The 65,536-nt window shown below is 38.5% G+C and overlaps 1 protein-coding gene, 1 long non-coding RNA gene and 1 pseudogene across 2 annotated transcripts; 1 reads left to right on the top strand and 2 right to left on the bottom strand.

The window, feature by feature from the left end:
* Positions 1–4,989: 4,989 nt before the first annotated feature.
* LOC147516819 (WRKY transcription factor 22-like) lies at positions 4,990–6,754 on the bottom strand. The gene is made up of 3 exons (XM_086589300.1): positions 6,299–6,754; positions 6,050–6,187; positions 4,990–5,615 (listed from the first exon to the last, which is right to left on the bottom strand). The coding sequence occupies exons 1-3, from the start codon at positions 6,442–6,444 to the stop codon at positions 5,087–5,089; spliced, it is 813 nt and encodes a 270-aa protein (XP_086445426.1). The 5' UTR covers positions 6,445–6,754; the 3' UTR covers positions 4,990–5,086.
* Positions 6,755–11,060: 4,306 nt separating this feature from the next.
* Positions 11,061–42,964, top strand: LOC147516818 (uncharacterized; annotated as a pseudogene).
* A 7,876-nt stretch (positions 42,965–50,840) lies between these two features.
* On the bottom strand, positions 50,841–52,424 carry LOC147516817 (uncharacterized). Its single transcript, XR_015213743.1, has 2 exons — positions 51,625–52,424; positions 50,841–51,493 (listed from the first exon to the last, which is right to left on the bottom strand). It is a non-coding gene; the product is annotated as an uncharacterized LOC147516817 (long non-coding RNA).
* Between the last annotated feature and the right edge of the window lie 13,112 nt (positions 52,425–65,536).

Genomic DNA, 65,536 nt, shown 5'->3' with positions numbered 1-65,536 from the left:
ACGAGACAAGTTAAAGAAGTGCACAAAGTATGGGCACGAAAGCCGAAAAAACAATATGGTCGGTGGATTTAGTGGCATATGCACCGAATATCGAAGATGATGAGCGGATAGCTTCAAAGAAGGCATTAGAGATGCTCATTACATAGATTGGTTGGTAGCTATGCAAGCGAGATGTAATCTCTTGATAAAAATCACACATGGGACCTAGTTTTATTGCCAAAGGGCAAAAGGACTATCGGCAGTAAATGGGTGTTCAGAAAGAAAGAGGTCCTTCATAAGTCTGACAATACTGGGTACAAGGCAAGAGTGGTAGCAAAGGAAGGAGTCGATTACAATGAGGTATTTTCCTCGGTGGTCAAACATACGTCCATTCGTGTGTTATTGAGTTTAGTTGCTCACTTCAACTTGGAGTTAGAGCAACTTGATGTGAAAACTGCTTTCTTGCATGGGGACTTGGAAGAAGAGATCTATATGAGACAACCTGAAGGGTTTGTCGTTGCTGAGAAAGAAGATCATGTATGCAAATTGAATCGGTCACTGTACGGGTTAAAGTAATCGCCCAAGCAATGGTACAAGCGCTTTGACACGTTCATGATGTAACATGAGTACACCCGAAGTAAGTATGATTGTTGTGTTTACTTTCGTAGGCTTCGTGGTAATGACTTCATCTATCCTTGTTTTATGTGGATGACATGTTTATTGCTTCCAAAAGCATGGTGGAGATAGACAAGTTGAAATCTCAACTTAGCTTTGAGTTTGAGATGAAAGACTTAGGTGGAGCCAAGAAGATACTGGGCATGGAGATTGATAGAGATAGGCAGAATCGACGGATAGTTGTATCTCAGAAGAAATACCTTCATAAAGTACTTTCGCGTTTTGGTATGGAGAATGCAAAGTTGGTTTCTACGCCTTTGGCTGGGCATTTTAGGCTTTCAGCTAAGTTCTCTCCTAGTTCGGTGGAGGAACAAAAGCATATGACACATGTTCCTTATCTTAATGCAGCGGTTTGATGTATGCTATGGTGTGCACACCAAACATTTCCGCGCGTTAGTGTTGTAAGCAGGTATATGGCTAATCCTGGGAAGCAGCATTGGGAGGCAGTGAAATGGGTATTAAGGTGCTTGAAGGGTACCTTGGATATAAGATTGGTTTATGGTGGAGGCACTTGTTATGTCAGTGGATATGTGGATTTAGATTATACAGGTGATCTAGATAGACGACGATCGACTACTGGTTATGTGTTTATGATGCATGGTGCACCGGTTAGTTGGAGGTCTATGCTACGGGATCTGATTGCTCTATCTACTACCGGTGGAGAGTATATGGCGCTGGCGAGGCGATGAAAAGAGGCATTATGGCTTCGAGGTCTTCTGGATGATATGGGTATTGAGCAGAACAGTGTTGCTTTGCATTGTGATAGTCAGAGTGCTATTCATTTGGCGAAAAACTAGGTTCATTATGCTCGGACCAAGCATATTGATGTCCGTTATCACTTTATACGGGATGTCGTTGAGGATGGTGATGTAATACTTGAGAAAGTGGACACCCATGACAATCATGCTGATATGCTGACTAAGATTGTCACCGGAGTTAAGTTCCAACACTGTTTGGCCTTGCTCCAAATCCTACATGCTTGATAGAGCCCTTTGTGGGCATGACCTTTAGGGGCGGATAGACTGCGAGTTTCTGGATGGATGTGTTATTGCTGGATGTGTTCGGCTTGGTTTTATGTGTTAAAACCTCACCGAGGTGGAGAATTGTAGAGAAAACTCCGTTTTTTTCTATCTGGCATGAAGGGCGTGACCTGCGCTCAGTTTCCACTTGGGCAAGGCGCGACCCGCGCTCATGAGATTTTGACCTCTAGTGTTTTAAGCGGGACCTGCGCTCCACTTTGCCTGGTCGAAGGCACGACCCGTGCTCATGAGTTATTTCAGCACGAATTTGCCCCTTTTCAGAAGTTTTTGGAAATAGTATAAATATAGGTTTTTTCTGTAGAAACCTAACTTTTCCAAAACGAAAAAAGAGAGAGATTATAAGAGAGCAATTCTTTGTGAGTTGAGTGTTCATTATTTGTGAGTGAATTGAGAGACTTGTAATCTGGTACTCCGGACATCCAGTAAAGCTTAGAATTTGCAGTGTGGAAGTAGGCAAATTGTCGAACCACAATATATCTCGTCTTGTGGTTTGTTCTTCCTTTACATTAATTGTTTTACTTGATATGCTTGTTATTTGATATTGAGAAGTGTTGTGATATTGCTTGGAGGGTGTTGAAGTCTTGTCTATTGAGAAAGATCGATCCTTGTATTGGATTGATCCGTTTTGTTGTGGGTAACGTTGTTTCCACAATTATTTATTCTCAACAAGTTCAATGTGCAAGTTTGCTTTTGGAATGCATATGTTATTTCCGTATGTCAATTATATATGTCGATCTTATATGAACTCCACTACCAAAAGTGGATTTATAAGATGAATTGAGGGCTGATTTTTGGTGAAGGTAATATTCTTATAATGGAGAATCTCCCTTCAAAAAATCAGCCGAAACGAAAACATTTAATCTTATCAAAAGTTGTTTTGAAATTTGAAAAATTTGGACCGTTGACTATTTTTATAACATTGTAAGTAAATTTTGATACATTAAGACATTTTCAAATATATTGATTTTTTTCTAAGGATGATCAATATTGTGGGGAGAACATCTCCACAAAAATCAACTTATAATTCATTATTTTTCATAGTGGAGGTTTTTTGGAATTCGTATAAGTGGAGTTCATATAAAGTAACGGGGATGAAATAAATATATAAGATACGCACAGACAATTTGATTGAGAAAAGAGGCAAGTTGCTCTATTTCAATCTTTAGTGACTCATTCGTTGTCTTTTTATATCATGCCTGTACTGTTTTGGGGTCCAGCATTTGTTTTTGTAGTTACCACGACTGCATGTTAATGCGAATAAATTTTTTGAATCATATAGTTTTCTGTTTTCTTTCTTGGAAGAGGTATTTGTCACGATCATTTTGCATGTATTAGCTGTCCCAGTTACCTAATTTTATGTCACCCATTCACTTATGTATTGTTGAATCCAGTTAACAGATTCCTTCGCTGAACAGAACAAATTGGGTCATGAGAAATTGTAGAGCTTTAGGGTTTGCAGTCTGAAACTCTGAATACTATTCACAGTTGGGTTGGTTACTTGGTTTGATGAACATTAAACTTGTACTGCATCTAAACGCATCATGTTGGATAGATATTTCCCCAAATGATTGGAAATGCTCGTGGCGTATAATTGGTTTGGTACGAAAAAAAGCCACCGTGTGATTGAACGAATTGGTCGCCTGGTGCTCCTAGCACGAATCGTTCAGGATTGAAACCCGACTTCGTTTTTTTTTTTTTTTTTTTTTTTAGTGATAAAAAGAAAAGTATCACAGTTTTATTGACTCTGCTTCTAACCTTATCATCCTCCTATAATTACCTTGGCAGAAACATGGGAAATAGTTGTGCTTGTCTCCCCGGACCCTTCCCAGAATGCCACCTTTTTTATTTACTGCCCGTGCTCTGTGTCATTTCACTTTTGGCTGGTGAGAATTTGTGATTCATTCTTGTGTAGCGTCAAATTTGACGCTAAAAAGAGTGAAGATCTACCTACCAAAGTTCATCGGTAAAAGCTTGGCTAAATACGCCAAAGCTATAAATTGTCTTGCGCTTGGCAATTTCCTGAAATTAGTAACAAGTCCAACTACTAAATGTCTAGGATCCAAGTCCCAACCAGTAAAACAAGCCAGCAGTGATTTGTTTTTTTTTTCTTTATTTAGAGGGACATCTCATTAATCGTGCATGAACGTTAGCATTGCTGCAGTCATATAAAATCAATCAGTCAGGTTATCTAGTTGCCAATGGTCCACAAGTCCTTTTCCAGAGCATTGAAAAGTCCAGGATTAATATTCAAACCTATTAATTCCTTCCATATTAGCAAAAGCAAAGTTTGCAATCAAATATCTTACTCTAACCAGGAGTCCAGGACTGTCAAAGTGTATTTGTGGCACAAACATGGAGAAGACAAATTGGTCATTGAAAACCTGAAAGAGCCAAAACTGTCGCTGGACAAACGAAAACCTCCAATGACAATGAGGGCGGCCGGGGTGGGCGGGCATTTTTTCATATAGATTAGAGATCTCTATAGATTATAGAGTGTTAATGTGGTACTCTCAAAATATCCCATATGGAATAATATTTCTAAGTTTGTCATTTTGTATAGGGGATCTGCAACTAAACATGCCTCCATTTAAAGTGCACTTACTTTTTAAAGGTAGAGAAGAAAACTTCCAAACGAATATGCTGTAGTGCCAAACAACTATTCCACCAAAATGAAACCAACTCCAAATCCTCATCATCATACCATTCATATGTAGACACTTATCAGACACCAACCTCGTGTATCTCATGGCCTCTTTTAATATATACAACTAACCACCAATACATTTCTGCCATTTCAGTAGTCTCTCACTTTCTTGGAAACATTATGGAACTCACACTTGTAGAGAGCAATTAATCCTTCCAACATCACAAAAACCCGGGGACCCATTAGCCAATACCCATCTTCCTACTACATTTTCTCGAGCCAATGATATCCACTTTTTCTTATTTTACTGGCAACAAAATAGCTACTAAAAAAGGAAAAGTTAATGTATAAACCCCTACTTTTGTCACCCATTTATAATAAACTCCCACATTTGTAAATATGATGATTTACCCCACCTAGTCTGACTTCTATCTCAATTCCATTGGTATTCCACATAATATCAAAATTACCTCTCAAAAAGAGTTATTAAATTTTGTCTTTTTCCTATTTTTACAGTTAAAATTCAGGAATAATTTTGGTATTAGATGGAATACCCACGGAATTGAGATGGAATGGAAATCAGACGGCGTGGGGTAAATTGTTATGTTTACAAATGTGTGTGTGTGTGGGGGGTGGGGGCGCTTAGACAAATTAACCCAAAAAAGATCTACTATTGTGAAAATGTGTATGTTTTATGAACATTTTAATACATTTACTTCTAAGAAAACTGACCAGTACTAATTCTACTCTAAGAGGGAATAATAAGGATCCTATCATCAAAGAAGTTGGTTCTCATAATGCCAGTTAATGATGAAGAGGTGGGTAGTTCTTCAAGTTCATCAAAGAAGTCATTTTCTTCTGATTTTGGTATTGATGAGAAGGTCATGAGATGGGGATAAGATAGTGGTTCTTCATCAAATAGGACACTCAATGACTCATGGGTTTTCTCTAGTGTTAATGTTAAGGGATCCTCCACCACTTGGTTGTGAATGATTTCTTCTGAACAATCAGTGGGGGACTGGAAGTAGTGTAGTTGATGATCTTCATTGTGTTCTTCTATAGTTGGTTGCTGGTCTGGAGTTGAGGAAAGTACCTCAATGGATTCAGTATTGGGTGGTTGTAGTTCTAGGCTAAAATTGGTGCAGGTGCTGATATCAGGACCTGGATGATTATGCTCTGATGTGTAGGTGATAATGAGCACAGAAGCATCTGTCCTGCATCTCTCAACTTGCTTTTTGGCTGAGCAGCCCTTTGATGTACTGCATCTATAATAGCCCCTGCAAAGTGTGAGAGGAATGGAATATTGAGGTTACTTGATTTGGGTATCTTTGATAAGTGACTAACAGAAGCTTAAAGTAGAAAAAACAGAATCAGACTCATTTAGGAATCTTCAGTTACATACGTGAAACAATCAGAGTGGAGAACAGGTTGGACACTAGTCATATGGTTCTAAAAATAAATTAATAAATAAAACATATTGAAATATCTTTCACATCATTCTTCATCGATTTATTGACATAAATTCATAATGAAATTGGGCTGCAGCCGAACCTTGACTGATGGAAGAAACTAAAACTTGATTCAGAGGTGTTGAGATTTTCAATTATATTTTGGAAGACACAAGAAAGACAATGAAAAATGGATTCCTCCTTGAATGAGAACAAAATTTGGAAATAATGAGCAATAAAAAAAGAAAGAACTTAAAGACTACCTGGGATAAGGGGATCCTTTAATGGGTTTTTGGCCATATTTCCTCCAAGACCAGAAATCAGTAGGTGGCCCTTCAGTCTTTTGTTTCCCAGCATTAGCTTCAATCCTCACTGTTACCACAGTCTTATCAGCTACTTTCCTGTTAAATGACATGAAAGAAAAATCCTAAAACCAATCAGAAAGAAAGAGTTTAAGACCCAAGAGTATTTTCCATCAAAAACAACTTTTCAAAAATTAAACTGATACTCACCTTCTTTTGGAGGTAAGATTTTCAGTATTCTTATGTTCTCTTAAAGAGGAGTAATTGCTTTCCATCCTTGATCTCTTTTGGGTTTCTTCCATTACTAAGTCTTCCCCATCTGGGCTGCTTTCTTTGACATCAGTGGCTTCTATCATGGATCTATATTCTTATTATGTACTTAATGTTGTTATCAGAGATAGAGAAACCAAAGAGTTGGAGAGTAATAAGAGAGATGGAGAGGAGTGAAAAGCGGATATCAAGTTGGAATGGCAAGTGATGACAAAGCTCTCACTCTCTGTCACTCAATGAATAAATAATATTAAATTAAATTAGTAGTATAAAGTAACATAACCATATCAACTTCGTGGATAAAAAGCAATAAATATGAATTTCATCCACAAGCTACCATCCCCATCTCTCTTTATAGACTGCTGAAACACCAAACTTTGCAACTCCAGTCCCTTCACCGGGCCACGGGTATCAGTTTTTACTTTTTATACATTTGCATTAAAAAAACAAAGTACCGAATAACTAGGCCCATGATAACTTTCTAGTTGATTATGGACAAGACCATAGACAAGAATTTTGAAACTGAAAATCTGAAAATTTCGTCGAAATGTTACACTTTTAGATTTTTTGGTACTTTTTCGTATCGGAAAAATGGAAGCTTCATTCAAATTTCTATCTGTCCAACTAGAATTGAAGCAAGAAATTTACATTGGCTAGAACCAAGGCCCAAAATATCGATATCGATGAATATATTGGTGTATCCAAAAACCGATATATATCGAATATATTGGATATATAGGATATATCTAGGGCAGGGATCGGGTCGGGTTCGGGTCGGATAGGGCTATATCCGAATCCGAATCCGAATAGTTTCATAGTATCCGAATCCGAACCCAATTATATCCGAAATTTAATATCCGAATCCGATCCGAACCCGACTAACCCGATCGGATAACACTAAAAATTAAAAAAAAGCCTAAAAATTATATCCGAATCCGAACCCGAACCCGATATATCCGAATCTGAATCCGACCCGATTATATAAACGGATATAAAAATCAACCCAAACCCGATATATTCAGTAATCGGGTCGGGTCAAATTCGGGTCTACCCGACCCGATTCCCTGCCCTAGATATATCCATTTTTTAGTGACTAGTCCAAACTATTTAAAATATAAAAAATATCGGATATATTGAAAATATCGGAAATATATTGGAAATATTAGATTTATATTAAAAAATGGTCAAAAAATCAACCGATATATATCAATTATATCGGCGATATAAAGTTTCATATCGGAAATTCCAATATATATCGAAAAAAAGAATTCAATATTCGGTAGATATATGTCAAAAATATCGATATCGGCGTACCAATTTATTGAAATATATCGGCGATATATCGGATATATCGGGCGATATTTTGGGCCTTGGGTATAACTCTATTCGATATCCATCACTAATCAGACTGTTTTGAGAATTCAGGTCTTGAGAAAATGACAGACACTGTAGTACCTGAACCAAGGAGTGATTAATAATATTCCCCATGAGGGAGGGCATGAACTTTTGTATTTTGCTTTCAAGGATATTGAATATGGGGCATGGGCATCCGACTCAAAACCAAACAGTGATGAGTAGTGGCTCAGGGATTTATACATTGGTTAGCTGGACTGAATTTTATGTTGATAATTTTCCATGCGAAATTAAACTACCATATTGGATTTGGTAGGGGTTAATGTAAGATGACCATTAAAGCATCTTAATGCCTCCAAGGCTCATGCTATTACCCTAGATTGTTGCCTTCTGATGAAATTTAGTCATCAGCTCAACGAAGTCAAAATCATGGACATCAATTTCATCGAAAAATCAACATTTCAATTTTCAACTGTTTGGCACAAAAGGAAAATCCGACGGTGACACAGAAACATTGAAAAGCTTGAATTCGGCAATCTTTTTGATTTTTCCCTTTGTTGAAATTTCTTTTGGTTAAATACTAAAATATAGTTGAAGTGTTCAATAAATTGAGTCTAGCTCTAGGATTTTAATTGGTACTATTGTAGGGGAAATTTCAAGTATCCCCTGATCTTCCTCTATGCCTTGTGATCTGCTGAATAGAGAAGGGATGAGTTGATGGTGAGTTCAGGGTTGAACCGTTTGATGGCTGCCTACGTATCTCCTTTGTTTTATTGGAGAATCAAACCCTATTTTGCGTCGTTCCTAAGAGCGAATTCCTATGGTTTATATAGGAAGGGTGACGAGAGTCCTAAGATTAGGGCTATATTCACCGCTTGTGAGTTCCCTTCCATCTTTGGACTCTGCCTTTCTATTAGGATTCCTCTTCTTATGGAAGTCTGAATCTAGACCATATCTTATGAGAGGTAAGTTTTATTGTTGATCATAATGTCCTATCGTGTATGGAAAGATTATATCTAAAAGGTAACTCCTAAGATATGTCATCACAATTCCTTCAGTTTCAATTCTTTCTGTTTAGGAACTATTGTGTTCCTAACGACTGGGGTAACTATTGTGTTTGAAGGCGGTCAGTCATGTGCCTAACACATGTCCACTAAACTCTCGTGCTAAGCACGAGATCACTTATTCACAGAACTAATCCGATTGTCATCGTCTCATTCTGGATATCTATAGTCTTAGGTTATTTCCCATACACGTGTCATCTGTTTAGTGACGGGAAATCCCCCTACAGATGCCCCCTCTCGTGTCATCTAACACGTGGGCGCTTGAAGCGATGCTGCTTTTGGCACGAGAATCCCTTTTCAAAACTGTTGTTGGAACTGCTAACGTACCCAACTAATTAAGGCTCTGAAAAGACGGCTCGAACAGACATGCCGTTTCCCAATGATGGAAGTTTTATCCTGAAAAGACGCACCGCTTGGGCTCATCCTAGCTAACTGTCCATCTTATCTGTATATAAGAGATCTGGTGAGAGAACTTTCATTATCGCTTCTGCTACCTTTTTCTGCATACTGAACCTTTTGATCCCCCGTTTTCCTCTTTCTTGATCATGAATCCCAATTGGTCACTTGTAAACTTTGGAGATTTTTCATCTCTAGAACTGATTAGCGAGAAATTTCATATCCCTGAAGATATCGGCCTGGAGTGGGGGAGGTTATCTGATGAGTTGGCCTATAAGGAGGTGGCACTCATTACCATTGGTCAGCTTAGGGCCGAACTCACTTTTCCCCTCCACCCATTGCTAAGAGAGTGTCTGATTCTCTTCAATCTTGCTCTTGGTCAGGCAGCACCCCTGTTTTACAGGACTGTTATGTACTCTGCCCTTCTTGCCAAGAGACATGGGTTTATTTTAAACCGTTGGGTGTTCGGTTACTTTTATGAAGTCCGGTGTATTCGAGACTAGTCATACTATTACCTCATGACTAGAGACAAGAATTCTCTGATCGTCTTTTTTGAGGGGAAGCAGAGTGACGAAGGCTGGGCTGATCACCACCTTCGTGTGTTGGGTGATGCGTGGGACGTTCACCCCTCCGATGCTGATGGTGAGCCAATGGGAATTCCTGTTCCAAGAAAACACACCCATGCTCCAACCAGTAAGTCTTCCTACTCAGGTACTTTATAACTTGATATAAGAGTCTTTCGCCTGAATATCTTTTGCTATTATTCCTTAGATGACTCTTCTCCTTGGAATCAACTAACTGCAACTGATGCTGCTATGATGGACATTATCAAGAAGATCCCTAAGGAATAGAGGATGCCTTGGGTGATAGTTCCTGATCCCACCTGTCTTTTTGAATATTTCAACATGTCTACTGAAGAATTGCTACAACTTGTTCCTGGCTTTTTCCCCTTTGGGATAAATACTGTGAATTCTGGGCACACAACACTTTCTCCTCCTGTTGATCAGGATGTCGGACTTCTTCCTCCTCCAGTTCAGGATGGATCCTCTTTGATTACTAGAAGAAGAGGAAACCGCAAGGAGAAGAGTTCGGAGGCCGTCTCTAGTGATGCTGCGACGTCGGGTTTAGTTCAGGAGCCTGTTGTCAGTGATGATTGTGTAATCACTGGTGGGAGGGGCCTTGAACTGCCTCATGAACTGCTGGCGGCCAGCAATTTTAAAATGGGAGTGCGTGCGTCCAACCGTTCTAGATTGAAGAGATTTGATACTGCTTTTGATGTTGCCCCCCCTAGTAAGAAAACGAAGTTTTGCCTTCTCTCCGTTAGTGAAGACATTTTTAAGGTTCCTGCTAGTATTCCCCCACCTGTCAAGCCTTGTAAGAATGTAGCTGTACCCCTATTAGTTCTAGTTCCTTCTACAGGTTCTGAACAAATTGGTGATAATGTCCTTCTGACTATTGACCCTCCCCTCCCTGATAATCGCAAGGGGAAGGGTATTGCTGAAACCACTGCTGTAACTGTCGCTCTCCTTCCTCCTCGATCCAGTGATAGGAGAGGGGTGAGTGACGACATTCCCTTTTCGCTAAGATCTCCAGATTCTCCTGAGAGAGAGAGATGATTGTGGAGATGAGGTGTTGGGGACGAATTGATGAACTACCTGTTACCAACAAGCACTCTGTTAAAGATATTGATATCACGCTTGAGTTAAGAGTCAGCGCTGACTTCTGCTGACAAAAATTGGAAGCCAACATAGTTGGGACCTTGAACCTGTCCTTTTGCCGATCTGCTGTTCACCTTGCCAAGGTAAGACTTTCTTCTCTGTTCAGTGTTCGGTTTCTCTCATTGTGTTTCTTACACATCCTATATTCTTCTCCAATTAGTGAATAACTTTATGGCTGTGAAAGAACCCATTTTTGCAGCCTCCGCCAATTCAGGCATTGATGCCATGGCTACCGATGAGCTGATTTGGGCGAAAGAGGCTGCTGAGAAGAGAACTGCGGAGCTGCAGATCCAAGTTGACCATCTCTTGGCGAAAGAGAAGAAATCTGATACTGGCTACAAGAATATGAGAGACACTATCTCCAATCTTCGGAGCTCTCTGGAGAAAGCCCAAAAAAGAGTCGCTGATGCTGCCATTTGGAAAGTGAAGTTCTTGAAACTGCGCCCCCACTTCACTACCCTGCAAGCAAAACATGACCAAGTCCAAGGGGAACTTAACAGTAGGAACACCAAGATGAGGACCCTTGGGCAAGCCATTGCCCATGCAAATGAGGTCATGTCAGGCTTTGAGAGGGTTCTAAAAAAGAAACGTCTTCGCCATGATAAGAAGGCTGATGACCTCTTGGCGGAGACCTCTGAGTTATATTCTCAAGTGGTGAAGGAGGTGAAGAAGAGGTCAGCTGAAAATGCCATTCGCTTTGCTCTGAGAGTACTTGATGTTTTTTGAGAGTCCTTCGATGCTGCCAGACAAGTTAAGTTTAAAGAGGCTATTGAGGTTATTGGATATGTCTTTCAGTTGGATGCTCAGGGGCGAGTGACCAACCCTTTCATCTTGTTTCCTGATATAGACACCAGTATCTCAGCTATCCAGGAAGAACTTATGCCTGATGCCTCCTCATCCTCTGAAGAAGACACCGATGATGACATGCTTCCCATTCAACTTCCTTTTCTACTAGTTCCAGTTTCAGGTGAGTGTTATGTTCAGCCTTCAACCGTTCCAACTAATCCAACCACACAGTCTGTTCTTGATAATGAAACATGAGTTCCTGATGATGGTGCAACAGCAAGCACTGATGGTGAACCGAAGTTTGATTCTACCCCTGCTTCATAAGCTTTTCAGTTTATGATTCACATAAACAATTATTTTTAAAGAATTATTCTATGGATCTGTAATATTGAGTTATGTAGCTCACATACAATTTACTTACTGAGCTCTGCAGCTCTTCTATTTTATGCATGCATAATGTTTACTTACTGAGCTCTATAGCTCTTCTAGTTTATGTATACACTAGAAACACTTTATGTTATATGACATGTGTTACTATGCATACTCTACCTCTGATGCCCCCAAAGTTCATTTGGAACAACAATAGGTGACCCTAGTAGGCTAAACAGATTAAAATGAGGCATGACTAGAATCTGATCAGGATATCATGGGAGCCATTTAAGTTAATTGTAATTAGGAGTTCGATCGCAATAGAGTCATATGTCTTTGCGAAAGTAACTTGGTGCCATGAGCACGACACTGTGTTTAATAATGATAGGTCCTATTTATTTAAAAAATAAATAGGTTATCGCCAGAACAGCAGTGGGGGAGTCTTCCTCAGCGCCATCATGCCGATATTGTTCCAGGCCCATGATTTGCGTGCTAGGATCTGGATCCAACCCAGATCTTCTCAGCAACTCCTATGTTGATGTTTTGAGAGTTCTAGGAACTGGCATACAGTTTAGGCTCTCAAGAATACTATCTCTTGCTCCAAGTAAAACTGGCATACAGTTTATTGAACAGTTAGTGTGGTCGGATTCCCTAAAGGCTTAACCCATCGAAGATAACCGCAGTTTGAAAGAACTGGTGTATAGTTCCAGCTGCGTGGGAATGGGAAATAATCTGGTATATAGTTCAAGTTTCCCATACTCAGTATCACTGGTTCTAAAGCAAATTGGCATACAATATTCTTGAACAGATAGTGAGAAGATAATTCCCTAAAGGCTTAGTCCATTGTGGATCATAAATAAAGAATTAATGCAAGGAATAAATTCGATGGCAATGTAGAGCACTTTATTGATGAATTGGAGAGGAGTGAACAATGCATAAAAAAGCATAGAATAACAATGTACTGATAGTACTTGCGAAGGTGTTGCGTGTTCCATGGTTTGACAAGAACGTCCCCTTCAATAGTGTGGAGATAATAAAAACCAGTTCGACCAACCTTGTCGATGATGTAAGGTCCTTCCCAGTTGGGCCCAAGCTTGTCGTTGGGCTTTGGGATCTCGCGCAAAACTAGATCTCCAGATTTGAAAGATCGAATCCAGACTTTCTTGTCGTATGATCTCTTCAGAATCTGCTGGTTAGCAGCTAAGCGAAGTGCATCACCTTCTCGTTTTTCATCTAGGAGATCCATTTCTCTACATAACAACTCTTCATTGTCCGGAGTGTGTACAACATCTGACTTCTGAGTGGGAGCTACCAATTCTGGAGGTATGACAGCCTCAGATTCGTAGGTCAGTGAAAATGGTGATTCACCAGTTGACGTGGTCGTGGGTTCGATCCCCACAGATGGCACTAGGACCTTAGGTAGTTCCTCAACCCATAAACCTTTCGTGTCGTCTAATTTATGCTTCATGTTATCCAAGATGACCCTGTTAGAGGCTTCAGCTTGGCCATTGCCTTGTGGGTACCTTAGAGTTGAGAACAGATGAGTAATGTGAAACTCTTCCCGCGAGTTCGTGACGCCAATCCTCCAAATGACTTTGCCCATTATCTGAGATGATAACTTTGGGTATGCCGAACCTGCAGACAATGTTGTTCCAAATGAACTTTCTGACGTCATGTTCTTGAATGAAGACAAGGGAAACTGCTTCTATCCACTTGGTGAAGTAATCCGTCGCAACTAGTAGGAAGCGGACATTGCCAGGAGCAGGTGGTAGAGGTCCTACGATATCAGTTACCCACTATGCAAATGGCCATGGACAGGCCAATGGGTGCAGTTCTGTTGATGGAGCATGGATTAGCGGAGCATATTGTTGACATTTTTCACATTTGCAGGCAAAAACCTGTGCAACCTTTTGCATATAAGGCCAAAAGTATCATTGCCTTAGGATCTTGAGAGCTAGAGTTCTGCCCCCAGCATGGTTGCCACAAATTCCTTCATGAACTTCTTGCATAACCTGTTCAGCGAGGTGCAGAGAGAAACATCTGAGATGAGGTCCCAGAAAGAACTTCTTGTACAGATCATCTCTAACGAGGGTGAATCTTTGTATCTTTGTAAGCAGACGCCTTGCTACATTCTTATCCTCAGAGAGTATTCCGTCTTTGAGGTAGGACTTATATGGATCCATCCAACTTGGAGTAATGGTTAGAACAACACAAACTGTTGTAAATGGGATCTGAATGCTAAATTTCTCCTAAAAATCTATAAGGATGGAACGTGACTCACTGTTGCCCAACATCGAGACAACCTATGCCAAAACATCTGCGTGTCGATTTTCAGATTGAGGCAGTTGATAGAACTGAATGTTCTCAAACTTTCCTTGAAGACCCCTTACCAGTTCCAGGTATTTGGCCATTCGTTCGTCCCTCGCCTCATACCATCCATCAACTTGGAACACAACTAGTTGTGAGTCACTAAAAACTGTGAGGTGTGTTAGGCCCAGGTCGAGGGCCATTGTGAGGCAAGCAAGTGTCGCCTCATACTCTGCCTCATTGTTAGAGGCGTTCCAACCTAATCAGATAGATTTCTCCAGCCGCATATTGTCGGGAGTAACTAACACAGCTCCAACTCCTGCACCTCTGTCATTTGAAGATCCATCCACAAACAGCCGCCATCCGGAGCTCGACTCTTATGGGTCTGGACGGGAGTTTGGAGATTCAGGCAGGATGCCATCATCAGAATTGGGGGTGGTTGAATCGTACCCTGTATAGGTCATTGGGAAATCTCCCAAGAATTCTGCTAGTGCCAGACCTTTCTCTGAGATTCTGGGGATGTAAATAATATCATATTCGACGGTACGCGACCATTTAGCTAGCCTTCCCCGACTGCTTCGGTCGTTCGGAACCGATCGCAATTGGTACTCTGTGATCACTCTGATGGTGTGGGACTGGAAGTACGGTCGTAATTTCTCTGTAGCAAAAACAAGTGCTAAAGCGACTCTTTCGAGCTTAGGGTACCTTGTTTCTACTGGTAGGAGCATCCGACTCAAGAAATAGATAGGTTTTTCAACCTTCTTTTCATCCATGCGTATCAGTATAGAACAGATGCCGTAGTTATAGGAACCGTTATTTGATAAGAGCCCAAAACTGTAGTTTTAACCCTGTAACAGTCATACTTTTAGACCAATTATGTGAGTAATAATTAAGAGTTAACACTGATTACGTGTTTTTATGTATTTCAGGCTTCAAAGTCCATTATGTGTAGAAATGTGCCACTTTAGCGAGATAAAGGAGCAAAGGTCGGTTACTAAGGAGTTCCGTGACTAAAGGCCAAGATTCAAGAAGACAAAGCCTTTATAAAGCCCGATCAAAAGCTGAAAAGTCGACGCGGGCAGAAACAACACACAAGTCAGCAGAACTTCCGAAGGCCGTATCTTTGGACTCAGACCTCGGAAACAGGCCTACCTTATGTCAAAACGACCGGCTTGGAAAGAGCTTTCCAATGGTCCAAGCCTTGACCCAATCAGAGGAGCAAAAGTAGACGAAAAGTCTGTTGAAGCCAACTACAGCTGAAAAGGCCTTTTTGGACTGAAAGAATTGGGTTTTGGGCCTGATTCTCAGGGCTGAAGAGGCCTTTTTGGACTGAAAGAATTGGGTTTTGAGTTTTATCGTTCATTTCGTAGGTAAACTATCAATTTTATGTTTATCAAATGGCGCCGCTGCCATCTTAGTTTCACTTTCGCATTGTTTTTGTAGTACAAGTACTTTTCTTAAAGTCCCATTAAACCCACCCACCCTTGTTTGATTCATACTTGTGGGTTTTCCGAAATCGGGCCATTGGAAAGTTCCAAGAAAATATACCGCGAGGCGATGACGACCCTAACTGATAAATGCAGAATGAATAGTTTACCTACGAAATGAACGATGAATTCAAAACGTAAGTAAACTAAAACTGATCTTTTAATCTCAATTATCAAAGCTTCTACTACTCGACGAATTGCACTAAGTGGAGTAGGAAGTTCGCTTCACTCCTAGTTCCCTAGCATGGATTGTTTTCTAAGTCTAAGAAATCAGTCTTAAGTCTAATGAGAGCTTTTACGAAATGTTATGCTAACAAGACGCTTAATTTAAATAACAAGATATAATAATATAATAAATAACAAGATAAAATATAAACTAAAAAGTTAATCTACGAAAGCTACGGAAATACGATTGTTTGAATCTAGATAAAGAAATAGGGGGAATTAAATCCACCTCGAATCCAACTTAATAACCTAGTATAGATTGTCGTTCTCGATTCTTACGTTTTCACGGCAAGAATTTCGAGTCTAATCCCTAGTGTTCATGGCATTTCTACAAAGTACTAACTAGCATGTGAGGTCGCCCACCCATTCTCATGGCGAAACACGACCTTCTAGAGTGGAATAGATTCTACAACGATTCTATACTAAACAACTAAGTTTTCATCAAGGCTTCATCAACCCCTCTAATGGATGTTTTAGCCTTGAGTGATCAAAACATCATTTCCCATATTATTATAACTAAACATAATATCAAGATTCGAAATCTACTTAATCTAAACTAAACAATGATTAAATTCTAATTAACAACTAAGAAATGGTAACCAACAATAATTAAAACTAGATCTATAAATTGAAATACCACAATTCGAACTTGCTAAAATAACTATTTTTTTATTTATCTAATCAATCAAGAATAATGATTCAAAGACTTAATCTAAAACAAGAACTGAAAATGGAACTAAAACTTAATTTAATTAATGAAAACAGATCTAGATTTATCTATATTATTTTAGGTCTAACTAGCTACCATTAACAAAGAGCTAAGCTTTTGTTTTATATGTTCGATCCAAAAATCGTGCATGGGCTTGGAGTCATGTTTTGGGCGGAAGATCGGGCCCAACTTCAATTCTTCGATCAAAAGGCCTCTTCACCTGCCGTTGGCTTCAGTAGACTTTTCGTCCACTTCTACTCCTCTGATTGGGTCAAGGCTTGGTCCATTGGAAAGCTCTTTCCGAGCCGGTCGTTTTGACATAAGGTAGGCCCAATTCCAAGGTCTGAGTCCAAAGATATGGTCTTCGGAAATTCTGCTATCTTTGTGCACTGTTTCTGCCTGCGTGGACCTTGACTCCTCATCTTTTGACCAGGCTTTACAAAGGCTTTGTCTTCTTGAATCTTGGCCTTTAATCACCGAACTCCTTAGTAACCAACCATTGCTCCTTTATCTCATCAAAGTGGCACATTCCTGCACATAATTGACTTTGAAGCCTGAAATACATAAAAACACGTAATCAGTATTAACTCTTACTTATTACTCACATAATTGGTCTAAAAGTATGACTGCTAAGGGGTTAAAACTACAGTTTTGGGCTCTTATCAACCACCCCAAACAGCATTTTGCTTGTCCTCAAGCAAATATGAGAAAATTAGCATAAGTGACCAAAAATGGAGTTCTATCTACTCTCGTCACGAGTGCGATTGCATTGACCATATGCAACAAGACCTTAAACCACTAGGAATTCCCTAGTGGGCGAGTTATAGCCTGCGTGAGAGTTTTCCGATGAAGGTATTCACAAACTTCATCTATACTACAACGACTAAGAAATAAAACTATTGTTTTCTCATTCATGTCTCAACTATCTATACATCTCACTAGCAAATACATAAGAATAACCCGTCGGAACCCTAAAGCTAATATATGCATAATAATCAATCATCTAAAATAAACATATAACAATGAGTAATACTATGAAATGTAATAGCAGGTCCGTTTATGAAAACTTGGAATAAGCGTCCTTAAGTAGGTCCTCACATAAATGTCAAGACAAAACCACTCACGATTTTTCCACTCAAGTTTATTTACTCCGGTGTGCGATGGGCACATTTTACCTTACAATCTCAATGACACACAAGGAAGCTGGAGTCGATCAAACACATCTACCACTTACTATCACACTAACCTATTCCTAACCGAGCTAGAGGTTTTATTAGGTGTTCTCGGGGGATTAGGAGATGGTTTAAGAAGGAAGGAAATGGATATTCAAAAGGACAAGTCCGAGATAATAGAGTCTTCATATTATGTAACTTAGAGAAAACCTTGTTATTTTCTTTTGCTTCTATACTTTGTTTTCATCCTTAGCCATATTTTTTTTTTTTTTTTTTCTTTGGCTTTTGACTCCCTTTATTCTATTTTTGGAGTTTTTATTTATTTCTATTTTTTTTTTTTTTCTTGGATGGAAACTTATTTTTTTTCCGGAAACAACTACTAATTTTTGTTTTACCACGGGTTTTCTCTTTTTCTTTCTTCCTCATTCTATTCTCGGACTTATTCTAAATTGGGTAGGTTGATTTATATTTTTATTTTGTTTTGTTTTTAACAATGGTAAAAGGAATTTTGGTTTATGAAAGGCTAAGGAAAGGCTCGAGGCGACTAAGCGAAAACTAATTCATAGGTTTGAATTTCGGCTATATCGATCGAAAGAGGGCCTAAATTCTCGCTTAGGATATGGTTTAGTGATCAAGCAAGTGGGCGTGTGATTTCTCTATCCGGATTTTACTTCTCCCTTGTGTCATTTCTCAAATGTTTAAACTCATATAAGGCTTTTAGGTTATATTCTCACGAGTTTGTAGAATAAGTACTCTAGCCTAGATTTCAGAAACTTCTTCGCTAACAATCATAGATACTCATGTAATAAATTTATAGATAGATGCAAAGATTATTACCTACATATTAACCTAAGTTTCTAACAATTATTCTGATGCAAAAGCTATGTGAGACTTCTAAATTGTTAAGAGCATAGAGAAAGAAAACAATACCAATATTCCTAAGTGTATAGCATACTTTTTTTTATTTATATTTTTGAATTTTTGAAATTTTAACTAGAAAACAAGTGCATATTATACATATCTATATCCTAACAGATGTCTTAATTACATCGTGTTTCTATGCCCCCCAAACAAGAAACATGCTTTGTCCTCAAAGCATTTAAATAAAGAGGGTAGGAAAAATACCATTGAAGCGCGTGAAATTCGGGGAACATCCGCAAAACAAGGTTAAAACATACAAATATAGTAATATAAAAAGCGACGCTGACTCTATAAGAGTTCCACCCATTATGGGGTTAATGAATGAAATTGCTTGGGACATAAGCGGACACTAACTTAACTAAAAACTTACCCGCACCCCAAAGATTTACTCGTCATCCTCCTCTCTTCTATATGAGGTTCTTTCGCGATCCCGCCATGCCATAACAACTTGCCATGCCTTCCGTGGTGTATCATCAACTAGTGCTAACCTCTCTAGTGTTACTTGGTCTGATGGGGTGTAAGGGGCAACCAAATGTGGTTGCACCTGCCATCCCGACCAAGTCATGGCTCGAATGATCTTACCACCGCGATTGGTGGGTCTCATGGTTTCGACCTTTCCCAATCTGCGTAATGCGTATTAATGCGAATATGGGTAGGCAAGCGCCATAATCGACAAACCGGGGACGAGGCATAAGAAGGTACTTATGCCTCAAGGTATGGCCTCGCCTCGGTAGCAACTAAAACTTCGGGGAATGTCATACCGACGGCGTCCCTCGGCTAAAGCAAGGAAAACGCGTCACCGTATTATTGGCGTAAGTAAACCTGCCGTTCCCCTAGAATGTTCATCATGATGAACAACATGGTTGTGCCTACATTCAGCGATAGGCTACTTTCGAGGCGATGTTATATTGGTCTTGGTCCATGATACTGAAACACCCCTCCCCATAATACTCATGGAAATAGGCATATTCATATAGGTATGAGTTATCATCATATATCCCCACGTGTGCATAGGGTCGTAATGGCAACCCCAAACCAAAGCTATCAATTGCTTATCTGAATTCCATAGTCGTGCCATCAATAGCAAGGGAAAATTTTTGTTCTCCTTCTTGGGTACAAAAAAAGTAATATTATTATAGAAGAATTCAGTTAGCTTAGGTGAAAAAGAATCATCATCACTCACCGAAGATGCCGCCATCCTAAGCGCCGCGATCCGCTCGTGAACGATGCTCCATAGGTATCGGTTCCCATCAAGTCTTCAAATGACTGTTCGGGAATCACTATAGGAGGTGTCATCTCAAAACTACTCGTAGAACAGCTGCGAAAACCTGGAAGAAACCTCGAGAAAAATCGGAATTTCACGTGCTACTTTACGGGAGGAGGCGGCGGCGCGTATAGATAGCGCGAAAGTCGCTCGTGAGGTTTGGAATTTCGAATTTGTTTGCTGTTTGCTTGTCGCTTGGCCTGCGTGAGATTTTTCGATTCTGATGTTGTAGAGGCGAAGTCGCTCTTGCTTGAATGCTGGCCTCTGAAAAAAAATTTATGGCGGTGTATAGGCCAGCGCTCTTTTACCGAAGCGGCGCTCGTAAGAAGTCTGGCCGAGTTTACAAGAAAAACAAGAAGAAAAAGCTTGGAGTGAAAGGTGAGAGATGATTGTGGGGTGTAGTGTGGGTTGTGAGTGTAGAATGATGGAAGTTTAAATAGGTTCTGGGTTTCCAAAACGAATCGGCAAGTTGCCAAATTATTTTAAGGCAATTTCCGGAAATAGAAAACTGCCAAACCCGAAAACGGAAACTAACCATAGTTTTGATTTCCTAACAACCCTGGTATCTTTTAAACTTGGTTTAGAATAGTAACTTCTAAACTCTCCTACATATCATGCTACCACTACAAAAAAAAAAATCATAGATATGCCGATATCGGCCTAATTTTCAACTTTTACTCCAAGACAACCTTACGAAAGATGATCAAAATAAATTATATTAAAATAATATGAAATCCAAGCAATCTAAAACAAACAACTTAATATTTAAATCTAACTACTTGAAATAAAATTCCACTAACAAAACAATAAAAACAATGAAATAACGGGACCGCACCGATGGTGAACACCTAGGCGTGAAGAAGATGGTCCACGAGATGGAGACCGGTTACGTGGTGAAGAATGGCTTGAGCCATCGGCTGCGGGCGGCGACGCTCATGCCTCTCGGACTTCGGTTGAGACGGACTCATCCCCGAAAGTGGCATAATTCGTAGCATCTCTATCCCTGAACAAGCGTGCTTCCATCTCGATCTTGAGTCTCGTCATCTTGGGCTTGGTGATTACGGTGGATAATCTCCAATTTAGACAAGATATCTTCTGACCCCTTTCGAGCATTTCAACTCTCGTCACGAAAGTTCGTTTGCTTATTTCGAATTACAATTTGTCTATGTCGGATATCTTCACGGATCGATAACCGCATCACAAACCGGTTTTGCGGCATTATCATTCGTTCTAAATTAGAAGTATGACTATCGAAATTATCCTCAACCAACCATGTCATATCTTCCCTTCATTATCGAATCAACTTCATCCTCTGCGGACAACGGCCAAGTCTCTTGGATGCATTCCTTATAAATACTTGCATTAGAATACAATTTGATCTTAATAGGAGCAGATTTTGCGGCTCTAAATGAGAGCATGATCTTAGTAATCAATCACGGGGAAGAGGTGCCATGCTCTTTCCCACTCCTCAATCACATTCAAAATTAAACCGAGGGATGCAGAAATTACACTCATTCGTTTGCAAAATCGAGAACGTCGGGACACAAGTCCGATGTCGCCGACTTTGTCTTTCAGGGGCGTTCCTACCAATCCACCGAGCTCTGACCCGGTTGATTGGTTCTCGAGGTCGTCTGGCGAAACGCAATGAGATATCGTATTGTATTCACCCTCTATGACCGTATCTTTCATCAAAGCGGGAACTCCGGTATATTGGGATTCCTGAATGGTCGTATCTAGGTTGGTTTCTGATGATTCCTAATAGCTCAACCAACAACCGTCTCGTTACTTCCCCTCCTCGTTCCTCGCTATCTTAATGAAAATCCTATTTCCTCCAATTCTCGTTTCTTATAAAACTGTTCTACCAAATCATAGTGATAGAACTCCTCTCATCGAATACCACGCAGTCTTTCCAATCCCTCTTAATCATATTGGCATCGTAAAAATGGTGCGAAATGGTCGGCCTCAAACGTGCTCCGTGAACATTCTTCGTCGTAAAGCGCCATTGAAGTTTCTTAGATAACTAATGGTTTTGTAGCCTGGGGGAGGCGAGTTTGATAAAAACAACGAGAAACAATGGTGGTGGCGGTGGTGGTTCACGGTGGTTGTTTTGGAGTTGTAAAATTGTTGGGGTAGTTTGTGGTAATGGTTTGAAGAAGATTTCGGTTGGATTGAATTACTTGGCGTGAGTGTAGTTCGGTTTTAAGCTCTCCCTTTTTTTTATTTGGTTTAGGGTTTGTTTTAAACCATGGCAGCCGGCGGGAGTGGAATAGGAAACACTGCGTTTTTGGGAAGGAAGGAGACGCCACGATTAATGCGTCGCGGCTTGGCCCAATTTGAATTCGAAATTTTTTCGATTTTTAGCGTAATTTCAAATTCAATTTGCCGCTTTATTCTTGGCCCGATTTTGGCGAATGAGTTATGGAAATGATCAGTAGAGAATTTCCAATCAATGATCCATAAAACACTCAATTCTAACCATGGGTGACGTATAAGAGTGTGGAAAAACGCCTCGAAGTCGCGTGTGTAGCGTAAGTTATCGCGAACGAATGAACTCTAAATTAGATGGCGTCAACCCCATGAAGTATACTAATGGACCTAAGCAACACAAATGGAAAGTTCGAGCAATCGGATGGAAAGACTGATTTCCCACCCCAAAACAAATTTTTAAACACAAAATTTGTTTTAACATGGGTCGTTTTAAAAATTCGATTCCCAAGACTTGTTGGATTGCTAGTTTTATGGGTTTAGATATATATCTATATCTAAAAATGAAAACAACTATTATTATTATTATTATTATTATTATTATTATTATTATTATTATTATTATTATTTTTATTTTTTTTTGGGAAAAACAATAAGCAAATAAAGACATAATTCACACCATAGAGAAACATGACTCAAAAATCCGAGAAAACATGCAAGAGTGGAAAGTGAAATATGTGAGCCGTGGACTTAGGATCCGGTACTTACAGCCACACACTCCATAGGGAGGGCCGGTTACCTTAATGGTGCACTTACCATTAAATGGAAGTGAAAGGAAGTACACCAATGACAAGGGTCATTCCTCATAGATAGGGTCTGTAAAAGGACTTCCCTCTATATCGAGGGGACGAAGTTAAGTGAAAATGTTTTAATCGTTGACCGTTAACTTGAAAGATGCTTGTTGTCCTTGGGATTTACCAAGGTAATTGCCCCGTAAGGGGTGACTTGATAACGAGAAAAGGACCAGGACCAACGGGTTTTAGTTTCCACAGGAAAAATATGTAGGCGGGAGTTGTAAAGCAAAACCTTTTGTCCGACCACAAACTCTTTCGCCAAGATATGCTTATCATGAACCGCGTTTCATGTTAGCTTTATAATCCTTCACGAGATCGTAAGAATCGCTCGGAGTTTCTTCAAGCTCATTTAATTGTAACTTCGTTTGACACCCGCCTCATCAATATTGAAGTTAAGGCTTTTATAGCCCACGAGCCGCGGTGCTCTAATTCAACGGGCAAATGACATGGTTTCCCAAATACAAGTCTAAAGGGAGACATACCTATAGGAGTTTTGAAAGCAGTTCTATCGCCCGTAAGGCATCCGATAGGCAACTTGACCCGATCTTTCCTATCGGGGTTTCTTGTTGTTTCTAAAATCTTTTTTGATTTCCCTATTAGAAACTTCTACTTGGCGCTAGTTTGTGGATGATAAGGAGTTGCTACTTTGTGTGTAACTCCATACTTTTTCACTAGGGATGCAACAACTCTGTTGCAAAATGTGTTCCACCATCACTAATGATGGCTTTAGGAATGCCAAACCCGACCGAAAAATATATTCTTTAATAAAAATACAACGGTCTTATGGTCATTGCTTTCTGGCAAGCTAGGGCCTCTATCCATTTAGACCGTAGTCCACGGCAACTAGAATATAACTATAACCGTGGGAAGCGAGGAAAAGGGCCCATGAAATCAATACCCCAAACATCAAAAATTTCTACTATCAAGATTGGATTTAATGGCATCATATTACGGCCGTGATTAAGCCAAGTTGTTGGCAATGAATACCGTCTTCACAATGCACTTGGGCATCCTTAAAAGGGTAGGCCAAAAAATCCACATTGAAGAACTTTAGCGGCTGTTTTCATTCCACTAAAGTGGCCACCACACTCTTTGTCATGGCGAGCGATAGAACTTCATTATATTCCCAATCGGGGAATGCAGCGACGAATAATCGATCCGCCTGATACTTAAAAGGTAGGGCTCATCCCGGTAGTATAACTTGACTCGGCCAAGAACTTCTACGTTCATTTCTTGACCAATTATAAGGCATAACATCAGCCGCTAAATAATTTCACGATGTCCGCATACCATGGTGATGAAAAAATAGCATCTGAGATGCTCATCGGGGGAAAAGAGTCGGTATGGACTCGGAATCACTACTATCGTCATTTGTAAGTCTAGATAAGTGGTTGGCAACTACGTTTTCGACCCCTCTTTTTGTCCTTTATTTCTAATGTGAACTCTTGCGGGAGAAGAATCCATGGATTAATCTGCGCTTAGCATCCTTCTTTGCAAGAAGGTACCTAAAAGCTGCATGGTCCGTGTAAACTAAAGTTTTAGAACCAACCAAATAAGGGCCGAAACTTATCTAAAGCATAAATAATGACTAAAAATTCTTTTTCGAGTAGTTGTATAATTCCGTTGAGCATCGTTTAATGTTTTACTAGCATAATAAATAACATGGACTTATTATCTAGTTTTGTCCCAAAGACGGCACCAACCGCATAGTCACTTAGCATCACACATGAGTTGAAAGGTTTAGACCAATCGAGGAGGCTGTATAATAGGTGCGATGGTTAGGTTAGGCGGCTTTTAAGGTTTCAAAAGCCTGTTTACTGATTAAAATTAAAATCAAAGATTGCATCCTTCAAAAAGCGAGGTTAGTTAAAGGCCTAGCTATTTTGAAAAATCTTTAATGAAGCGCCTATAAAACCCCTGCATGGCCTAGAAAGGCTCTAATCTCACGGACGTCCGTTTTAGGTAGAATTAAGCTATCTTATCTAGTTTGGCTTTATCTGCTTGATGCCATCACTAGATACAATATGACCTAATCTTATGCCCTTTTTGACCATGAAATGACACTTTTCCCAATTTAAAAGCGAGGCTCTTTTCTTCACACGTGTCAAGACCTTAGACGGGTTAGACAAGCGATGCGTAAAGGAGTCTCCATAGATAGAAAAATCATCCATGAACACTTCCATAAAGCGCTCTACCATGTCACTAAATATATGAAGCATACATCATTTGGAAGGTACCGGGGGCATTACAAAAGCCAAAAGGCATTAGTTTATAGGCATATGTTCCAAGGGACATGTGAAGGTTATCTTTTCTTGGTCATCAATATCAATAATAATCTGAAAATAGCCAGAGTAGCCATCGAGAAAACAATAAAAGGCATGACCAGCTAGGCGTTCTAGCATCGATCTATAAATGGTAAGGGAAAGTGATCCTTTTCGTGTCATAGCATTTAAGCGTCTGTAATCAATCTGATTCTCCATTTCATAGGACCTTGGTGACAACATAGTCACCGCTTCCCGTTACGTACCATGGTAACTCCGATTTCTTAGGAACTACATGAATGGGACTTACCCATTCGCTTATCGGAGATTGGGTATATAATACCCGCATCGAGTGTCATAAGACTTCTTCCCTAACCACCTCTTTCATGGCGGGGTTCAAAGCGGCCGAGGTTTTGAGAAGTCTTCCGCGTTATCCTCGAATGGATCACGATGAGTGCAAACATTAGGGTCAATTCCGCTTAATGTCGGCTAGGGACCAACCAATCATGCGGACCGATGTTCCCTAATCACCCTTATTAAACATGTCTCTTCATCCTTGATTAACAGAGAAGATATAATTATCGGGTGACTACCATCGGATCAAGTTGAATATATTTTAACTCGGGGAAAGAGGTTTAAGCAATGGGTGTGGGCCGGAATGTCCGTTGATGTTTCATAAGTGTCCTTATCTTGCGTAATGAAGACTTGCTTAGGTAGCAAGTCTTAAGTAATCGATATATGGAGCAGCAACCGAAGGGTCTACAATTGGTGTGGACTCGGGGATGGTGTTGACTTCCTCTAAGTAGGAGTCATTTACAAAATCTGAAGTTCCAAAAGAAAGGAATTTGTACATATTGTTTTCAGGAAGCGTGTTGTTAAAATAATCTTGAGCTAAACTCTCGATCATGCTAACCTCCCCATCTACCAGGGCGAATCTAGTAAGCTGTTTCATCATTTTAAAACATTTACCTCGGCGGAAAAGATGGCCAAAAGATAAGGACATCTTTCCATCGCGACAATTTATAAAGCGTTTGGCGGTTGCCAAGAAGGGCGTCCTAAGATGATCGGTCTGCAGTCGTTAGCGACTTACGTATCAAGGATAACAAAATCAGCGGGATAGTAGAAATCCTGAACCTTAACAAACCGTTTTCCACTACACCTTTAGGATACTTAATTGACTTTGTCCGCTAATTGCAGCGTTATTTTTGTAGGTTGCATTTCACGTAGACCTATTTGTTTATACAAATGTATCACGGGGAGTAAGTTAACACTTCGCCCCGAGGTCTAATAAAAGGCGATTAAATGGTGTGTGGAATCTCTAAAGGTGCATTTCTGATGGGGCGACCGAGGGTCCTTGTACTTAACAATTCCATTATTTTTAGGATAAAGTTGGGAGCTGTTCGGTTAAAAAATCGTCTTTAGGTATGTTGGTCTTCGCCTAGTAGTGCCAACTCTTTAAGAAACTTAAGCGTGGTTAGGTAGCTTTTTAATAGCTTGAGAAAAGGAAGGTTTATCGTTAGATTCTTGAAAACGTTCCTAATTTCCTCAAAGTTTGTATCCACAGGTTAGCATGGCTAATTTTTTTTGAGCGGTGGTTTAAAGCTCTATATTTAGCATATAGCTCTGCTTCTAACGTGTAACCTTGGCTTCGGTTTCTTTGGTTGTGATTTAATTGGTACCTCTACCGTGGTAGGCTCCTCGGTTTCTATTCGCGGTATCTAGTTAGATATCGGTGTAGGGAATCTTGATGGGGTAACTATATAGGCGTGAGTTACTTTGTTATCAACCACTCTTCGAGCGGAGTGGTGATGGCATTAGGTCACCTACGATTGTAGTTTCGTACTAAATTACCGTTTACCTCAAAGGCTGTGTTCTTTGTTTTAGGGTTTGGTATCGCTTGTCACGGAAACCGCCTTTTGGTTGGGCTTTAAAGCTTGGGCTAAGCATTTGTATGCCACGATTTATGGATTGTAAAATCTGTTGGTTTGATTGAGTCATTATGCGGAAAAGTTGTTGGGTAACTTGTATAAAGGCGTCGATCTGATCGGTTGTGTAGGTGTAGTAGTCCGCGGGTGGTGCGGCTAGAACTATCTCGTTGATTATTTATGGGTGGGTTGTGATAGTTATTATTATTAACGGAGCGATACCTCTATTGGTATTATAATTATTATAATTATTCTGACCTTGTGCTTGACCTTGTGCGTGGTTTAAGCTTGGTTGTTATAATTATTATAATTCCATTGACCTTGTCCTTGTCCTTGCCTAGGTGGAGCTTGGTTATAATTGTTTGCTTGCCTAACGTTTTGATTATTATACCACGGAGGTGTTACTTGTTGATTATTTCTCCATTTGAAGTTGGGATGTTGTCTCAGTTAGGAATAGGATAGTTATTAATAGAGTAAACATTATCTTGTTACGGTGGTTGTTGTTCATAAGCTAGAGGACAATAATCGTCGAGTGCTCTGGACTCAAAACAGAAATTACATGGGTTGGAGTTTACATTCATGGCCGAGGGGATAGGCTTTTGTTGGCGAGAAATAGCCTCTACTTTTTAGTTAGAGATTGAGTAAATTTTTTAAGTTACGGATGGGTTTTTCTTCTCAAACATACCGTGACCTTGGTGTTGAAGAAGAACTAGGCGGCGGGGATATCATCACTACCCCCGATTATTATTAGTTTAGTTTGGTCTTCTAAAATTTGTAAGCCTCAGGGGCTCCTTTACTTAGGAAACTACCCCCATTCATTATGTCGAGGACTTCTTTATGGTGGTGTAGAAGACCTTTGAAAAAAGGCCGCGAACTAACGTGTCTTTAAGCTAAGTTATGATGTGGACACTCTATAAGGAGATCGGTGAAGCGATTCCATGCCTCGAAAAATGATTCATGAGGATTAAATGGGAAAAATGAATCTTGGAAAGCATCTCAATCCGTCTTTTAGGGGTGGGTAAAATGTTCCATAAACAATTTGAACAAGTTTAGCCCGAGTCCACCAATTAAGTGCAGGCAGTTAACCAAGGCGCGCCTTATCGGCTAATGTGAAAGGAAATACCCTCGGTTTAATTTGTTCGCACCTACTGGTAGGATGATGGAATGTTGTAAGGACTTGTTCAATCCTACGTGTAATGTTGATAAGGTTTTTCATGGTCTAACCCATGAAAAGCGGGTAACAAATTAAATATGTTTGGGGGATTGAAAATCCCCAGATGGAATCGCTAGAATGATGCAAGATTTAGGGCTATCGCTCGAGCTTTGTAAAAGTCGGAGAGAGGAGTCTCTCTTTTCTTCAGCCATTATGTCGGGTATGGTGTGTGTGATAGTAGCTAGAGGTGTAGGTGGATGGTGTACTAGATAGACTTGTTTGTTCTTTTCGTGTAATTCGTTTGTTGTTTTGTTCGACGGACCTTAATCTCATACAAGACTAAGTTGAGCTTAACTAAACATGCAACACTCCAAACAATTATGATATACTAGTAGAAAACCTCTAACCGGAAATCACGAGGTATGGAAGAAAGGAATACGATAAGCGTCCTTGCTTAAGCTTATGAATAAGCGTCTTGTTAATGCAGCGTGTTGATTGTATATAAGAGATTAGAACACTGAAAAACTTGACAACTTCGAAGTTGAATCAAACACAGGGAAATCCGAAAATTTCAGCTAAGAAAAGAGTGGTCGCTCCGTCCCGAAGCGGAGTCGCTTCGGTGTAAAATCGAGTTCGGTAACTTAAGCGAATTCGGCGCTTGGTATGGCGCGGTAGGCCTTCGATTAGTAGATGAAATTCGATAACTTAAGCGGCGGGTGCGCGCTCTCCTTGAAGCGTAGCGCTCAGGTATTTTCTCGCGGAATTTGTCAAAGCTGAAATGAAATAGGCACCCCGATTATGAAACAACCAAAGGTGGGTGGGTTTAATGGGACTTAAAATGACTACTTCTACAAAGAAAACAATGCTAAAAAGTGCAACTAAGATGGCCGGTATTTTGATAAATGTAAAATGAATAGTTTACCTCTGAAATGAGCGATGAATTCAAAAGCGTAAGTAAACTAAAAAAATTCTTTTAATCTCAATTATCAAAGCTTCTACTCTCGTCTGCGAGTTGCACTAAGTGGAGTAGGAAGTTAGTTCCACTCCTAGTTCCTAGCATGGATTGTTTTCTAAGTCTAAGAAATCAGTCTTAAAGTCTAATGAGGCTTTCTGAAATGTTATGCTAACAAGGCAGCGTTAATTTAAATAACAAGATATAATAATATAATAAATAACAAGATAAAATATAAACTAAAAGTTAATCTCAAAGCTCACGAATCGATTGTTTGAATCTAGATAAAAGAAATAGAGGGAATTAAATCCACCTCGAATCCAACTTAATAACCTAGTATAGATTGTGTTGTATCTCGATTCTTACGTTTTTCCGCGGCAAAATTTGAGTCTAATCCACGAGTGTTCATGGCATTTCTACCAAGTACTAACTAGCATGTGAGGTTAGCCGCCACCCATTCTCATGGCGAAACCACGACCTTCTAGAGTGGAATAGATTCTGGCGATTCTATACTAAACAACTAAGTTTTCATCAAGGCTTCATCAACCCCCTCTAATGGATGTTTTAGCCTTGAGTCATCAAACATCATTTCCCATATTATTATAACTAAACATAATATCAAGATTAAAATCTACTTAATCTAAACTAAACAATGATTAAATTCTAATTAACAACTAAGAAATGGTAACCAACAATAATTAAAACTAGATCTATAAATTGAAATACCCTGATTCGAACTTGCTAAAATAACTATTTTTTATTTATCTAATCAATCAAGAATAATGATTCAAAGACTTAATCTAAAACAAAAAAGCTGAAAATGGAACTAAAACTTAATTTAATTAATGAAAACAGATCTAGATTTATCTATATTATTTTAGGTCTAACTAGCTACCATTAACAAAAACAGCTAAGCTTTTGTTTTATATGTTCAGATCAAAAATCGTGCATGGGCTTGGAGTCATGTTTTGGGCGGAGGATCGGGCCCCAAAACTTCAGTTTCGATCCAAAAGGCCTCTTGGCTGCCGTTGGCTTCAGCGAACTTTTCGTCCACTTCTACTCCTCTGATTGGGTCAAGGCTTGGTCCATTGGAAAGCTCATTCCGAGTCGGTCGTTTTGACATAAGATAGGCCCAATTCAAGGTCTGAGTCAAAGATATGGTCTTGGAGGATTCTCTTTGTCTTTTGTCTTGTTTACGCACTGCGTGGACCTTGACTCCTCATCTTTTGACCAGGGCTTTACAAAGGCTTTGTCTTCTTGAATCTTGGCCTTTAATCACGAAATCCTTAGTAACCAACCATTGCTCCTTTATCTCATCAAAGTGGCACATTCCTGCACATAATTGACTTTGAAGCTGAAATACATAAAAACCGCGTGTCGGTATTAACTCTTTACTTATTACTCCATAATTGGTCTAAAAGTATGACTGCTAAGGGGTTAAAACTACAGTTTTGGGCTCTTATCACTAACCGGCCTTTTCTGCCCAAAGCTACAACAATGACCGCCCCCATAGTGGGCCTGACCACTACTAAAACAACATCACTTCAAGTTACGGGATTGGACCGACACCACTAAGTGGCCGCAAGTGGCATACTAAGCTAGAGTTTTTCAGTTTCTCACGGTTTGATTAAATTTTGATTTTTCAAGTTTTTCAGTGTTCTAACTTGTTATATACTGCGAACATCGTAAAACAAGGCCTATTTATAAGCGAAAGCAAGGGCCTTGTCAGGTATTCCTTTCTTCCACGCCTCGCGTCTCTGTTAGAGGTTTATACTAGTATATCCAGATTGTTTGGAGTGTTGATGATATAGGCTAAATTTGGTCTTAGCCTTGTATGAGATTAAGGTCTAGTCGAATAAAAACACCAAAGCGTAATCACCTGATAACGTCGACAAACAATTCTATCTAGTATACCACCCCTACACTTCTAGCTACTATTTCACACACACCGCGACCTGATGCTGGGGAAGGAGAAACTCCTCTTCGGACTTTTATAAAGCCTTGGCGATAGCCCCCAATCATGCATCGTCTAGCGCAGACCACGGGGATTTCCGAATCCCCAAATATTTTAATTTGTTACCGTTTTTCATGGATTAGACCATGAAAAACCATATCGGCTACACGTAGGATTGAACAAGTCTAACAACATTCCACTATCCTACGGTTGGTGCGGAACAAATTAAACTAAGGGTATTCCCTTTCACCTTAACCCGATAAAGGCGTCTTGGTTAAGCTGCTTGGCGCTAATTACGTGGACTTCGTGGGCTAAACTTGTTCAATTTTTTATGGAACATTTTTTACCCTTTAAAGATGGATGAGATGCTTTCCAAGATTCATTTCTTTTCGACAAAATCCTCATGAATCATTTTGAGGAGGCTTGGAATCGTTTTACCGATCTCGCTTATAGAGTGTCCACATCATAACTTAGCGAAAAGACCCGTTAGTTAGGTACTTTTTCAAGGACTTCTACACCAACATAAAGAAGTCCTTGACATAATGAATGGGGGTAGTTTCTTAAACAAAGGAGCCGAGGAGGCTTATAAATTTTAGAGGGATCAAACTAAAAGCGAAAAAAACAAGCGGGGGTAGTGGCGATATCCACGCTCCGCTAGTTCATCAAATACAGTTAAAGCTACCGGTATGTTTGAAATTAAACCGTTCGAGCTTAAAGCTCAATCGAATCACTCACTAAAAGGTAGAGGCCATTTACGTTCAACAAAAGCCTATCCAAAATGTGAATGTAAATTCAAATCCATGTAGTTTATTTGGAGCCACGAGCATCCCGGCTTCCCATGTCTATAGCCTATGAACGGGCTTGTTCCATTAATAGTGAACCTAAGCCCGCGGAGACAAAATCCCAACTTGGTTGGAGAAATAACCAACCGTCACACTCCGAGTGATAATCAATATGTTAGGCCAGCGGTTTTAACCAAGCTCCACCACGACAAGGGCGGTCGGGGTAATTTTAATAATTATAACAACCAAGTGCAACCTCGACAAGGACAAGCACAAGGTCAAGGTAGTTATAATAATTATAATGCTAATAAGGTATCGTTAGGTAAATAATAATTATCAAAATCCACCCATAAATAATTCCGCGGAAATAGTTCGATCCACCACACAGACTACTACACCATTGTAACGGATCTTCTTGACACCTTCATACAAGAAGTGAGCCAAAAACTTTTTTTCAAACCATGGCTCAATCTAACCAACGGCTTCTAATCCGTTAATAATTTAAGCCCGACAATTGGCCCCAAGATAAATCGACCCAAGGTGTGTTTCGAGTCACGAAATACCTAATCCTAAAACAACAAACACAATCTTTGAGGTAACCAATAATACTAGTAATGAATATGAAAATGTAGGTGAGCTAAAGGCCATCACCACTCTCCGTTACGTGAGTGGTTGATAACAAAAAGTAACTATGCCTATAGTTACCCCACCCGATAGTTCTACCTGCTATTTTACTAGATACGAAAAAGAAACTGAAGAGCCCTACCAACCCAGAGGTACCATTCTGACACAACCTAAGCGAAAGCCGCGGTTAAACATCCGGTGATACCATTGCTAAATATAGACATAAACCACCGTTTCCACAAAAATTAGCCGTGTTAACTAGGGATACTAATTATGAGGAGATTAGAGACATTTTCAAAGAATCTAACTATAAATCTTCCGCTTCCTCGAAGCTATTAAAAAGCTACCACACCATGCTAAGTTTCTTAAGGAGTTGTGTACTTCTAAGCGTAGGACCAATATACCAAAAGATGCCTTTTTTACAGAACAATTCCCACTCTATCTGGACATAATGGAATTGTTAAGTACAAGGACCACAATTAGATCCTAAATACAATGCACCTTAGGAGATTCCTATCTGACGACAGCGTTATTAGACACGAGGGCAAGTGTTAACTTACTCCGTTTTTATTTGTATAGACAAATAGGCCTAGGCAAATGCAACCTACTAAAATGACATTTACAATTAGGCGATCGGTCTATTAAAATATCTAAGGGTGTGGTGAAAATGTTACGGTAAAAATTCAGGATTTCTACTATCCGGCTGATTTTTTTCATCCTCGATCTGAGAAGTGGGTTGACTGCACTGTCCGATCATCTTAGGCGTCATTTCACGCTCTCACGCCAATGCGGCTCATTAATTCTCACGATGGTTCAATGTCCATGTCTTTTGGCCAGCTTGCAGTTGAAGTCAATATTTTTAAAACAAAGAACCACGGTTACCCAGTTAAGGATGGATGGAGAGTTAGCATGATCGAGCTTTGCTTTCGGATTATTTCAACAACCGTTCCTTAATAATCATATGCCCAAATTTCTTTCCTTTGGAATTTCAGACTCCAACATTTTCATCCCTACACTTTGGTGATACACATATGCGGATGAGGATGAGATAGATGACTTTCTCAAAGATGTAGAGGACTATCGTAGTAGCGTGGATATGACCAATCTAGATGAGAATTGATGAGTTTCTTAAAGGGAGGTGATGATTCACCATATCAAGAACTACTTTTCTTGTGACAACCATCTAGACTCCCCTCCTTCCACCCTTTCAAAGGAATCTCGAGTTTGCACTTTCGATCCTTTTTATTTGATACGTGCTTCATAATTTTTAAATCCACTTAGTAAACAAATACTTGAGGAAAAGACAAACCATTTGACACCTGCATTTTTCAGACTTGGGGGCAGTCCTACCTATACTATGAATGAGTTTTGTGCTAAACCCACATCCTTATTTTTCCATACTTTCATTCTCTGACTTATCGTATCCGCCATATTCTCCTGACCATTTTTTTATTTCCTATATTAGTATGTTATAACCTTGTTTTGTAGATATTCCACTCTTACGAAGCCCCATGGTATTTCTACCCTCTTATTTTAAATGCTTTGAGGACAAAAAGCATGCCTTTTGTCAGGCATAGAAACACGGTAATTAAGGCATCCTAGGATATAGATATGTATAATATGCATTTGTTTTCAAGTTAAAAATTTCAAAAATATAAATAAATAAGTTTATGCTATACAATTAGGAATATTGGTATTGTTTTCTTTTCTCTATGCCTTAACAACTAGAAGTCTCAATGAGCCAGGACGTATCAATTGTTAGAAACCTTAGGTTAATACGTGAGGTAATAATCTTTGCATCAATCTATAAATATATTACATGAGTATCTATGATTGTTAGCAAGAAAGTTTCAAATCTAGGCTGTAAGACTTATTCTACAAATCTGTGGAGATATAGCCTAAAGCCTTATATGGCCGAAACATTTGAGAAATGACACAAGGGGAGAAGCAAAATCGGATAGAAAATCACATCCACTTGCTTGATCACTATGCCATATCTGCTTTAGAATTTAGGGTCTTTTGGATCGACATAGCTAGAAATTCAAACCTATGAATTATTTTCCGCTGAAGAAATTAAGCCCCTCGGCGAGCCTTTCTTTAGCCTTCCATAAACCACAATTCCTTTTACCCTGTTACAAAACAAAACAAAATAAAAATTGAACTTACCCAATCTAGAATAAGTCTGAGAATAGAAATGAGGAAGAAAGAAGAAGAGAAAAACACATTAGTAAACAAAATTAGTTAGTTGGCCGAAAGAAAAGAAGTTTCCATCCAAGGAAAAGAAAAAAAAAATAGAAATAAATAAAACTCCAAAAATAGAATAAAAGGAGTCAAAAGCCAAAGAAAAGAAAAAGAAAAATACGGCTAAGGATGGAAACAAAGTATAGAAGCAAAAAAAAGAAAATAACAAGGTTTTCTAAATTACATAATATGAAGACTTCATTATCTCCCGGACTTCCTTTGAATATCCATTTTCTTCCATCTTATACCATCTCCTAATCCCCGCAACACCTAATAAGAAGACCTCTCTAACTCGCTTAGGAATAGGTTAATGTGATAGTAAGTGCAGATGTGTTTGATGGAGCTCCGCTTCCTTGTTTGGCATTGAAGGATTGTAAGGTAAAGTGTGCCCACTACACACCGAGGAATAAAACTTGAAATGAAAATCGAGAGTGGTTTTGTCTTGACATTTATGTGAGGACCTACTTGGGGACGCTTATTCGAAGTTTTCATAAACGAACCTGCTAGGCATTTCATAATATTACTCATAGTATATATATTTGTATCATAGATGATTGATTATTATGCATATATTAGCTTAGGTTTTTGACTTGGTTATTCTTATTCATTTGCTAGTGAGATGTATAGATAGTTGAGACATGAATGAGGAAACAATAGTTTTATTTCTTAGTCGTTAGTAGTATAGATAAAGTTTGTGAGTACCTTCATCGAAAACTCTCACTTAGGCTATAACTCGTTCACTAGGGAATTCCTAGTGGTTTAAGGCCCATTGCATATGGTAAATGCAATCGCACTCAAACCGAACGAGTAGTTAGAACTCCATTTTTGGTTCTTATTCTAATTTTCTCATATTTGGCAGAGGACAAGCAAAATACTGTTTGGGGTGGTTTGATAAGAAACCAAAACTGTAGTTTTAACCCCTTAACAATTGTACTTTTAGACGATTATGTGAATAATAAGAGTTACATCGATTCGTTTTTATGTATTTAAAGCTTCAAAGTCCATTATGTCGCGAAAATGTGCCGCTTTAGCAAGATAAAGGAGCAAAGGTCAGTTGCTAAGGAGTTACGTGATTAAAGGCCAATTTTTAAGAAGACAAACCTCCAAACAAATCGGAAAAGATGAAAAGTCAAAGTCCACGAGGCGTAAAAGCGGTGCACAAAGTCGGGAACTTCCAGACCATATCTTTGGACTCAGACCTCAATTGGGCCTACCTTATGTCAAAACGACGGCCGGAAAAGAGCTTTTCAATGGTTAAAAGCCTTGACCCAATTAAAGAGCAAAAGTGGATGAAACGTTTGTCAAAAGCCAATTCTGTTTGAAGAGCCCATTTTGGACTAAAGAAATTAAGTTTTGGGCCCGTTTTCCGGCATAAAAAGATGGCTCCAAGCCCATGCACGATTTTTGGATCTGAAAGTATAAAACAAAAGCTTGACTCTTTGTTAATGGTAGATAGTTAGGTTAGAAAATAAATTAGGTTAGGATAAGAAAAAGTAGCCATTAAACCTTAGTTCTAGATCTAGTTTTAGATTAATTAATAAGTTTTATTCTTGCCTTTAAATTCAGTATTAAATTATTGTTATTGCTATTCATTAGATAAATAAAGTTAATTAGTTCTCCATAATCTAGTTTCATTTTTCATTTATTTATTAGCTTAAATCCTTAGATTTACTTTATTTGTCATTATTAGTTTAATTCAATTATTGCATGAGTAGTTTTTCAATTGAGTTTAAACAAATAAAGTTCAAATCTTTATATTATGTCTTGTTTAGATTCCATGAGAAATGATAGTCTTATGATTCTCGGCTAAACCTCCATTAGAGGGGTTGAAAAACTTTGATGAAGCTTGATTTCGATTAGCATAGAATAATTAAGTAATTTCCCATTCAACTCTAGAAGTAATTAGTCCACCATGAGAATGGGGTTGAATACTTCACATGCTAGATGTTAGTTGGTAGAGATTACCATAAACAACAAGGGATTAGGAACAACCAATTGTTCTCGTGGCGATTCGAGTTCATTCTGATTATTAGATGGATTAGTAAATTAAATTAAGTTAAGGTGGATTCAAATCCCCCTAATTCCTTATCATTGAATCATTTTAGTTCATACCTTGTTATTTGAATTATCGCCTTGTTAGTATAAATTGAATCCAGTAGTATAATCAGAGAATAGAAATTTCACATAACACATTACTCTCACCATTGTTCTTTGTGTTTGTTCAATTGAATTTGTTTAAGTTTGGAGAGTTAAGAGTGGAACGATTCCGTACTCTATATATTGCATAAATATATATGTGAGAGTAGGAAATAAATTATTGATACCGTAAGAATAAGGTTAAAGTAATCTAATTGAGTTTTTATGGGTTATCAATCCTCATTCCAGCTTTCAACTGCCACTCACATATAACAACCCCGTAACCCAGCAGTACGAACACATTACTAAAAACATCTGCATCCTCCCCCAGTTTGTGTATTTCCAAGTCGCTAACCATTATACCATAAGCTTCTCTTAAATCTACAAATCTTCTAACAACACACTTATCTACGATTCTAGGGGGAAACCCACTTGAAACAAAAACCTTTATCAATTACCGAGCTACTACGCTACTGTGATTCTGAGAATCAGATTTTACCACCTCCTCCTCACTCTCAAACCCTAACGACTCCTCTATTACTTCGTTAGAATGAGTGTTATCTGAGTTAGACATGTTTCACTTTCTCTCTCTCTTTTCTCACAACACAACAACCTAAACAAGATTACAAGCAAAGAACCTTCAAAGCAAGAAGAAAAAACGAAAATGGTAGAAAGACTAACCTAGATACTCTAAAACCTTTCTTAAGTTCTGAAAAAATGACAAAACGGTGTCTATCTAATTCTTCAGATGCGGTTTTGTTCAAGAAAAACCTTTCAGTTCCTAAGGCACATCATGATTACACTAAAACCCTAGACTGACACATACCCTTATGTTGTGTCTTTTCAAATCCCACGAAACTAGGCGGTTGTTATTTCTGTTCACAACGGTTCACATACTCACATGTGCTAAAACACGTGCTATCGTTCTCTCTCATTAGGTCGCTTTTACGCAAAAAAACAACCTATCGAGATGGGGTTGTGCGAGGGAGTAATATTCACATCTAATGAATATCAAACACGGTCCAACATAAATAGAACTACCAACTCATCTCATACCATCGCCCTTTGACCTCACTCCATAGTGACTCAACTCGGCAGCGACCTATGTAACTTCGGCCGGGCGATGTCATCACCGACCGATCTCAATTACTCATCCTGAGCTCGCTTCAAAGTGACTCGAGTAAGGTAGACGATCTACCACTCGCGATCGATCTCCTCACTACTCACTCTCCTCTTCCCACAACGGCTAGTAACGTATGCCTTTATAACTATCATCAAGCCCGAAGCTTCAGGTGCGCATCACAGTATATGACCATAACTCGCCATCATGGCTCACAAGTGACCTAAAGACTTGAAACTGACCTGACGCGTGAGAGCAGGAGGCACGAGCACCTTGCCTATATAAAGAGGATGAGGAACTACATCTGACCTGATTCAAGTCTCCCCCCAGCAGAGATAACTTGATACGTAGGCAGTTCTTCATATACGAACTCGGTCAATTCAATCCCTCAAACACCTTTCTCCCCAAAGATTGCCTACATCTGTAAGGTTAATGAAATACAACCTTTACAAGACCCTATAAAGATGTGGCAGAGAATCTTCATTATCTGTTTCTGTAGGTGACAAATCTATAGTTGTGTTTATTAAACTATGCTCAATTTAGTCTATAGTGGCACCGAATGCAAATGAAAAGGACCAGCTAATGTGGACTTCTGACATGAAAGGGATCTTCTCAGGGAAATTAGCATACAACGAAATCAAGAAGAAAGGTAATAAGGTAGACTGGTCACAATAGCTCTTGAAGCCCAATGTACCAAAGAAAAATGCCACAATTGCATGGAAGCTAATTAGCAATGCTGCTGTCGTGGATTCCAACATCCAGAAGAAAGGTATTCACCTTTGCTCCCAATGTCTAGCATGTGGGAAAAGTGCTAAAAACCTCAGTCACCTGCTGTGGAACTATGAATTCGCGAGGAAAATTTGGAAATGGGTGGCAAGTCAGTTCAAACTTAGAAGTGAATGTAGAAACTTAAAAGAGGTTAGTGCTGCGGCGTCAGGGAGAAGTACTATGATTAAGCAACTATGGGATGCAACTCGGATAGGAACTCTAGTGACACTTTGGAAGCACAAAAATATGATCGTGCATGAAGATAAGACGTGTAGTTTTTCCTTGTGTACATCCATGATTAGAAGAGAGATCAGAAATGCATCTCTGTTGGTTACGGGGAATTCTATGAATTGTATTGTTGATTTTCAGACATTGAATGCCTAGAACCTGAAGGCCATGTTGCCTAAGGCACCAAGAATTAGGAGATGTTGGTGGACTCCCCCTCCTATTGGCACCATCAAAATTAACTGTGATGGGGTCTTTGGGCAATCCAGGAAATGCAAGTTTGGGGGCATCATACAGAACCAGTGCTGGTGACTTTTTCCTTGTAATTTGGAGGAAAATTAGGGTCAATACAAATTACTTGGCTGAAGTTTTGGCCATTTTGGAAAGAATTGAAATTGCTATATTTGCATGAATGGAAGAAAATATGGGTAGAATCGGGACTCAAGTGCTATTTTGGTTCGTTTGGCTTGGTGTGCTCTCCCATGGGAAACTCGAGAGAAGATGGTTGCATTGTAAGAATGAGCTAGAAAGTTGTATGATTACTTTAACTTGAGGGAAACAAACTTTACAGTTGATTAGGTGGAGAAGCATGCCCACTCCATGGCGAAAGTGAAGACTTGTGTATGTACTATGGTAGGCCCCATGGATTTATAAGTGGGGAGGCTGAGTCTAGCACTTTACTATCATTTTGAATGACTGATTTTGGGTGCTCGGGGATGAATTTGAGGCCTACCTAGTAGGGTTGATTTTCATTCCCTTCACACAGAATCATGAACATGTGTCTCTGTGCATGTTCTACTTTTCATTTTCTTTTCCCTTTTCTCAACCCCTATAATTCTTATTCTTTTAATGAAATCTATGCTCACTTAGCAAAAAAAAAAAAAAAAAAAACTATTTAAACAAATCTTTATATTCACATTGTTTCACTTCAGCTGTATATAATAATTCTTATTTAATTTGGTCTGAAAATCTTCTTCCTTGGAAGGAAGACAAACCATTATAGCCATGTTTTCCTTCCTGCTACAATTGTTGCTTCGTGTAAGGATTGATAGCTCACTCAACACCCAAATATATTCCAAAATCCTATTATGGAGAAGGTGTAAATAAACTTTTTTTTAAAAGAAGTTTTGATATCTCCAAAGGACAGAAAGAGATGAGTTCCCACTAACGAAGTCGACAAAGAAACCTAAGAAGTGCCTGAGCTCAAACTATTATGATCCATTGTACATTATATCAAAATTTCCCCGAAATGGAAAAATAAATGTAACAACAAAATAAGTCCAAGGGGGAAAAGATAATAATGAAAACTATCTAAAATCTAATGCTCAAGGCCCCTAAAACATTACTTGCATTTGTTCCTGTACACAACTTCACTAACTACTGCAGGTCCTGGGTTCCCTTTTGCAGCCAAGAAATGGGGCTCAGCCCCTTGGTTTTAATCCGGATGAGTGTAAACCCCTTCCTATCGGTCCATATCACATAACCTCCCTATTTATCGGCCAATATCACATAAACTCCCTGCTTTCCAATATCAGCGAAATCCCAGTCCAATTTCTATTTTCTATTTTATTTTATTACCCGTTTTACCTTTTTTCATCAAAATGGCATCGGGAAAGAAAAGAAAGATTGAAGAAGAAGAAAGTGAATCAGAAGACTTCTCATGTCCAAGCTTCCAATCGAAATCTTCTTCAACATTCTATCAAGACTACCAATCAAATCCTCTTTAAATCCAAAAGGGTAAGCAAATCTTGGTTCAATGCAATCAAACATCCTCATTTCATCAAAATGCACCACGCCAAGGTGATTAAAAAAAACTCCCCTTGTGTTCTTTTTATCACTTGATTAGTCATGAAAACTTAGAGGTTCTTGATACTACAATTAAATCATATCTTCCCAAATATCCGAGACCTTTTCCTCAAATGGATTCTTGTCATGGTTTGGTTTTTTTTTTTGACGCCTTTATTTTATTTGGAATCCTATTACTCTAAAGCATATAGTAGTACCTAAACCTGATAAGTGTAGACTTAAGGATATTGTAACTGGGTTTGGATTTGATCCTGTTTCTCAAGTGTTTAAGGTTATAAGGATTATGGAGAATGATGAAGAAGGTTCCGCATCTGAAAACGCGTAGTTTGGGAAGGTATAGTTTCAAGTGGAGATGGATAAATAATGTTAAACGATAGTTTCAAGGATAGTACATTGGGCATCCTCACAATGGGAACATGGCTTCCAAAGTTATTGTTACTTTCAAGTTAGATACAGAGGAATTTCATCAAAGTCCATTTCCCAGTCCTTGATAGCACTATTATGGCGAAGATAGTCCTTATTTGTTGGTTTTGGGAGACTGTCTTTGCGTTGTTCTTTCTGTTCGAGATTATATGGAGATTTGAATAATGAAAGATTATGGATTGAAGTGGGTTAAGGAATATACTATTAGGAGCATATTAATTGATGATGATCCCATTGGTTGGCCTTACATGCCGATACAATTGATGAGTTGTTGGGTTCTGACGGTGTCGGGATCATTTCATCCTTAATCTTTCTTTTATTACAGGTATGCTGCATTACTTGTAGTATCAGTCGGATGCTACATTGCTGCATTTACATTCTCAGGACTTGTCTTCATTTGGTTCAACCCTGCAGGCCAAGACTGTGGTCTCAACGTTTTCTTCATCGTCATGACCATGATTCTTGCATTTGGATATGCAATTCTTGCATTGCATCCTTAGGTATGATATTTTTATTTATTTATCATTTATCTTTTATATTGGATGTTTGTCCCCAAACGATTAGAGTGCATGTTAACTAGAGTCATTTGGGAGAATAGTTCCCAATAACCAGTGACTAATATAACGAAACCTCAGTGTCACTTGTGTACTCAATGTTATCATTGATTCATTTTTGGATTTATTATTATTTTTTCATATCACTTTGATGACCACCTATAAATTCTATAATAACCAAGTTCAGGATTTTTGGACATCAAAACAGGTAAACGGCAGCCTCTTGCCCGCTTATGTTATTTCAGTGTATTCTGCGTACTTGTTGTACACTGCTCTCTCAAGTGAGCCCCGAGATTATATATGCAATGGTCTCCATAAAAGTCCAAAGGTGTATCTACAAGCACCCTCATTCTTGGGATGCTCAATGACCATTTTATCCATAATGTACTATGTTATTAAATGGCTGGATCATCCACTACTTTTCTTTCCCCACCATCCTTCGCCCAAGTCGGGTATTTCTCAACAACTCATTATAGCCGTTGAAATTCAATCCAAAGGAAGTGGTGATAAGTGTTACTATCTTTTGGTATTTATTTTGTTGTTGCAGGTGGAAGGAAACCTCTTCTTCAATCGGAAGATCTAGAAGATGGGAAAAAGAAAAGAAGGAAACTAAAGCCCGTCCAATTGCATATTAAGCATATGTTTTTCATCATCGATTTTTTGCTCTAGCGAGCATGTATTCGCAGGCATGCTTCTTATAGGTTGGAGCAGTTCACAATCTGACGATTCTGATCTTATAGATGTTGGCTGGACAACAGTTTGGGTTCGGATATGCACTCAATGGGTAATAGGAGCATTGTATGTATGATCTCTTTAGCCCCTCTTATCATGCCTGATCGCGAGTTCTTTTAGACCTTTTTTTGGTTAGGTTGGGTTGTGTGTCTTGTCATTATAAACCTCGTAATTATGTAAGAAATATCTTTAACTCAATTCGTTATGTAACTCAACTCTAAAGTGTTGATTATTATTATGTAACAGTTGTAGTTCCACCATGAAATATGTTGAAGATACATTTTAAAGAAGTCGTTAATTTATCTGATGCCCAAAAGTTAAGGCACTAGTAGTCGGGGATGTGCTTGAAATTCAGGGATAAACAAAAGAAAGAAGAGTCTCCTTCAATTGGGGAATTGCGCTGATTCGGTTTAAATAGGAACCCCGAAATTCTACCCTAGAACCTGCTCAGAAAGCCCTCTTTCTCGTCGTCCGGCCGGCCTTGGTGGCTGCCCATTGATTGTTCATTTTGATGTTATATAGACACATTTTGTAAAACTATATTTACAATCCTAATTTTTATAGACGTTTTTTGACATTTGAGTTCTAACTAGGTGGCGGGTTATGGAAATATGAATTTACATATGCAAATATGAAGTTACATATGTGCATACAAATTTACATATGCAAATATGAAATTTCATAGACATTTTTTCCGACATCGACGGTGACACAAAGGTTATGTAAATATGAATTTTCATATGTAAATATAAATTAAAATTTTCTTATGAAAAAAATTTCATATGAAAATTTAAATTTAAATAGGTTAAGAAGACCGTAATTTTATATTGTCATATGTAAATACAAATTTACATAAGATGACGTCAGCCGGTTTGTCCTTAAGGGGTATTTTGGTACTGAGGGTATTTTGGTCTGTTTTGGCTTTAATGTTATGTTTTAAATAATAGGGAGGTTTTATGCATGTGTTCGGTTAGAGGGGGTTTTTATGCTAGTTATGTATCAACGAAGGAGATTAAACCCAAAATCAGGATCACCATCAATGTTCAATTTCTGAAAATTCCGAGGGTGGTAGCCACTTAAACGGTAAGACATCTAGCGCCATTGGCAATATGAGTTCAATACCCAAACAATTGAGAATTTTGGCATGCTTATTGCTTTTGATTGTACTCTTGGATAGTGTACTTTGCTTTAGATCATATATGCATATATAGACAGAGAGTAGGGTTCAATGAAAAATAAATCTTTGTTAATATATATAGTTCCATTCTAGATAAATCACATGATCTCAATATTCCGTAAATATTTAGTATTAAAATCAGTGATACAAAATTATTTGAGCGAAAGAACAGCCATAAACTGTTAAAAAGAAACTTTCAACGCTATATAAACAATGTCTTCCTCACCAGGGGGGGGGGGCTGCTTGGTTGCGACGACCCTACGTAATATACGTCTAGCAAAAATAATAAGATAATAGTAAAGTGACATTTTGTTTTCATCGTAATTATAAATAAATAATAAAAATAATAAAAATCCACTCATTCAGTAAGGCTAGGGGTGTTCATAGATCGGTTATGGTTCGGTTCTTACCGGTTTTGGTTTTATTTTTAACGGTTTCTATTGGGTTCGGTTTTTTCGGTTTTTTTTCTTATATTTAGAAAACCCAGAACCATACCCATTATTATTGTTAAAATTATTTTTTTAATCATGTAAACGCTATAAAAGTTGGTTTATAGTGTGACCGATATAAAATAAAGTTGGTTTTTAATTACACTTGCCACCTGATATTTTTGCCCTCTCATAAAAAGTAATGGTTATAATTTCAATAATCTTTGGAAGTTATCTAAAAACTTTAATACATCTCGATCATAAATTGTACGTACGCGTGCAATAATTCACATTTTAAATCAAACACGTGTACATATACTATATGTACACGCATACATACGTCCTATGTAAATATATATTACACTAAATTTTAACACGTAAAATAATTAATTGTACCACAATTGTTAGCATTGCATGTACGTATTCATCATCCTATACATACACGTGTAATATATCAAACACTATATATATATATATATATATATATAGTGTATTATTAGTTTATTCATAGTATACGTTTACACGTTGACATTATTATTAACATTTCTAAAAAACATATTTACTTAGTGTAATTTATTATACATTAACAACACACATTCACTATATGCTATATATATGTTTAATAGACTTTTACACCTAAGCAAATGATATACTATAATTTTTAGTACAATTTATATATCAAAATCATAATAATTGGTTTCGGTTTTTGATCGATTCGGTACCCACAGATTTTTGCTATTTTCTAATAGCTCCGGTCGGTTCGGTTCTTGAAGACCAGCTTTTAATGGGTCTAACATTTTAGGACCAGAACTGCTCTAAACGGTTCAATTTAGGTTCGGTTTCAAATGTAATCGAATACCCATACACCCCTATAAAGGGCTACTCAATATCAAAGTGATGTAGAACATCAAGCTAGTATTTCCTAGCTAATAAGGGAAGATCGAAGAAGCAACATAGTTTATTTAGTAACCTACTATTATTAAGAGTCTAGCTAGAATTAGAAGTCCAATAGTTTTAGTAGTATTCTATTTCTTGAGTCCCAAGTAAAAGTAGAGTTATTTATATAAGTAGATCTATGCATTGTAATGAGACATCCAATACATTATTTTTCTGAATCAAAGTTATCAATTTATCTCCTAACATCTTCTTCTTTACATTGAGGATTCATCTCTTGTTTCATAGACTTCGTTAAGTAGAGCGTAAACCTCCACCATCCTAGTGTATCCTAGGTATTTCACACACTTCCGCAGAGATTACAAAGGTGCACAAGTAATACTTTTACACACTCTCCAAAGACATTAAGTTATTAATAGTAGAGAAAGTTTTGCCGGTTTCGAGAGTGCTCAAGTTGTTTTAGATCAAAAAGTTTAAGCAAGATCAAGTCAAATTAAAGATATTCACTAAGAACATGATTTGATGGAATTACCTATGTTAGCAAAGCAGAGGGTCGTATAAGTATGTGAAGGTGTGTAGTTGGTAGCAGCCAATAAGCTAGTTGAAGTTAGGGCAAGGAACGGGTCAGGTTTGGGTCGGATATGGTTATATCCGAATCCGAACCCGAATAGTTTGACAATATCCGAACCCGAACCTAAATCCGAATAAAACTGAAATCTTCAACCCGAATCCGACCCGAACTCGAATCGAACCCGACCAACCCAATCGGATAACACTAAAAATTAAAAAAAATAAAAACCTAAAAATTATATCTGAACCCTAACCCGAATCCGACAGACCTGAATTCAAACCCGACCCGAATAAATAAACGAATATGAAAATTGACCCGAACCTAAACTATTCTAATTTGGGTCGGGTCGAATTCGGGTCAAACCCGACTCGATTCCCTACCCTAGTTGAAGTGCATGTTAAATGCTAATTTCTAGATATTGAAAAAAAGATGGCTAAATTAGATTGACATAAGCCCAAAACTTATTCTTAGAATACTATTTAAGAGTTAACCATTTAAGTTTTGGCATAACAAAAGTACACAAAATGTTAAAAAATACTCATAACACCATTTTACATTGGATTGGAGGGTCTCCGCCCAATCCAATCATCAAATGAACCCATTAATTATCATATCCAGTTTGTAAAGAATGCGGAAACTCAATTCTTAAAAAGAAAACAAATTAACACAATTAACACTTAAAGGTCTCTAATTCTATCCGTAATTTGCAAAAGTGGGAATAAATAAAGTTTTTTTTTTAAAAAAAGAAGATAAAAGAGTTAGGTTGACCCTTAGACCTGCATTAGATTCTAACATAAACCGCTCCTCGACATCTCTGCAGAGTAGTAATCTCGCTATACGTAATCAAGAGGTGGACAATTCTGAGACATATCGATCATCGCTAAGTGTGACAAACTAGCTAGATAGTCTGCAGACTCCTATTAACTTCTCTATATACATGACAAAGTTTAACATCAACAAGATTAGCAATTATCTTAGTTATGGCTTCTACTAGGTTCATACAATACCATGGTGCGGTTTCTTTTCCCTTTAGAATCTAGATGGCTCAAGAGAGTTTGAGCATACTTGAATGTACTTAAGATCATTCTCTAGACATGGGTTAGACCCACCTCAATAGCTTTAAGTTCTTGAAACAGAACCTGACCTCCTAGACCCCACTTCCTCCTGAAAGTACGTGTAAATAGAACATTTCCTTCCTAGTCTCATTGTTAAGCCTCCAAAACCAACTCTTTGATTAGCAAATGCACCCATCCGTGTTGAGTTTGAAAAAATCCACTAGGTGGTAGTTTCGATCCGCAGAAAATAGGGTTTTGAGTCTTGTATTGAACCTGTATATCAAGCCTTGTGAGTAAGGCCTTGATGTCACCAAGTACATAATCAATTTTGATGCTAATGTATAGTTTCATGTCCTTCAAGATTGAGTAAGGTGTCATGGGTTGTAGATTGATTTTGAACCTCCTCCCATTCCTTTCGCAAATAATATATAACCAATTGTGGTAACGCATAAGCTTTATAAACTTCAGCATAGGGGGAATTTTTCCTGCAGCTATTGATGATGTTGCACCATTCTTCATTTAAAATTTTCACTTCGTGTCCTAGTCCTAAAGCCTGCTTTACTCTTGACCAAACATTTGCGGAGTATTGGCAATCAAAATACATATGCTTAGAGTTCTCCCGTGAACAATTACAGAAGCAGCAAATGGAGGTGCTTAAGACTATCTTGTGCATGAGCCTATCTTGAGTAGGTAGGTGATAAGAGCCAAAAACTATAGTTTTAACCCCTTAACAATCGTACTTTTAAACCAATTATGTGAATAATAAGTAAGAGTTAATAATCGACATACGTGTTTTATGCATTTCGTGCTTCAAAGTCCATTATAATGTAAATGTGCCACTTTAGCGAGATAAAGGAGCAAAGGTCGGTTGCTATGAGTTCTATGATTAAAGGCCAATTTCCAAGAAGACAAAGCCTCTGTAAAGCCCGGTCAAAAGATGAAAAGTCAAAGTCCACGCGGGCGTAAAAACAATACAAAGTCAAAGAACTTCGAAGACCATATCTTTGGATTCAGACCTCGGAATTGGGCCTACCTTATGTCAAAACGACCGGATCGGAAAGAGCTTTCCAATGGTCTAAGCCTTGGCCTAATCAGAGGAGCAAAAGTGGACAAAAAGTCTGTCGAAGTCAACTGCAGCTGAAGAGGCCTTTTTTGAAAGATTGTTTTGGGCATCTGGCCCAAAACATGGATCCAAGCCCATGCACGATTTTTGATCTGAACATATAAAACCAAAGCTTAGCTCTTTGTTAATGGTAGATAGTTAGGTTAGAAAAATAAATTAGTTTAGGATAAGAAAAGTAGCCATTAAACCTTAGTTCTAGATCTAGTTTTACATTAATTAATTAGTTTTATTCTTGCCTTAAATTTAGTATTAAATTATTGTTATTGTTATTCATTAGATAAATAAAGTTAATTAGTTCTCCATAATCTAGTTTCATTTTCATTTATTTATTAGCTTAAATCCTAGATTTACTTATTTGTCATTATTAGTTTAATTCAATTATTGCATGAGTAGTTTCAATTGAGTTTAAACAAGTAAAGTTCAAATCTTTATATTATGTCTTGTTTAGATTCCATGAGAAATGATAGTTTAATGACTTAGGCTAACCCTCCATTAGAGGGGTTGAGGAAGCCTTGAAGAAAACTTGATTTTGTTAGCTTAGAATTCGTCCTGATAATCTATTCAATTCTAGAAGTAATTAGTTCACCATGAGAATGGGTTTAATGCTTTACATGCTAGTTATTACTTGGTAGATATTACCATGAATAGTTAGGGATTAGATTTACCAATTGTTATGCGATAGCATTTCAATTTGGAGTGCGACAGTTCTTGGTTAGTAGATAAGTAGAGTTAAAGATTCAATCCTAATTCCTTATCATAGAGTCCACAGTATTTTTGTAGTTGAATTATCGTGATCTTGTTAGTATAAATTGAATCCGTGAGTATAATCATAGAATAGATATTTCATATAACACATTACTCTCACCATTGTTCCTTGTGTCAAGTAGTTGAATTCTATTTAAGTCTTGAAGGTTTAAGAGTGGAACTCGAATCCTCGACTCTCACGATATTACTTCATTATTGAGAGTAGGAATATTGATATAAACACGTATTTTACGTGAATTGATTATTTGTGTTTACGATAGATAGTTAGAATACGTAAAATTATCAAGTATCGAGGGTGCCTAAAAAATAAACTGCCATCCATTAAAAGAATGCTTTGGTAGCACTAGTTTCCCCAAACCATCCTACACCAGTTCACTTTTTTTCTTTTTTAGGTCTAAGGTCATGATAGGCTGCTTTAGAACATAAAACACCGAGGGAGAAGACAACCAAACCACTGGCCTCTAAAATGTGTGTATTTATTTCAGTGGTCATAATATGGTTCTTAACCTCACCATTAGGAAGATTATTAACCAATATATTCCATTTACCATCTCAGAATAAGGAGCCGACCTTGGCATCTAAAGGAAGAGGTAAGAGATTGGCATCTTGGCAAAAGGAATTAATGAGCCAGGAAAACACCAAGGATCATGCCATAGGAAAGTTTGTTCTCCTGTAGATATGTTGTACTTGAGAAACTTTATGGCTATTTTTCTATGCTTCAATACACACCTCCATGTCCATGAGCAATCCCTTGGAGTCGGCATAGTCCAAAAGAAATGGTTTTTAATGTGCTCAGACCATGTCCATGCAACCCAAAGGCTAGGATCTTTGCATGCAATTTTGTAGATAAGACCACAATAAAAGGCTTTGTTCCATATAACAGGGTCTTGTATACCTAGCCCTCCCTCATGCTTCGGAAAAAGAAGGTTTTTCCTACTTGAATGATGCATCTTATTTCCCATTTCACTCCAAAGGAATTTAACAGATGTCTTAGAGATCATTGTAAGTACACCTTTTGGGAGTATGAAGGTCTTGGCCCAATAAATGTGAAATGTTGTCAAGATAGAAATAATAAGCTGCAATCTACCTGCGTGGCTCAAGAACCTATTTTTCCAGTTGTCAATCTTTAAGGTAGTTCGTTCCACCAAGGGGAGACAATCTTTTATACTTATTCTGGCTGATACTAGAGGCAGTCCTAGGTATTTTATAGGAGGAGCAATAGACTGCACACCTAGTATTTGAACCAGATGAGTGTTATATTCATGTGATAAACCTCCAGCCAACAAAGAAGACTTGTTAAGGTTCAAATTCAATCCAGTTGCCAATGAGAAGACTTCCAAAATACCTTTCAAAGCCAAGATTGAGTCTTCTTTTCCTCTAATGAATATGAGAACATCATCTGCAAAGCACAGATGTGTAACTTGCATTCTTTTGCAAGTTAGGTGAGGTTGGAAATCTCTTTGGTGCAGCCCCCTCAACAATAAAGAATTTAGTAGCTCCATGACCATGACAAAGAGATATGGTGACATTGGATCACCTTGCCTTAGCCCTCTCATGCCTTTTAAAAAACCTCGAGGTTCTCCATTAAAGATAAGGGAGTAGAATGAGGTGGTATAGCAGACTTCAATCCATTTTTTTAGCTTAGTTGGGATGCCATATCTGTCCAACATAAGAGAAATGGTCTGCTAACTCACAGAGTCAAATGCTTTTTGAAGATCCACCTTGATAGTACATCTGGGGGTGCCATGTTGTCTTGACTAGCTTCTGAGCATTTCATGCGCAAGCAAGAGATTGTCTTGGATTAATCTCCATGGGACAAAAGCAGATTAGCTAGGAGCCACCAAGTCATGTACAACATACTTTAGCCTGTTAGTGATAACCTTTGAAATGCATTTATATATGACCTTGGTACAAGAAATAGGCCTGTAATCTCCTACTTGAGATGGATTATTCACTTTAGGTACTAAGCAAATAAAGGTGGAGTTTATGCACTTTTGAATAAAAAAAGTGAAGAAAAATGTACTTGACAACCTTTGTGTAGTCTTCACCTATCACATTCCAGCATTTTTTGAAGAAAAATGCATTATATCCATCCGGACCAGGGGATTTGTTATCATCTTGCTCAAAAAGAGCAGCTTTGATTTCTTCTTCAGTCACATCCAAATCTAGCTCATTCCGTTGATGCTGTTGTAGTTCACCGGTGACTATAATCTCATGGAAGAAACTTTCTTCTACAATATTATCACCTTGCTGCCCTAATAAACTCTTATAGTAATCCAGAAAAGCTGCAGAGATGGTGCTAGAGTCATTTAGAGTTTCTCCTTGCTCATTTACTACAGTCCATATATAGTTCCTCCCCTTTCTTTCCTTGATGGCATTAAAAAAATAGGCATTGCATCTCTCACCAAACTGCAACCAGTCACACTCTGCTTTTTGCTTCAAGTCCACCTGCTCCATCTTTGAAAGCTCAATATATAGGCTTCGGGCTTGCTTATCATGTAGAGCTAGTGTTGTATTATATGGGTCTGATTGCAGTTGGTGCTACAACTTGTACATGTTTTCTCTAGCTGCTTTGACTCTCTCATATAACTTTGAAAATTTCTCTTTCGACCATCCTTTGAGGGCTTTTTTAAGTTCTACAAGTTTAGAATATAACACAAAAAGTTACTATTTTTCCCACACAGAGGTGAGCACGTTATGAAAGTTAGGATGTAAGAACCAAATGTCGCAGAATCTAAAAGGAAAATGAATTTTTTTAGAGTCATACCAAGTCACCATCATAAGAGAATGATCAGAGATTCTTGGAGGTGTAAAAGTGGCTTCAATTAAGAAACAATTGTTCCAGCTTGCATTGACAAGAACTCGGTCTATCTTTGACATCTTTCTGAGGACTCCTTGAGCATTGTTTGACCAGGTGAAAAAGAAGCCAGTGTACTTCATGTCAGAGTGCCCGGATGAGATAACACAATCCATGAAATCTTCAACTTCTTTGGGATGAACAGCATCACAATCCTCTCTTTCATTTGTAAACAGTACATTGTTAAAATCACCTATTAGACACCAAGGCTTTAAGAAATAGTTTTGCATCCCTTTTATAATATTCCACAAAGCTTTCCTTTCAGTGAGTTCATTACTAGCATATATCATGGTTAGCTCAAACATTTAAGCTGTAGAAAGAAGTTTTACAGTGACATGAATGTGTTGCTTACTCTCTGCCATTTTCTTTACCTCCAAATAGTTTGAATCCCAACATATCCAAATTCTTCCACTCGGATCACTGTCATAGTTGTCACCAATACTCCATCCAGGACAACATAGATTGCTAATGTGATCGAAATTATCTTTCTTAACTTTAGTTTCAATGAGCCCAAAAAGACATAAGTTAGATTCTTTACTCACCTTATTGACCTCCTTAGCTTTCTAAGGCATGTTTATTCCCCTAACATTCCATGTTGCTATCTTATTCATCATCATATGAGTAAACTAGGAGCAACTTTTCTCAGCCCCCTTGGACTGTGTCTTTGACCTCTTCTTCTTTCTTGTTTTCTGCCAATTTGTTGCATCTGAGAGCTCAATGGATGAATTTGTGAGTTTTTACTTTTGGACAAACCCGATGGCGAATCGTGGAGATGCAACCATTCCAGCTATCTCTGAGCCATCCTCTGAGGAAATATGGTCAGAGAAATATTCCTTCTCTCGTTCCTCTTCACTAGTATCTAGATTATATTCTTTCTGTACTGAACCTTTTTTGAAAGAGTAAGCAAGTTGTTCCTCAGTGTTTGCTTCAGGGAGCCCTTCCTCTACTTCTTCTTCTTCAATGAAATTGACAACTTCAGTAGCCTCAAAATCTGTCTATACTTCTTCAAAATGCTCCTCGTGATGTGGATCTTTCTTTGTACTTTGGTTGTCAGTGACATGGAATTATTTCTAGGTTGTTGGGTTGAGAATCCTCAGCGTCTTGCATGTCATCCTCATCATTTCGTATTAGAACCTCAAACCAATTTGTTGCCTGCACCTCCGCATGGATTACTATTTGAGAGCCATCTCTCAAAGGTGCCAAAGCTTCATTTTCATTAGATAGGCCCTCTTGTGCTTTTGCTCCTTCTTCCGAAATGATAACTGGTGAGTCTTTTGATAAGCCCTCAGTTGAGATAGGTGCCCTTTCTTGGTCTCTTGAGCAACTAGGCTGCTCATTTTGAGTATTTTTCTTTGGTGTCTAGCGATATTTTGTTTTTTGTGCATGTTTACGAGTAGGTTTCACCTGAGCTTGACCAAAAGTTTGAACTTGCACTTCCTTCCATTTGTTTTGGGCAATTAGCATTAGAGTGACCGAAAACTTTGCAATAGTTGCATAAGTCAAGTAGCCATTCATACTCCAAATTAATATCCACGGTGGTTTCACCTTCAATGTTGACGATAATTTGAGAGGGAAACTTGAAGTTAGTATCAACTATTGAACATATTCTTGCATAAGCTATGCACGCGTCCCGCTTGCGATGGCATCATCCATGCAGATTGGTTCCCCAATAATACCGGACCGCGAGTCAATCCCGCTCTTAGTCCACGATGCTTAGGGAGGTCCATTCTTATCCAGATGGGAAGGGCTATAATCCCATTTATGAGATTTTCCACAGCCGAGACCAAGGGCCGACAACAAATATTCTACCAACAAGAAATAGAGGTCCATGGTCGATAACAAGTTGTCGATCTTCATCATTCACAAATTTGAAATAAAACAAGTTTTTATCAGCAATCATTTCAAAACTTCCTTTAATCTTCCATTGTTTTTGTACTGCAGCTTTAACAAAAGGATAGGAAAGTCTCTTTTCCACAAAAAACCCCACAAGGTAATCTTTCCAGAGATCTATACCCTCATTAACAATCTCAATAGGAACAGAAGGAATACCATGAATGAGAGGAGTGTGTACCTTCGTTAAATTTGGTTGAAGCCTAGAATTTTCGCTCTTGTTAAACATAGAACTCCATGATTGAAAACTTGAATGGCTAGGGTGTTTGTTATAAGAAGAAGGCCGATCCATTGTAGATGCATCCGTGTTTTGGGGTTCAAAGTGGATCCAAACCCCTAACTTCCATGATCAATCCCAGCTAACAATCAACGCTGGTCTTTGTTGGGGTACAACAATAAGAAACTTGTCACAAAGAAAAACCTCTTTCAAGAAAAAACTCACACTGTAGTCAGTGGAGGATTTTACCAAGGGGTGACTTCGGATCGGATTAACCTCCTTCGGAATTTTTCCAAATTTTTTTCGGAACCTAATATGCTAGCCAAATCCAATCCAATTTTTTTCCGGATTCAAAATATATTTCCAATTTCGGAACTTTCGGAAATTTTGGAATAACTCGGAAATTTCGGAATACTTGGTAAATTTTCAAAGATCTCTTTACTTTCAATTATTTTTGGAATATCATACGCCAATATTCATTGTAGGGAGAGAAAACCATGTCCACAACACCAATGTACCAACAACAATACACACTTGTTTACTGAGAAAACCCATTTTCATTCAAACAAGTGATCCAAGAAAAAAATGAGAAAAAACAACATGCGACCACCAATAGCAAGCATTGCATTCTCGCTGAGGTCCGGGTATTTGTAATGTTTCAATCTTTTTTCGTGTGTGTGGAAATTGAAGCGTGAAGTGTCCGTGATAAATAATGGATTATGGTCTTGGACTCTAAGTAGCTTTACATAATATTCTATCTATTGAATTTGGCTTTTGGATTGGTCTGGAAGTCATTGTATGGCTCAATGACATTTTTTTTCATATCATTGTTGTTATGGCAGACGGTGTAATGACAGTAGAGTGGTCTAATTCAAGTGGGGAAGTAGCAGCTAGGTTATGTTTTTGTTTTGTTTTTGGAAGTAAAAAACTAGAAAATGAATGAACGATCGAGATCTAATCAAGTGGATAGTGAGAGAAGTATATATTTTCTGAATAAATTGGCAATAATGTCGGAAATTTCAGAATTTTCGGATCGGATCGGATTTTAGAATTATATCCAAATCCGATCCAATTTTTTTTCAAAATTTTTAGGAAATCGGAAAATCGGCCCATGAAAACTACACCCAAAACCAGACCAATTTCGGGTCGGATTTCGGAAAAATCGGAAATTCGGCAAAAAGAGACACCCCTAATTTTACCTAAAAGTGAGAGATATTTCTTACACCAAAGAACTCACACTGTAGACAGTGGAGGATTTTACCTAAAGAAGAAAGAAAAGCATGAGGTTTAGGATAAGAAATATGGACGAGGAGGTGAGTTTCCTATTCTAGGTAATAAAAAGAGCACTAGATCAAAAACACTACTTAAGGTATCTCACTCCCCCTCCCTAAAACCGTCCCCATTGCACTCCCAGTAGTGTTAATTTGTTACTGAACCAAAAAATACCCAAAAAGTTAATTTGTTACTGAATAAATAAAGTTAAATACCCAAAAAATGGTGAACCATACCTCAATTATAAAACTGTGGTGGTAAGATCCGTGGCATGGGAGATCAGTGGTGGGATGAGCCCGAAGTCACATAATGACGCGGAGGTGCGGTGTGCGAGGATCGCACCACGACTTCGTAGGTACAAAGATGGAAACCCTACACATGGAGAGAATAAGACCGAAAGATAGAGTGCCAGGTAGATGGCTAGGAAGAGAGTGGAGTGTGGTATAAAGAGGAAAGATAAGGAGAGAGAGAGATGGGAGGCTTTTTCATAATCAAGATAGGGCTAGACCTAGAGAAAAGGAAGAAGAAGAGAGTGTAGTAGTAAGTGAGATACAACATTTGGCACCGCCTGTGGGGACCGAGATCAAAGCAACGAAAAAGATGGCAACCAGCAGGGAAGAGAGGGGTAGGCAAACCGAGGAAGGTGGTGGTGAAGGGCCCGAGGCGGAGGTAGTAAGCGATAAAGGGGAGATCAAGGAGAGGAGAGAGGCTTCGGTTCAGCTTCGGAAGAGACATGGCTGATGCAAGAGGAGATTGAGAGAGGAGAATGACGACCGAGAAAAGGAAAGAGAAACGGCGAAGGAGGAACCGAGGCGAAGCAAGTGAGGAATCGATAATGAAGAAGAGGGTTCGGACCTCGTAGAGAACTCGGTGACCCGGCCTCACGATGGAGCAAGTTTAGAAGATGATAAACAATGACCGGAGGCTTAACCCCGAAAGCCCAAATGGGAGCGGCTAGCGGTGGTGGTGGCCCTGAATCGTAACCATCGGGTACGCTATATGGGCCTCAAAGGTGCTTAAACGGTTCAATCAACCCGGTTCGAAAGGTATGATAGAAAAGGGGACCCAAAGAGATCACATTCATCATTTTTGACAACAGATGCCTCTCGGCAAGAGGCTCGGTATGATAGGCTGCAGTGTATGATTTTCCTAGCTAACTTTAAAAGGGGGGCATTGGACTAGTATTATCGACTGCCGTCGAGGAGCATAAATAGTTTTTAGAAGTTGGAGTAGATGTTTATAGACCATTTCATATATCAGAAAAGGCGAGTGGTGGATATCGTGACCTTGTTCAATGTCAGGCAAAGATCTGCAGAATCAGTAAGGGATTATCTGTGTTGATTCAAAGTTGAGACCTTGAAGGTAGAGAACATGGACGAAAGGATAGCGGTAATAGCATTTGAAAGAGGTCTACGAACAGGAACGAGAGTACATCAATCCGTGGCTAAAAATGAGATCGTGACCTTGCACGAGTTGTATCCACGGGTTGAAAAATACATAAGGTATGAGAACATTATGTAGAAGGATTCTAAAAGGTCAGGGAAGGTAGTATTGTCTTTAGAGAAAGGTGAGGATCACCAAAAGACAGAGACATCAAATAGAGGAAATGGTAGGTATCGTGGATATTCATCGCGGCTAGAAAGAAGTAGGGAGGGGGAGTTTGAAGGGAGAATAGGGATAGAAAGCCATACCGCGTGAACGAAACAGATGCCATTGAATAGGCACTAAGTGAGATCTTGTCGTTGATAAAAAATCTTTAGGGATATGAAAGGCCATGAAGCACACCGATAGAGATGTTGGGCAAGCCGTCTTGTGTATATCACCAAGTCCGAAATCACGAGACTAATGATTGATATGCGTTGAAATGGTTGATTCAGAGGTTGGTAGAGAAAGGAATGATGAGAGAGTTTATAGCGGGTTCCCCGAATGAGGAGCAGGTACCGGCTCAGAGTAGGATATTAGGAACCATCAATGTTATTTTTAGTGGAGAGGTTCTGAGTCATAACGCTCATAGAGAGAAGATAAGGAGAATCGTGAGTATCTAGCAGATCAATGAAGCAACAGGAGTTCCGCGACCCAAGTCATGGTCGGCAGAGGGAGGGGACTGGATTGTATTCACAAGCGCGGACCTCAAAGTTGTCGATACCCCCTATGAAGATGCATTGGTAATTACTATGGCAATGGGCAATTACATGGTCAAGAGGGTATTAATTGATTGTGGATTAGTAGTGGACTTATTGTTCAAAGGAGCTTTGGGCGAAATAAGGATTGATCTAAGGCGGCTTAGGTCTCCGTGGACCAACTTATATGGATTCAATGGAAGTATTACTTGAGCCTATGGGAGAACTTTTGCTACCTATGACGATGGGGCGGTGATGGTGTTCACTCGATTTATGGTGGTAGATTCCAACTCCCAATACAATGTGATTCCGGAGGCGGTGGATCCACGAGATGAAGGCGGTACCATCAACATACTATCGATAATTCGATTCCCCACCCCAACAAGGATGTATGAAGTCCGCGGTGATCAAGTGGTAGCTAAAATAGTCATTAGAGGGTATGGTAAAGGGGCATGGTCAGAGCAGAACAGGAGGAGAGTCATCTAACCCCAGGAAGAGGCAAGCATAGCAATTACAGTGTGCCACCATGGAGGGGGAGTTGGAGTTGTTGATAGGACCTAAGACTCTAGACGAGATTGAAATAGTAAATGTGGGGATGAGGGAGGAAGAGAAATTTACATCAGTAGGGTCCAATTTGTCGGATGAGTGGAAGAGTAAGCTGATATAGTGCTTGTTAGAGAATAATGTTGTTTGTGTGTGGGTAATTGAAGATATCACAGGGTTGGACCCAGGCTTCGCATGCTACCGTCTGCACATGAAGGAGGACGCGAAGCCTGTGAGACAGAAGATGAGGAGCGTGAGGCTAAGGTATACTGAGGGGATTCGGGAGGAGGTTGCAAGGTTGAAAGGAGTGGGAATAATCAGAGAGGTGGAGCTCACAGACTGGTTGTCTAACGTCGTCACAGTACCGAAGAAAAATGGCAAGGTCTGTATGTGTGTCGATTTTAAAGACGTCAACCTAGAGTGTCCTAAAGACAGTTACCCCATGACGCGAGTCGATGAGTTAGTGGATAGAACGGCGGGATTCAAAATATTTTTGTTCATGGATGCCTCTATGGGATACAATCAAGTTGCGATATATGTACGGGCCGGATCAAGAAAAGACATCCTTCGTGGTGGAAGGGGGTACATATTGTTATACAAGGATTCCATTTGGGTTGAAGAATGTTGGGGCTACTTTCCAGCGGTTGGGAGAAAAAATATTCGAGAGCAAAATTCGAAAGGAAATTGAAATATACATAGATGACATGGTAGAAAAGAGTATGTCAAAGGAAGAGCACTTAGAGGGCCTAAGGGAAACATTTAGCATACTACGGACACATAATTTGAAACTCAATCTTGAGAAATGCACATTTGGAGTGACCACAGGAAAGTTTTTAGGCTACATTGTTACTCATCGGGGAATAGAGGCTAATCCCAAGCAAATAAGGACCTTGGTGGAAATGCCCTCTCCTCTTACGTTAAAGAAGTACAACGGTTAGCAGGAAGGGTTGCGATATTAAATAAATTCATTTCGAAATCATCCGATAAGTGTAGACCGCTGTATCGATTGCTAAGAAACACCCCGGACTTTGCATGGACGTCGAAATGTGAGAAGGCATTTCAGGAACTGAAGAATTACCTGGGCAAGGCTCCCTTGTTATCGCGGCCGGAACAAGGGGAGAAATTGTATCTGTATTTGGTGGTTACGGAGTACGCATTTAGCTCAGTCTTCGTCCGGGTTGTGGATAAGATGGAAAAGCCAGTGTATTTCCAGAGCAAAATGATAAAATGTAAAACAATAGTTTTACCTACTATTAACTATTTATGCTATGAATAAGTAAGACTAAATTCTTGTTTATTACAAGATTATCAAAGTTATCTACTCTCAGTTGTCGTGAAATATGTGGAGTAGAGAATTCGTTCCACTCTTAGCTAGTTAAGCGTAAGTTTCCGCTTGTTTAATCAATTCTAACAAAACAAATGAGAGTAATAAATTGAAATTATACTAATATAGCGCTTGAACTAATTTAGATGTATTAACGTATACTATGATAATTGAATACTAACATGTGAATATGGAGAAGGGATTAGGGGGATTTGAATCCACTTGATGTACTCCTAATATGCTAGTGTAGATTATTGCAGTCATAATCAAATAAGATTAAATGTTTGATCCCTAATTACTCAAGGCAATCTCTACCAACTAATAATTAGCATGTGAAGAAGTTCAACCTATTCTCATGGCGAATCAACTAACCTACTAGAGTGAAACTCTTAAAAGGCAATAATCCTAACTAACACATCAAGCTTCATCAAACCCCTCTAATGGAGGTTTAGCTAGAAGTCATTAGATTATCATTACTATATAAATAAGAAGAAGACATAATGAAGAACAAATTTGGATTTTATTAATCTAATTGAATAATGAAGAACAAATAACTAACTTAAGACTAATGAAAAAGCTATTGAATTAAAACTTAAGTTTAAACTAATAACAAGTCTAAGTTCTAACTATCTATATCTAATTAAGTATATCTATCTAAGTATATGGAGAGTTATGCCTTTGTCTTCTTTATATAAGAGAGGGCTAGGTTTACAATTTCATGCATGAGCTTTGGAGCCATGTTTTGGTCCCTTAAATCAAGCCCAAAACCTAATTACTTAAGTCCAAAAAGGGTTTCTCTACTAGAAATTACTGCAATAGCCTTTTCATCTACTTCTACTCCTCTGATTGGGTCAAGGCCTGGACCATTAGAAATCTATTTCCGAGCCGGTCGTTTTTACACATAATATGCTCAATTCCGAGGTCTGAGTCCAAAGATAAGGCTTGTGGAAGGTCTGTTGACTTTTCTGCTCTATTTCTGCCAACGTTGACTTTGATTTTACAGCTTTGATCGGGCTTCAAAAAGGCTTTTTCTCCTTGAATCTTGGCCTTTAATCATAGAACTTCTTAGCAACCAACCTTTACTCCTTTATCTCGCAAAAGTGACATGTTTCTTCACATATTTGCCTCCAATGCCTGAAATACATAAACACACGTAAACAGTACTAACTCAAATTTATTATACACATAATTGGTCTATATGTAATGATATTAAGGGGTTAAAACTACAGTTTTGGGCTCTTATCAAACCACCCCCAAACAGCTTTTTGCTTGTCCTCAAGCAAATATGAGAAATTAATATAAGTGACCAAAAATAGAGTTCTAACTAATCTTTTTTTTGAGTCGCGATTGATTTGACCATATCACAACAAGGCGCTTTAAACCACTAGGAATTCCCTAGTAGACGAGTTATAGCCTAAGTGAGAGTTTTCCAATGAAGGTACTCACAAACTTCATCTATACTACAATGACTAAGAAATAAAATTATTATTTCCTACTTTATTCTCAGATATCTATACATCTCACAAGCAATGAATACTGAATAATCAAGTCTAAATCTAAGCTAATACTTGCATAATAATCAATCATCTACGGATAAACATATATATAATGAACTATGCTATGAAATGCAATAACAGGTCTGTTTCTGAAACTTTGGAATAGCATCCTTAAGTAGGTCCTCACATATATGTCAAGACAAAAACCACTCTGATTTTTCTACTTAAGTTTCGCTCACTCCAGTGCGCAGTGGGCACACTTTACCTTACAATCTCAATGATACACAAGGAAGCCAAAGTCGATCAAACACATCTGCCACTTACTATCACACTAACTTATTCCTAATTGAGATAGAAGTCTTTATTAGGTGTTGCGGGGATCAGGAGATAGCTTAAGAATGAAAGAAATGGATATTCAAAAAGGACAAGTTTGAGATAATAGAGTTTTCATATTATGTAACTAGAGAAAATCTTGTTCTTACTTTGCTTCTACACTTTGTTTCCATCCTTAGCCATTTCTTTTTCTTTTTCTTTTGGCTTTTGACTCTTTTGATTATGTTTTTGGAGTTCTAACTTTTTATTTTATTTTCTTTGGATGGAAATTTCCTTTTCTTATTTGAAGCAACTAACAAATTCTTGGTTTCACAGGTCTTTCTCTTTTCTATTCTTCATATCTATTCTCAGACTCATTCAAAAATGGGTAGGTTGATTTTTATTTTTATTTTGTTTTGTAAAAGGGTAAAGGATTTGCGGTTTATAAAAGGCTAAAGAAAGGCTCAGAGGGGCTACTAGCGGAAAAATAATTTCATATGGTTTGAATTTCTGGCTATATCGATCCAAAGATGGCCTAAATTCTTGCTTAGGATATGGTATAGTGATCAAGCAAGTGGACGTGTGATTTCTTTATTTGGAATTTACTTCTCCCTTATGTCATTTCTAAAATATTTCACTCATATAAGGCTTTAGGCTATATTCTCATTAGATTTGTAGAATAAGTACTCTAGCCTAGATTTCATAAACTTACTGCCAAACAATCATAGATACTCATGCAATATATTTATAGAAAGATGCAATGATTATTACCTACATATTAACCTAAATTTCTAAAAACTATTCTAATATAAGAGCTAATGTCAAATATCTAGACTATTATCATCATAGAGAAAGAAACAATATCAATATTCCTAAGTGTATAGCATAAACTTTTTATTTATATTTTTGATTTTTTTTTACTATAAAACAAGTGCATATTATACATGTATTATCCTAATAGGTGCTTTAAATTACACGTGTTTCTATGCCACCCCCAAATAAGAACATGCTTTGTCCTCAAAGTATTAAAATAAGAAGGGTAGGAAATACCATGGAAACACGTAAAAATTGAAGAACACCTACAAAACAAATTTAAAACATACTAATATAGATAAATAAAGACCGACTCAACTCTATATGAGTTCCACCCATTATGGGGATAACAAGAAGTAAATTGCTTGGGACATAAGTAGACACGAACAAAAATTAAAACTTACCTCATATCCAGCATTTACTCGTTTTCCTCCTCCTCAATAAAGAATTGAGGTTCCTTGGCATCCTGCCACACCATGATAATTTGCCAAGCTTTTCTCCTTGTATCATCAACCCATGCTAACCTGTCAAGCGTTACTCGGTCTGATGGGGTGTAAGGAGCAACCCAATGAGGATGTACCCTCCATCCCGACCAAGTCATAACACGAAATGAACGAACAACACAATTGGTGGGTCTTGTAATTTCAACCCCAACCCAATCTGTGAAACGGGCACAAAAATCAGGAAAAAAAATGCATGATGCGGAAAACCAAAACAAGCATAAAAAGGTACTTATGCCTCATACTATGAGCTCTTGCTAGACTAGCTAGCCACTAAAACCCGGGGAATGTCATATAAATGTCCCTCCTCAAAGCAAAGCAAGGAAAACATCACCAGCAGCATTACTTACAGAAGAAAATCGCCACTCCCCTAAGATATTCATCATGATAAAGAACATGGTAGTGCCGACGTTCAGGGACAAGCTATCAACGACTATGTTATATTGTATTTGGTCTTCTACATGAAAAATCCCTGCCCCATAAGTCTCATGAAAATACTTATAGTTATAAAAGGTATACATTATTAGACAGATATCCCCATGAGTTCTTAAGAACAGGCATAGACATTCTCACAGCAAAGGCAACCAAAAACTTGCTGAAATCCATTGTCGTATCATTAACTATGACAAAGAACGCTTGTTCTCCATCTGGTCGATAAAAGAACTTAGAATTATTATAGAAATATTCAGTAAGTTTAGGTGAGTACGAGTTATCAGGACTTACTAGTAGATTCTACCATCTTGACTGCACGATCCTTTCGCGGAACCATCCTTCATAGGTCTCGCTCCCAAGCAAATCTTTGAAGGACTACTCCAGTATGACCTGATGAGACTTCATATCACACAACACACTCTAGAATTGCTGGAAACAACCACAGAAGAACTTACAAAAAATCAGAACTGGAAGTGGATGTGGAGGTGAAGCGTGCGGGCGTGCTCAAGATTGCCTGTGAGAGGGCGCGGGGGCGCTCTTGCCTTTCGAGAGGTTCAATGTTTTGAGGGCGGGTGCGCTCCGTGTATGATGAGTGCTATGAAGTGAAAATCAAAGGCAAAGTGAGAGATGCAAAGTGAGAGGTGTGATGTGAAGTTGAGAGTGCACTAAGGATTTATAGAGAACTAGTTTCTAAGTTCCACAAGTTTCCCAACTAGTTAAGGCAGCATGATGGAAAAAGATATTTCTAAATCCAAAATAGAACTAGACAAGAGGCATGCTCCAAAACCAAACCAATAGCTTGTTGGCTGGAATTAAAATAGCAATCATCTAATTATGACTCCTTGAGGTTGCACCAAAAACACTTGCTAATTCTAGCGACACCAATTTAGCAACATTCTCACATAATTCAATCATTATCAAGCAGACAATAATAATTCGACAAAATACGTGGATATAATTAGAGGCATTGCTAAATAAATAATTTCACCCCCAAACAAGTTGAAAGGGTGGGATTCACAATACAAAACATAGCATATGCCGAAAACTAAAACAACTTCAAATTAAAAAAAAAAAAAAAAAAAAACAGAATTCAAATATTAACTACTTAACTAAACAATACGGAAACAAAATCTACGAAAACAAGAAAACAAGTCTTAACACAACAATAATACAAAATAAACTAGCCACAAGGCGAAGATGGGCCAAAGTCATCCGTCTGTGTCGACAAAAAACCATGCCTCACAAAAGTTATCAGAATAAGAACCCTCATAAGGTGGCAAGCATCGTAGAACTTCTACTTAGAATCGGCGTTGTTGTTCCATAAATGCATTCATGGTTCCCCAACGCTCATCCTTACACTGGACGAGAGTCTCCATGTTAGCCTGGAGATCCTGTTGACTATCACTGATCTTCTCAAAATTCTCATGAATTGTAACCTACCTAGTCCGAAGATCTTCACAGATGGTACTAAGAGAACGTATGCCACGATGTAGTAAGGAGGCATGGACTTCATCCATAGTAGCCTTTTCCCAAACTCCGGCATCAAAACATGACGTCTCATTGATAAGTTTTCAAAAAGTGAAATTTAACTCTCGATTATGCCTCTTGTTTAGCCATCTTAGTGGACTAATAGTGTTTGTAAGTTATGTTTTATGATTCTACAAGTGAAAGAGAGAGTTTTGTGGAATATTATAGAAAAAGGAGCAATTCGGAGCATTAAGGATCACATGGGAAGCCCGTGGGCAATCATGGAGAAGGCCAAGGAATTAAAGCTATTAAATATGCAACTTGGACCTATTTTAAAGCCTATTTGGAAGCCCAAGGCCAAAGAATTCATTGCTTGGACCAAAGCCCGCAAAAGAGGATAGAAGGATAGAGCAGAAGAGACAAAATAGACTTCGGCGTCTGGGACGATGGATCATGGATGCAGACAGGCATTGATCGCATCTGAGACGCATGAATCGTGTGTCCAGACGCATGAATCGACACTATAGCCAATTCCTTCTCAGTTTTGGAGACAAAGTTGGACTCTCAAAGAAGTTTATTTGTATTAGGAAACAAATGACGGTTTGGAATGCTTCTAGAACTCATTGTAACCCTATAAATAGAGGACCTAAGTGCCTCATGTAATTTGCCAATTCACTTATATTCTTGTCTCCAAAACTTGAGGCAGAGAGAGATTAATAATAAAAGTTCGGTTTTAAATAGCTGAGTCTTACTAAATTAGTCTTTCTAGTCTTATGTTCTTCGACTCTTTATCTTCTCGTTCTTCGTGTTCTTCCTTCTTTATGGAATGCTAATCTTCTCCTTCAAGGGAGGAGATGAAGTCGATGCTTAAGGTTTAATGATTCTTCTGGTTCATGTTGTTCTTCAATCAGGTTAGTTCTTTATGTTTTTAGTTATTAGTTCCATTGCCCACACCAGGGGATGGAAGTATAGAATAGGGTTTATGTTTTGCAATATTAATATCATGCTAGTGTTCTTTACTTTTCTTCTAGTAGTATAGTTCTTTAGAGTTAGGGAAGTATTCTTTGTGTTGCCTTAGAAGGGGTAGCTCAGGGAGTGGCTGCCTAGGGGAAGTATTCTTTGTGTTTACCTTAAGTGGTGATTTATTGAATGGCCGCCCTATTAGGAAGTACTCCTTGATGTTGCTTTCGGTAATACATTGAATGGCTGCCCGAGCTTACATAAAAAGAAAGAAGATATTAATAACATAAACATAGGAACAACCTTAAATAGAGTTAATTGTTAACGATGTTTCGTCCAAGAGGGCATCGACACTCACTCAATTGCCCAATTGTAGTCTACTTGTAAGAACAACCATGAAGTAGAAGGTCATAGATTAAAAGTATTGGTAGATTCTAATCTCTTGAATTCCCTCTCTTATAAATTTCCAATAGTTT

The sequence above is a fragment of the Coptis chinensis genome, chromosome 2 (assembly GCF_015680905.1).
Source record: "Coptis chinensis isolate HL-2020 chromosome 2, ASM1568090v1, whole genome shotgun sequence".
NCBI classification, from domain to species: domain Eukaryota; kingdom Viridiplantae; phylum Streptophyta; class Magnoliopsida; order Ranunculales; family Ranunculaceae; genus Coptis; species Coptis chinensis.
Note: the sequence above shows the minus strand (reverse complement) of the source record. Positions and strands in the feature narration are given on the sequence as shown.

Coding starts and splice junctions, on each gene's coding strand:
- LOC147516819 (XM_086589300.1), bottom strand. CDS start 6,444: ATGATAGAAGCCACTGATGTCAAAGAAAGCAGCCCAGATGGGGAAGAC. Junction 6,188..6,298: donor AATCTTACCTCCAAAAGAAG/GTGAGTATCAGT, acceptor GTCATTTAACAG/GAAAGTAGCTGATAAGACTG. Junction 5,616..6,049: donor AAAGGATCCCCTTATCCCAG/GTAGTCTTTAAG, acceptor CACACTTTGCAG/GGGCTATTATAGATGCAGTA.